The sequence below is a fragment of the Larus michahellis genome, chromosome 1 (genome assembly GCF_964199755.1).
Source record: "Larus michahellis chromosome 1, bLarMic1.1, whole genome shotgun sequence".
NCBI lineage: Eukaryota > Metazoa > Chordata > Aves > Charadriiformes > Laridae > Larus > Larus michahellis.
In genome coordinates, this window is record NC_133896.1 from 85759893 (window position 1) to 85831981 (window position 72089).

General features: G+C 39.3%; 3 protein-coding genes across 7 annotated transcripts in view; 2 read left to right on the plus strand and 1 right to left on the minus strand.

Annotated features, from left to right (window-relative positions):
* Positions 1 to 652: 652 nt before the first annotated feature.
* On the plus strand, positions 653 to 7073 carry MANSC4 (MANSC domain containing 4). Its single transcript, XM_074572545.1, has 3 exons — positions 653 to 881; positions 5247 to 5381; positions 6391 to 7073. The coding sequence occupies exons 1-3, from the start codon at positions 653 to 655 to the stop codon at positions 7071 to 7073; spliced, it is 1047 nt and encodes a 348-aa protein (XP_074428646.1).
* An 8725-nt stretch (positions 7074 to 15798) lies between these two features.
* On the minus strand, positions 15799 to 42059 carry MRPS35 (mitochondrial ribosomal protein S35). Its single transcript, XM_074589727.1, has 8 exons — positions 41595 to 42059; positions 39544 to 39578; positions 38161 to 38328; positions 37696 to 37756; positions 33149 to 33288; positions 29443 to 29552; positions 27617 to 27686; positions 15799 to 16290 (listed from the first exon to the last, which is right to left on the minus strand). Exons 1-8 carry the CDS (start codon positions 41737 to 41739, stop codon positions 16012 to 16014), a joined length of 1008 nt encoding a protein of 335 aa, XP_074445828.1. The 5' UTR covers positions 41740 to 42059; the 3' UTR covers positions 15799 to 16011.
* A 12529-nt stretch (positions 42060 to 54588) lies between these two features.
* LOC141744238 (potassium voltage-gated channel subfamily KQT member 1-like) overlaps positions 54589 to 72089 on the plus strand; it is a 514016-nt gene continuing 496515 nt past the window's right edge. For 4 of the 5 annotated variants that reach the window (XM_074589763.1, XM_074589745.1, XM_074589740.1 and 1 more), the window contains exons 1-2: positions 54589 to 54699; positions 56293 to 56861. In XM_074589763.1, coding sequence (XP_074445864.1) covers positions 56479 to 56861 — 383 coding nt within the window. In that variant the 5' untranslated portion in view covers positions 54589 to 54699; positions 56293 to 56478. The remainder of the gene's footprint in view (positions 54700 to 56292; positions 56862 to 72089) is intronic. The other variant, XM_074589772.1, reaches the window with a different exon arrangement.

A 72089-nucleotide genomic window follows, 5' to 3' on the forward strand; every position in this document is an offset into this window, starting at 1 on the left:
GGAATAGGAAAACATTTCCACCTCTGTCTGGCAGACAGAATTAGATAGTTCAGTTTGCAAGTAAAGAAGGAAACTATATTTTCAGACACCAGATAATTCAAAAAGTGTTACGAAACTAAACTGAGCTGTTTCTTCTGTGTTGAGTGTAATAGTGTGCCTGAACAAAGTGGCAGACCTACCTGCTCTCAAGTGACTGTACCGCATACTTTCAGGGTGGAGGCGAAACAATATGCTGAGATTACCATTATTCATCACATATTAAGGCTGTCTGCCTAGTTTGGTCTCAGAAGGACAAGAAACACAAACTTGGGACCACAGAAACAAGTTCTCTGAACGACTAAATGCAACCCGTGCCTGCTGCCTCTCAAAAGCCGTCTCCAAATATTGAGTTAGAGAACAACAATAGTAACTATTATAACCGTATGTAGCTCATAAAATGGCTGCTCCCTTCCAGCAGCTGCCCAAACAGCACCATGGGAATTGTTTGGAAAAAACATCCTCTGGCTCATGTCCCTGGCAGAATTGGTAGTATCCTCACCACTCAAGAAATTGTCTCTTAAAATGCTGGTCCAAAGTTTAGTGCATCCGTGGAGGAGAAAGCGTGCTGACTAAGCACTCAGGAAGTGCTGACTTTCATCGTTACATTGACGAGATGGTTCTGCCGGTGGCAATAGCAGAAGTGCTGTTGGTCCTGGGTTTGGCTGTGGAGTCAGACTCTCTCTGCTCACCCACTACCTTTTACAAGAACTGCTGGATCCGACGCTTCCCAGGTCTTCTGGTTGACCTGCAGGAATCGCAGAAGAGGGGAGCCCAGGTGCTGAAGATTTATGCCGAAGTCTCACCTCAACAGTGCAGCAGAACCTGCTGCCTTCTGAGGAATGGTGAGTGTTTACTATCAAGATTGTGGCATACAGTAAAATTTGCATCATGACGTATGAGGAAAAACATTTTGGGTAATTTTAAAATAAACATTCCTTTATTTGCAGAAGAAATAATGCAAAAACCTGGGATATATGTATATTTTGAGGCAGGAAAGCAGAGGCACGTTGTAACTGTTCCCCCATCTTCAGTCCCATAGAAAGGAACTTGATAATCCGAATTTTTTAGAAGACTACACTAGAAACACATGAAAATCTTAGGGTCTGCTTTGAAAATTTAGATCTCTGCCATCAAGTTTGTAGGCAATTCTAACATTAAAACAATTAACTCTTCGGTATCCATCACTATCTAGTCCCACGGAGAAAAATCAGTGACACTGATTTCAACAGGACTCCTCTTCATGGACTACAGTACTAGACTAGGAGATGGTGAGGGGAAAAGGGGAGGGAACACAGAATTTAGCCTTCTCACAGACAGAAGAATATTAATTTTCTTGGAGAGAGCCCTCTCTTGTTCTGTGCTTACACCATGTTTCTGGTACAACCAAGGTATAACATTAATGTAAGCAATAAAGTTATAGTAATAAATAGCAGTTATTCAGCTGGCAACACCTTTTCTCCAGCCTTTGTAAAATCAGATTTGGAATAAAAATAAGAAAAATCATTGCTTGTCTTAAGCCCAAGACTACATGAAGTGTGTATCTGTGGTGCCTAAATTTGACTGCAAAACTCAGAGGACGTGAAAGGGTTTTGGGTATGGAGGATGAAAGTGAGCTACCAGTTACTAAAAACAGTCAAAATAAATTCTGATGAAATTTTGAATTATGAGCAAAAATATGACCTTGACAACCTGACACTGAGAAAACTAACGTAGCAGCCAGCAGCATTCCTAGTAGGAGCCAACTTCTTTCTTAAACATAAAATACAGAGTCATCAGATGGCATTTCAAAGATACCCTTTAAATTAGCTTGTGGTTTCCATATAATCCCAAAGAGACAGATGTAGTCACTAACAAATACTATTGCTAATGAATATCCTAATTAAGATTTCAAGAAGTGTTGATAAGTTGATTTGCTGGATTCGCAGTAACAGCACAGTTACCGAAAGCTAATCTTACAAGACAAAAAGAAAATTTTGAAATAATTTAAAAGCAGGCAATAAAATATGTTGCTTGTATCTCCTCAAACCAATGCAAAATACATCATAGAATGCTTTTAAAGGATTCTTCGTGATCAAAGAACTATCCTCCCTTACCAACAACTAGGTTTGTTACTTATTTTTCTTAATCAATTTTATGCAATAAAATCCATCACAGATCCCAAAGAGAATATATCCACAGAAGCCAAGTTCTTCAGATGAGCTTTTTCCTACTATTTAATATTTTCATGCTAAAAACCAGAGTCTCTAATGACAACTAAACTTTGCACAAAATTGGAAGATTGGAAAGGTTTCAAAGATTTCACTCCTCCCTTCAAACAAATACATGTATTTCTAGGGATTTTATATATTCTTAAATAGGATAGTGTCTATATCAGAAACCTGCATAGTTTTCATGTATCACACTAAAAAACAAACATAAAATACACTATTAGCACAAAACATCCATTCTTCGATAAAATCCAGAACATCGTATACCTGGGTCTGAAGGCAAGGGTACACACTGCTACAACACGTGATGCAAGTGAAGAACGGTTTTCTGTTGGAAGAAAAATCATCAACATGAGCAAATATCTGAAAATTGTGATTTTTCAAACAATGACTTCAATAATACCACATTGTCAGTGTTTGCAGAGAGTTTAAGAATCCTTGAACAAAAGATATCACAGAAAAGCAAGTACTACATGGATATTTCATTGAAATATTCAAAGGGCTTTGTCTTTTAAACTGTTAACTTATGCTAGAAGTGATGCAAAATGTTAACCGATGCCTAGAACTATTTCTATCTTCAGAATTATCTTCTTTAAAATAGTCATTGGATTTTAAATTCCTTTAGCTGTAGAAGCCAATGTTTTTTATACGTTGCCTGTAGAAATGCTTTTAGTCCTCATGCAGTATATCAAAATAGTTATGTACTGGCTAAATACGCTTCTCTAACACTGCATAATGTTTCTAATCTTTTAAAGAAAAATGTAAACTAAGTGATATATAGGGCAGGGCTTTGCATAATCCCTGTAAGGTTATGATTCTGTCTTTCACAAGTTACGATCTCCTATCGTTCTGATAATCATAACCTTCTCTGTACCAGTCTTACTTTCATAAATATCTACTCTAAACTCAAGTTCCTATGACACAGAACTGGAAACTGGTGAAGCCTAACTAGAGGTAGATATAGGACATGGAAATTATATCAGTGAAAGAAAAAACACTAATTATCATCTTTGATTTAGCTTTCATGACAAATTGTATCTTTACCTTGCTATCATTAGAGTTTAGGATCCCAGTTTTACTTGGAAATATTACTGGTTTTGTTTCAGCTGGGCAGACAACCTTGATCTTTGTGTAAGTAGCTAAAAAAGACAAGACAATACAAATTCTGTAGCAGCACTTCTGCCATGATTTTTTTCTTTCATAGAGCTGCTGAATTTGTATTGTTCAGACCGAGTGCATTTTCATTGCAAATTTTTATTTTATTAATCACATACATCTTTTGAAAATAATACTTCTCTTTTAAGGCAGATGAGTTCATTATGGTGGAAGAAAAACATTTTCAAGGTGTGTTTTTCCTGTGTTAAATCTATGATGCAGTGTTGAGGCTACCAGATGAAAAAATACAAATAACACAGAAAAGATAGTAAGCACAGGTTTCGTGTATTTTCTTCCTTTTCTCATTCATAGATAGGTTAAGGATTTATGTCTTTTTTTAGATAGGTTAGAGATTTTTTTTATTTTTTAGTTACACATAAAATGGAAAGAGCTGCATGACTTTTTCTGTTGTTCATTGAAAAAGTATTACAAATGGTTTTCATTACTTATAAATTTTCATTACTTATAAATGTGAGAAAAATGTTTGGAATAAATACCTAAGTAAATAGAATACATTTATAAAGCTAGGTAGCTTCCTAACAATTTATGTAAAAGAAAGCTTTATTGTAAAGGTGTTACATTAATACACTGTAACTAGAATGCTTTTCCAATATTAAAAGAGAAACAAAAATGACAACTCTACAGCAGCTCTTCAGCCCTACTAATTCACATGTTCTAGACAGTTACATTAACAAATACAGATCTTATCTCAAAAAGCTTATTTCAGACACAGATTGTCCAATTTAGAGTCAGAAGGTATGCTAAAATTTTCTGAAGTGCAAAGCTTGAGAGTCAGAATCAATATCAGAAAAGTTCTCCTTAGCTGTTTTAATAATTTACAGTATTTTCTGCTATTGAATGTGTCCCCTGCCCTGCCAATACTTTTTTTAATTGCAGGTAGCCATTCAGGTTACTAGTTCAGGTATGCAGGTTACATTCAAGGCGGGTAAAATAAAATAACTCCCCCAAAACTTCATACAATTGAAACAAAACCTAGCATTAATTCTGCTCCAAACACATTGATATAAAATAACATTAACTTTTGACTTGCTATTTTGACTTGAGATTTTGATGTCCTGTGAGACTCTGAAAGAAGAATCTTAGTGTGACTCTAACCATAAGTATTGTAACATATATTTTCAATCTAAATCTTAACCCACTACTATTCGGGCATCTATATACTGTTGAAAATCGGGTTTCAGTGACCAGTTGTCCAGGCGTTTTTTCATTATTACTTCAGCCCTGATTTCCAATGTGGGAAGACAGAACTGAAACTCCAAACATAAATAAAGAATTGTCTGAACTACTCTATTCACAGAAATTCAATAGCCCAAAGGCAAACAAGAAAAACAACCAGGAACTGGCAGCAGGGCAGGATGTCACTTACTTATTGCAGTTCAGGATGTTTTTTTAATAATCTGGGTGAAATGAAAGGTTGCAGTCCAGTTTTAAGTAGACAGGTATATTACACACGAGCAAACATCTCAAAGTTGTCTTCCTTGATCACTTTGCTTTTAGAAGTGGTCCACTCACCGCAGCTGAGATGTGAAGGAAGGCAACTGTTAGGAAGACTACAGTCTTACAGTCTAAAGCATATGATCAGAGGCACACTTCGAATTCAGATGGCTAATCTATTCCTTCGTCTTAAAAGAAGAATACAGTTATAAGCAGTTCCACTTTACTGACTAGGTGGTTAATTAGTTTGCATGGTAATTAGAGAACCACAGATTTAAAGTAGTATGGAGCTCCCCAGTATTAATGATCTTCTGATGTTAAATAATGTAATAACATGCACAATGCAATGTTCGTTATGATGATAAGCTCAACTTTATTTTTATGTTATAGTTTCCTGCAATCTGGCAGTGTTCTACCATGGACCTATTAATGAGAATATGAATTGCCTGCACATGTCTTGCCCAGCACTGGAAAGTTGCATACTAAAGGCTAGAATCAATGTCATTCTGTACAACATCACAACAGGTAACCAAGCATGTAATTTATAAAGGCTGAAACCATAGCAACTATAGGAAATGTTAAAATTACACTAGGTCATTTACTGTGCTAAAGGGTCTTCTGAAGTAACATGCAATGCTAGAAAAGGGTAAGACTTTTTTCCTTTTTCATTAATGCACCTACTTCTGAGAATACTTCCCCCTTTTCTTTCATTCAGTATTAGAGAAAGGACCTTGAAGATACACCTTGCTTTCAAGATTCATGGGATTCTGATACTTAATCGACACTATGCTTGAGAAAAATACCATACCAGATCTGAGAGACTGAGAGGCGAGGCTGCCCACTGCTCCCTGGCCCCAGCTCCAACCAGCAGCAAGGCTGGAAATGTATTCCCATTAGGCACATGCACAAAGAGCACACATACATACCACAAGTACACACAGATACAGAGCCAGCCATACAGGTTACACAGACACACGTGTAAAGGAGACACGAGAACACAGGCAGCACCAAGAGCTGCATCGTCCTTTCTCTGGGTGCATAAGGATGGCAATCTGCTAGTGAAGTATATAACTACACGTATGTTCAATGCGAATCCCCCCCAGCAGCTGGGCTTAGATGCTCAGTCTCCCCGGTAGCTACCCCCGGCCCCCAGTCTCCCTTGTTGCTGTAGCCCAGACGTACAAGCCCCTGAGGGCGCAGCACCCCGCCAGCTGCTGGTACAGACTGTCACACACACATAGAGCTGGACAGGACTCCATTACTCCCCAGTAGCCTAGATCCCTTCCTTTCCTCACCTTTGGTTCCTGCCCTAAGCATTCCATAGTAAGTCCTGTGCAATCCCAAAATGCACTTCCTTCACTTCCTTTGCACCCCATAAAGTATCGCATAATCCTAGGCTGTGACACCCCCAGACCAGAAGGTGTTGATGGGTATTATTTGGGCTCCCTGACCTACCATTGTCTCCACGTGCTCCTGTTGTGGATGTGCAGATGAGCTTCTGTCACATAAACTAACATTGTTTATGATTTAATAGGGATTGATCCAGACCTTCTTATTTTTGAAAAACTGACATCTAAAGAACCAAATACTCATTCCTCACCAAATAAATATGAAAGGCAAAGCAGCACAAAGGCCACCGAGTGGCAAAGATGCCAGCATCATAACGCCACATCAAGTTCTCTTCTGCTCCAAGCTCCACCTTCTACCACTAGCCACAGCTTAACAGCAAACCCTTATACATCCAGTACAAACCTGATGGTCAAAAAAACTGAAACTACCACTTATTCCAGGGAAGAAACTTTTCCACTGGATGATCAGTTTCCTAAGAGGACAAGCACAGCTTCGGTAAGCACTGAATCAATCACCAGCTCGGACAAAAAGACTGTGCCTTCAACTTTGCTATCCAAGTCTGATGAGGAAGCATCCCACATGCCCACTCCTCCTCGCCTGAACAGCAGTAAACAACACTTAAACGAAACCAAAGGCTACAGTGGTAGGAATTATACTTCGGATAATGAAGCACCTGCTTGGGAAGCTGCAGCTTTGGGTGTCTGGTTGATTCCTGTTGTTCTTTGCGCTTCCCTCATCTTCCTTTGCTGTTGTACTGTCGCTTTCACAGCAGGGCGTTGCAGAAATAGGACAGGTCAGTATAAGCCCATAAGGAGAAGAAGAACAATGTCGAGACAATTCATAAAATACACTTACTGTCAAAAGTAATTTGTAAAATACTGTCACCATTCTTGTTTTGGAACAAACAGCTTTTTAAAAAATGAACTGTATATACCAGATTATTTCTTTTACAGAATCAAAGGTAATTTTTTCACTGATGGTTTCAGAATATTTCGATTGTAATTTAATTCTTGACAGATGAAGCACAATTCCCCTGTCTCTTTGGGGACGAGGTACACACTTACAGCTCCCACTGCATGCTTAGAGTTGTTAGAACACATTTTGGTTCATAATCTGACCCAGACTAATGCCTAAAAAACAGTAAACACTTTCCCTAACTTAAGAAAGCAGATTCACTGCAGGTGTACGTATTCTTTCCCCTGACTTAGAACTAACCTCAGAAAACTAAGTGTAAGTGCAATCAGTAAAACTGACTGAAGCTTTATAGTATCATAAAATCATTTAACTGTAATCATCCTTTGCCTCAGATCTAGTTGTTCCTATAAAAACTGTCCATTTCTCTCCAACTAAGTTCTAGATTGACCTTTTTTCCCCTTGTATCCCTAATATTGAGATAAAACAATTTGGCCAGCACTCTCTACTTCTTCAAAGAAAAAAAACCCAAAACAACCCAAGTTCCCAAAACCACTGAATTCCATTAACTCATACCCAAACAGCTGATCACAATCTTTATGCTTTACCTTCCCCCCACTTCTCACATCACTCTTCTGATGACAATCACTTCAAATGTTTTTCAAGACCCTCCAGTGGCACCTTCAGTATTCAACTGCTTTTGTAAACTTACTTGCTCTGCAATGCATTAACCATTTGGTTACTGGCTAAGGGAAGCACAAACGTGGCTAACATTTGTTCATGCCTTGCAATTAGCATCAGTGTTGTCCACCTTGACTTGCTTTTTCTTGCCTACTCATATTCAGCCTTTACGTCATTAGCTTTTTAAAACAGGAATAGTCATTTAATGTATGTTGCAGAGGAACAGACAAAATGTTTTGAAAGCTCTAAGAGTTAGCTTTGTAATAAAAAATGCTTTTTTTTTTTTGTTTCCTCATCCTGTATACTCTATTCATAAAAGTGCTCCTCCTGAACATAAATCAAGTGACTAGATCAACAAGGTAGCAGGTATTTCCTTGCCTTACCTTACTCAGGAAGTTTGCTTAGCAAAGCAAACATTTTCAACAGTAACCAGGATTGTTCTTCTTCTTTTAAACTTGTTGAAGCCTCAGAATTTCTCACTTTCTTCACTTGCTGTAAGAAGCTTCTATTTCCCAGACAAGTGTAAATGTTATAAAAGGAAACAATAAAAAATAAAACTGATTGTCACATGTCTATGTGGCAGAAAATTATTTTAAAACTAGTAAGATCCATGCAATGTTCAAAGACTACAGTGATGAGGTTGTAAGGCCACATGAATACGTAATTACAGTTGAGCAGGTTGGTTTCAGAGAAAAAGACCTCTAAAATTATATTTTAACCCACATTAATCAGGACTGTAGTTTAGAAAACTGAAATTTAAAAAAACTCGCTTATTTATACTATTTGATTGACCTTGTATGGTAATTTATATGTAATAGAAGGAAGACTGACAGCGTTAAGAACATTTTAAAGGAGTGGGGTTATTTAATCAGTTGAAATAACACAAAAGAAATTCCTTCTATTTTAGCTAGAAAAATTAAGATTAGGTATGATTTGTTTGTAAGGGTAGTGCTATGCTTATACGTAAAGTGACACAAACTCTAGATAGATACCTCACTGCATGATGTACTTCAAATTTTAACAAGCTGACTTTTATCATCAAATTGCACTTTTCTAATTCATCATGTGACTGAATCTAGCACAGTTTAACTATCACTAAAAATTTCAACTAAGAATGATGAGACCCCAAGGGCTCTTCTGAGTTAGAGGAAGTTGACATGTATTCTTTTGCAGGTTTTTAAGATCAAAAGGAAAGGAACTAGGAGTAAAGGAACCAAGATATATTGTATCAAAGGACGAATGCGGTGATATTGCAAATAAAGAACATATTTCTCATCTTACAGTAATGTTCATGGTTCTGACCCTGAAAAGGAAAAGTCTCGGGTCTGATTTACTTAATTAGGAAACAGGCACACGTATGTCAGAGGAGGAACTCAGTTTCTCAACCTGTAGATTACTGTGATGTGCTTTATATCCTTTCACCACAACTTGCCCTGGAAATGGTGACGTGCGCTGAGACCGTCAGTATGATCTTTTTTAGACTAGGAGCTGCAGACCAAGTGGTTCAGGATTCTCTTTGTACAGTTCTCTAGCAATCAAATTCTGAAGGAAATGTTCATGGCTCAGTGAAACACCTTTTCGTTAAAGACACAAGCAGGCATAACTGATTCCCATCTATGAGGTCTTAACCAGAAAATCGAAAGTTTGCAAACTCCACGTTTTGATCTCTACCACTGTTAACATTCAGGTGCTTCACACATCATGACAAGCTGATCAAATACATTAAATAAACAAACTGGTCAACCACATGCTCCAAGTCAAGTTGTCATACTTTTCATCTCACTTAGTACTGATGACGAGCATACTTTGCCACAGGATTCTCCCACAAAACACTTCAGCCGGCATTGTCACATCAATTTGCAATGAAAGCGCTTTTTAAATTAATTTTTCTCCCCGTAATTTTTAAAATCATGTAACCAAGGAAAACACATTTTAAAACCAACTTGCATCTAAAATGTAAAGAGATCTCAAAAGCAGATCTAAAATCCAGCTAGTTACCTTTCTGCTTGCCTATTCGCTACCAGACGAATAAACATCCAATGTAACGCAGTAACACATAAACGTCTTATGAAATTCTCTCTTTGTTCAAATGGTCAAAACAATAAAAATGGTGCAGCGTATGTTCGCTGCCAAAGAAGGGCTCAGTAAAAACTGCACTTTGAAGAACTTTGCATTTTTGTATGAATAGGAATTAAAAAGCCTGAACCTAGACTCAGACAAATACTTTGTAAGACACTAGATCGGCACTCTGTGATGCCTTTCTTCAGGCTGAATGGAGCCATTAAAATCCTGCTTGTGTTCACATTATAGTCTCAATAGCTCCCAGACAAAGAGAAGATGTTACTTGAGAAATGAAGGCATTTCAAACTTTATTTTCAAGACCTTGCAGCATTGAATTCCAAATATAATTTATCCTGAATATATTGGAACTTAATAAAATTATTATTGCATGCAATTTTTAGGATACAGGATTCACATGCAGGCAGCTTAGTCCAATTCAGTTAGAAAAATTATGTTCTGTTTCTGTGAAAATATTAGTTATCTTCAGTTACAGAAGCATACGCATTTTGTGTTATATTTAGTTATTTCAAACTTTGGATATTTTCATTTGAATATAAATATATTTTTTCCATTTTCCAGATTTTAAAGAAAAGAGAGTGCAGAACACCTCTTTCTCCCTGCTTCACACAGAAACGTTTGCAGAACTGTTTAACAGTTTGAGGCGGTAGTAACACAATACCCTTTACCTATGAATTTATCATACTGAGAATGCACTTCCGATTCAATTCATTATTTAATCATGCATATAAAACAGAGGAAGATTCTTGAATCCACAATATATATATAAAATATATAACATATTGCTGAACTTGAAGCCACATAAGCAAGATCACTGCATGTCTAAGGCAACATAGTTCTTGCAGTATTGGTATCTTGCAGTAACCATATGATACTGGGTAACATTCAAGACAGGAAACATCGGAAGCAAAAGTGAACACGGGACATCCCTTCTTGTACAATGAAGATATTGCTGTTTTCAGATAAATATTATGCAATTTAATTGAAAACTGAGACAGGTTCTAACATATTGCAATACCTTTATTATACAAGACTTGCACTATTTTCATTCCCCGAAACCTTAGTATCTATTCTTACCCTGACTCTTCCTATTCAGGCTGGGCTGCTACCTAAATGCTCCATGAAACATCCGCTAACAGTCTGGAGTGCTGCAAAGTCAACAGTGCTATACTTCTTCCAGCCTGTTTAACCCTTCCTTTGCTACAAATGATCCTCCATAGCAGACTGAATCAAGAAAAAAGAAGAAAAGCTAGTCGTAAGGGATGGATGCTACTAGCAGAATGGATTTTTTTAAAAAAATAAACTACCAAAAAAGTGAGAACTTGCTATTCTTACATCAGAGATGTTGTATACCTACAAATGAAAAGACTAGCAAAGAAATCCTTTCACTGGACACGATATGCTCCAACATGCCCAAAATGCAAATCTCTGCAAGGCATCAGTTTTAATAGAAATAAGCCATAGGTAATATACTATTTATTTTAAAACAGGTGTTTTTTCACCTCCTTTTCCTCTCAGAAAAGTAACTTCTATCCAGCCTATCAGTTGTGTGATCTGCAGCAAGTCACAGTCATCCTTGGCGTCCATGGTTTCCTCATCTGCAGACTAGTGACTGTACAGTGCATTTAATAGCATCTTGATGCCCCTCTGATACTCACCCTTAACGTTATGTTGTGCAGAAATCTATAATGGAACCAGGATCCCAATACTCACAAAAAAACCCAAATGAGACAGAAGTGAAAATTTCTGTGTCCCATGCACAAACACTTCCAGGGCAGGATGGAATGACTAGAATACTTAAGATCACCTTCTGCGGAGTATTCTCCATTTGTTGGCGTATAGAAAAAAAAAAAAGGCAGGAAAAGGGTTATATAAAGCACAGTAGCAGAACTATTTTATTGAAGACTAGAAGAGTCACCAGAAAATAAATACATACATTTTAAGTATGAGGGAAAGCAAGAAATGGGTAGAAGGATGTTTTGTCCAGACAGCACATCCCTTTTTAGGCAACTATCCTTTTATCGTTCACTTGTGCTTGTAGAATGCTATGCCTGAAAACAGGGCAAAAAGTGCCAACTCCAGTCAGGAGTATATATTGGTTCTCTGAGGACCATGAGATTATCTGTAGGCGTTTACCAACTCTTCACACAACAGCCAGGTCTTAGGGCTTGGTGAAGTTACAAGTAGTTGTAACATCTACTCTCCTTGCCAAAGACCAAATTATGTCTCCGTACAGGCCTTCTTGTCTAATCTGAGCAAGAGATTATGCTTAGTGTCTGATAACCCATCTTTAAAGGGCAAAAGCGCGATAGAACAAACAACCTCAAGAAACTATTTAGCGACACCGAACGTTTCAATTCACAACTCTTGGCACACTGTTTTACTAAAGACATCTTATGCCAGTGAGTACAGTAGTTTCTAGATGCAAAAACTTAGCCAGAATACTGACAAAGCAAGTTCTTTTCCAGTTTGACCAAACGCTAGATCTCAACCTTTCTTTGGAATGTTTATATGGGAGATAAAAGAAAGGTTAGTCTCCTCAACAGCACCAGCGAAACTATGCATCACAACTATTCCAGATGGCCAAGAACTTAATTTGTGTGAGTTTTTTTCCATTGGAGACAGCTTATTTTTCCTTGCCGTAAGGAACTTACTTTTCCAGTTTGCGGGGGCAAGTGTTTGGATTTGAAATGAGACATCTGCTACTTGGAGGTTAGAACAGTGACCGCAAAGAAGCACATATAGTAGCCTTCCTGCTCAAGTTTCAAGCTATGATGGACAGGGTTGCCTGAGGTCAATGCTGTCATGAACTAGCTCCATGTTCCTCTTGGCCAGTAAACACCAGTGAAAGAATTACCTATGGAGACAGCCAATGCCTCTAGATATTATGTGTGGTTTTTTGCTCCTCCTTCTTTCTGAATTAATGCACCCGGGGGGCCTAGCCTGTTTCTTGATTTCAGTGTTATCTATCTACATTTCTATTTAAAAGTAATACGAGCGCCTCCATATAAGAGAAGAATGTACATACACACAGGTATGTATAGACAGATACACATGTTAGAGACATGCATTTACATTATAATGTATATGATACATTAGTAAGTGACCATTCCTAAGGATGCACTTATTACTGTGCTGTAGAGTTGCTTAATCTGTAAGGCTATTACTCTTTAACTCTTCACAGTTTTTAAACTTCAGTGCACGTTTCCAGTGAGATCGTCTGCAAGAGTATTATATAGGAAAATAAAGATATGCAGTTCATAAAAACATGTGCTATATTATAATCATAAGGCTGGGAAGACTCCCACTGGAGTGCTCTAGGTATTCTACACAATCACAGAGAAATACTGCCACCCTCAAACACGAACTGTTTGGAGGGAGAAGCAGAAAAACAGAAACATCCAAGATGACAAAGAGCTCAAAATATAACCCAGGCTACCTTTGATCCAGTCCACTGCGTTACACAAGTCCTATACCGTAAAATATAAACCATTTTTAGTAAAAATCAGAAGTGTAACTCTGAATTTCATAATGACTTTGATTCTAGCAGCTTAATTGGGCACTTACAGGATTATAAAGCTCTGAATTTTGCTCTTACGTTTCTTATCAAGGAGAGGAAGTGAAGACGACATTGAAAACCAAGGCTGGAGGTCAATCTTGCAAATTTCTAAGGCCAGCTGGCCAAGTGTTGTATAGCCATAGGGTCATTAAGCCAGGTAATACTGGAAAACTGGTACCTTTAATTAATTTCTGATAGTAAGTGTTGGATGTGGTTAGGGACCACAGTGAATTAGTCCCAACATTTTTCTCGTCCAGTAGGTATAATCTATCGTTGGTAGACACTTGCGTGTCCTGGTACCCAGGAGAGAGCCACCTTTTATCCTGACTGTACTTCTTGATACATCTACAGAATGTATATAAGCTAGGCTTGAACACTTCAGAGGGAACTCCGTGCCTTTTAGGTTTTCCATGCATTAGCTGTGACATGCTAATGTACTAAGATTAAAAAATCTGTTGTTCTTTCTACCAGCCATTATTATTAGTAAAGTCAAATTGTTATTTTAACTACAACTTTCATACAGAGTTCTGCTTAGGTCCATTTAAAGTCTATGAAGACCAGAGGAAAACTGAATTGTCCACTGTTACAGAGAGGATTTTATCAGGTAGTTCGTATGTCCTGTAAGGACAACTTTATGGAGGAAAGCAAGTTTATGGCGGTTTAGGCTTCTTAAAACATTTAAAGGCATTACTCATGATGGTCTTGTACAAGACTTGCCACTGCAAAACAGAAGTTAGTTACATATGCTTGCTAGTACACCAGTCCTTTTGCAAGCACTGACAAAGCTAATTAAGGAAACAAATTTCTCTTGTGTACATACTAGAACCAAACCCTCTTTGGAATAAAGCCAGGCACAACTCCACCATCCATACCATTCTCTGAGTCAAACTGTAGTTACTTCCTCAGTAATTTTGGTTTCATGGCTGTTCAAAAAAGATTTAGGAATTACAAAGCTGTACTATTTCAAATGAGAATTTTAAACATTACCCCCACTGTCCCCGAATAAAGGGACAACCTGATAACCATCAAAACCTTCCCCATATTATGCTTCTGCTAAAACTTCACACTAATACAAATTGAAGAGGAAGGACCACTAAACAACCAAGCTGGTAAGTGCAAAATTGGGATTATTGGACAAGCATTTTTCAAATTTAGCTGCAGCTCTAGAAAAAAAAGCTGCCACATGAAACAATCTCTACCGAAGAATAACCCTTCCAAAACTGACAAATATTTTGGAAATGGGAATACACGCACTCTTTAGCTGAATGTAAACACAAAACAAAAAATGAGCAACCTAGCAGTGAGTGAGTTGAGCCACATAAAACACTCTGCAGAAATCAATTCCTCTTCAGTTTTCAGTGTCCTTATTCTTTTGCTGTTTCCTCTCAACAAGTTGCTGGCAGGGCCACGTGCTAGGTTCTTTTATAGGTACGCAGAATCCTAAAGTCTGATGAATAAAAACTCCCTCTGCCCCTTCCAGAAAATGAAGACTTTCTCTCTAAGCTGAAATCTTCGTAAACCAGGAAGGTACAATATAAGCAAGAACAGAATTATTTATGTCCTTCCTAGCTGCTATTTTTAAGTTGCTTTTGTGTTTTGTTTTTTGTTCTTAACCTTGAGAAGGCATTAAAAAAGCTGCCTGTGATTCCAGAGTTTCAAATCAATTCCTTTCAAATACCAATTACCACATATAAGATCAACATCCATATAATGTCTTTCTCTATGCTTCACAGCAGTAAGCTGGATAGTATAAACGTTTTTTTCCTTGAAGAGCCTGGGTACATTCAAGGGACACCTCTGCAGGCCTCAGGGTACCATGACTCAGTCCATTCCTAGTTAAGCTATACAGTCGCCTCACTACTAACCAGCTCTCCCTTTCAGGAACTCCCATCTTTCTTCCTTTCCCAGGTACTTTGGTATCCTGTAAATAACTGTTAGTTCACCTTCCAACTACCATCCCATTTTATTTTATTCTATCATTATAGAGACAGGTATTTTTACACAGGGTATTTTTTAGCTCTTATGATGACAACTGAGAGCCTCACACTGCTCAGCGTGCTTCAACACCTCTCCAAAAGTTAAGCTACTCAGGCAACATTATCTTTATTTTACAGATAGGGAATGCAGATAGAGAAAAATCTGAGTGACATTTGAAAAGCATTTAGAAAGTTTAGAGCTCTTAACTTTCAGACTCTTCATTAATACAACTCAGAGCGTAAGTCATTTCATTATTTTTGACATTGCTGCTCTAAGTTATATGCCAAAAGAAGTTGTGTGAGGAGCCAGAATGGGATTAAGCAGAGAACTGAACCAGGATCTCCCAGGCTAAGAAAGCAGAGAATAGAATGTTCAGGTCACCAATATGACTCAAAATACACTTTATTCAAAGAACAAGATTCATGGACAGGAAAATTACATTTACAAGAAAATCCAGCAGTAAAGAAAAATCTGATTACTATTTAAATTAATTCATCAAGTTTCATATTTTTGGTTAAGGTTGTGAATAATTATACATCCATATCAGAGAAATATTAACATAGTAGTTTAATATTTCTGTACCTGCAGAGTCTGCTCTCATGGTAATGCTTGTATATTCAGTAGTTTCTTCACGGATTCCTTATACTGAGACATGTTATATTCTGTTTCACCTTCATTTTTAAGTGCAATTACAGAGTTTCTGTAATTCTTAACTACTTCAGATGCAAGAAGTTCTTCCTTAGTTACATTACTAACATTCTCTGAGGCTTTTATTCGAAGTAGTGTATCCAGCATATTTTTCTGAGAGCGGCTATTTTCCCAGATATACTCTTCCATGTCTTCCTCACTCTTCTCACTCTCCCACATCTCAGTTTTCTGAAAGAAGATATATATAATCTTAAAAAACTACTTGAGACTGAAACAAAGCTACAATAATTTGAAGAAACTTCTATCTCATACCAATTACCTTTAAAAATTACTTTCCTCATGGAAGATACTTCCCCTCCTCTAAAACCCATGGCTTGTAACTTAAGCCTCAAACAGAGTTTAAAAGGTACCAGTATGCCATACATTTTCTGTGTAGAATGCATTTCTTTCCTCCCACTTACCAAGTTCTTTATGTATCTGGCAGATATAACTAGATGAGTCAAAATGGGAAGAAAAGCTTATGTACTATACATAATGAATAACAAAAAACCTTGTCAAAATAGTAATTTTAAATAAACCTAAATGCTCAAGCTTTGGAAGTAGTCACCTAGCTATTATGTCCCTAGCATATGATTTTAGTGTGCTTACATTGGCTATAGGACGCAAAGTGAGACAGCTCACACCAAGTGACCTATGATGAGAGACAGCAATCCTCCACCATTTGGGAAATGTTTTAATTATGACTCATAAGGAAAAGGACAACCAATTAATCCGTTTCATTTTCCTGCAAAACAAATTGTTCCTCAAAAGACTCTCTATCCACAAGGTGTCAGTTTTTACCTAATTGCTGTTGCAAGATTAGACAGGATCAAAACTTCAACACAGACAGAAGACATCATCCCTGTGCATGTAAATACTTGGCTTGTGCAGTTTTCTTTATAAATTTTGTATTTGAATATTTCTCCAATTCAGCACACCTTCCTCTAGCTTCACAGACTGTTTAAGGGATATTTTGAATCTTACAACCTGCTATTTTTGTGTATTTAATTTTTATTGTACTTTTGTAAATCTATATGCTTCGTAGATATATTTGTATTTTTAGATAGAATTTATATTTATTTATATATTTATAATTATTTAGTACTTTACTGATGTAAACAATACATTGCATCCTTATATTATTTCAACTATATAAGAATCACAATTTGAAGTATTTTTGGCTGTGATACTTTTCTCACAAGTGTTGTAGAAGTCTTGTCTAAATAAAACTTGTATTTCTCTGGGAGTAAGTTCAAAAAGACATTATAGTAAAGCATTTACATCATGCGGATTTTTATTTTTTTTTCCTAAATCCCTTGCCAGAAAGAGATCTTCAGTAAACTTTTAGCTATGCTATGCAGAATCCGAATAAACCTGGCATTTATGAGAGGGTTAGGGGTTTTCTGGGGGTTGTTATTTTTGTGGGGGGCAGGGGGTGGTAATGGTGGTGGTGTGGTGTTGGTGTTTTCTGTTCGTTTATTTTACTGTATTCTGTCCACTAGGCAACAAGGTTGCTGCAGTCAAACTACAATATTTAATAACCTTTATTTAAGTCCAAGATTCTCCCCCCAACTCTGTATGCTTAAGTTTCTCTATCTGAATTTAAAAATACTTTGACAAATGCTGCATCCTGCACCTGGTAAATGGAATCGCTTGTCTTTTAAATCTCTGAGTCCAAATGTTTAGTCAGAAACAGTGATTAACATTGCTAAAAGGCTCATATGACTGACATTAAAACCTGGGTACAATACAAACACAGAAGTAAAAGAACCTCATTCAATTTCTAGGGAGGGTGGAAAAAAAAAAAAAAAGGACATTCTGTAACCCATATTGCTAAAACAGTAGCGGAACAGGTGGGTATAGTAAAGTATTCCTTGAATGTTTGAAAAATACTGCAATTCAATGTGGAGACTTACATAGTTTTAAATGAACACCACCATCCTGTTTTACAAATCCCTTGTTTATCTGCATAATGGCTATCCAAGACATTTTTTTTCCTAAACTCCAAAAGAATTTTAAAGCAAAAGCTTCTCTCACAGGTATAAAGTTTCTCAAGAGTAAGGGAATATGGGTATCATTCCTGGTCACTCCCTGGACCAAACTAACGTTTGAAGTTCAAACAGAAGATCTCTGTGAGACTTTTAAACACCTTTAAGTTATAGCAGAAACAATAAGAACTAATTACAGTTATTACATTTATTTCTTCAGGAAAATCCTTCTCTGCGTTTAACAGGATTTCAGAGATGCACACTAATAAACAGATTAAGATTTCCCTATCTCTTTTGAGCTATACAGAGCAATAAGATTTTACAGGAGGCCAAAAAACTGTTAAGTATTTCTTTCTTGGAATCCTTCCCAGCAGAATAGTGTGTCAAAATGGATTTTAAAATAAAATCTGACTTCTGGGTGGGAGGGAGGCAGGAAGGGAGATCTGACAGTAGGGAGAGATTTCAAAATCCATTCCTCAGTCCTACTACAAGAAGCCAGTATACGTTGCTGCAATGTTGGTGGCCATGCCTCAAAATGAAAAGTTATCCTACTGTACACAGGTCCAGACATACATCACAAACAGGAAACTGAACAGAAACCAGATTTTTGCAAACTGACTATACCGAGTGAAACTTAAATACCTTTCCAGACAGATTTATTGCAAGAGAAAAAGTGAATCTGGAATTTTATTTTCATTTGAAAAAGCATCCTGGGTAGACAAGCACCCATGAACTCCGAATACTGGAAATGATACAAGTATCATAGCCTCAGTTTAAAGTGTTATAAAGAACACTAATGAGACAATGAATGAAACTTCAAAAATTAGGTCTTCATCACTCATAGGTTTTGTTAGCTGATTATTTTTGTCCCCTGCAAATTTAAAATGTTAGTAAACACTGCAGTAAGAGTCTTACAAACAAGAATAAAACTGTGAAAACTGGAATATGTGTGGCATTGTGTAACATTTTTTTAGAATCCCCACTTAGTGAACGAGGTTAAAAATCAAGAATGTTTGTTTCCTCAGTGAATTCACTGGAAATGACTGCTTCATTCTATCACACCTGAAACACAATCGCAGTAAGTACTAAGCAGCCTGGCTGAAGATGCACTCAGATGATAATTTCAACTGTTGCTCTTACCAAAACTTCCAAGAAGAACCAAAAAGGAAAAAAAAAAAAAAAAAAAAAGAAAAAATCACCAGAAAGCAACTTTTCATATAAAGTCAAAGCACATAAGCCAATTACTAAAGAGGCACAAAAGAGTGAGTGTTTTGTTACACCTCCCAATGCAAATATTTAGAATTATCTTTTTATTGCTATAAGCAGAATAAGGATTTGTTTCTAAACAAATCTTTTATGTGACTGTTTAAGCCAGTATTTTGGGAGGTTTATAAGCCTTTACAATGCTTGATCCGAAGTGCTGACACAGTATAAATACTAAAATAGTACTTTGGCCAGTGAAATTGCTTTTTACATACAAGTCATTAACAAAAAGCTTCAATTTATATTGTACCCTTAAAAAAGGTATATATTCAATATATATTGTACCCAGAAAAAAAGAAAGCATTTCACCAGCATGTTTCTTTGATTTTTTTTCCAGTTTAACCTTCATAATTTTGCTGTCACAGCCAGGATTAGAATTGTCATTTGTCTGGTGTTTCTTTTAGGGAAGACATTTTAACTAAAATTTGTAAGTGGCACACAAAAGTCTTCAAGGTAACTAAAAACATGAATCATGTTAGTCAATTTTCTTGTCAATGGTTTGAACAGTCAAAAAATTTATTGTTGTTTAGCAAAGACCAAGTATTTTAGTGGGAGTTTTTTGGAGGGGAAGGAAAGTTTCCTAAATTGTGAGTCAAATTTCAAACTCTGCATAGCTTGGAATAAGTACATTTATATCATAGTACTGCACTGAAATAAAAAATACCCTGTGTGGTACAACAATCACAGATTTTCAGGTAATAAATGACAGCTATGCTAGCATGTTCCAAATTATCGCGTACCTTCAAGACAAAGAGGAGCTGCCAAAACAATTACTTACTCATCTCTTTGGATATATTACACCTTTGAACTGTACTATTTAATTAGCAACTTAAAAAGAAATATCAATATCAATTCAGAAATAGAAAAACATATTTGTATCTGATGAGATTGGATATAAAAAATTTTAATTGCTTAGTGATGCAGAATAGGTTAAAATACATTCTTCTGAATGAGCAGAACATTATTTTCTAGGACACAGCAATGGCACAGGGCAGATAAGACCACTAGAGCACAAAGGAAAGTCAAGAGAAAGACTGTGAGGACTACACATTACGCTAAGGTACAGATGTAAGACAGTAAAGAACAAGCAGAGAAGAAAGAACAGAACTTTGTCTCAAAAAATAATATAGATGTAAGAGATACTCTCATAATTGATACTCACAGGCTTAATCTCTGGTTCTGTCACTAACTTAAGAGTCCTCAGCAGTCACCATCATCTAGATCACCTCTTTAAAAATGAGGACACCACCTAATTTCTGTGGGCTGATGTGGCTGCATTTATTTTCTGGAAAATCCAGGCTTCTGAAAGGGTCATTTGAAAGGTATTTATCTAACTCTGTTTTCTGAATGCCGATCAGGTAAGATTCTGACTTCATCAACAAAGATCATTGATATTGAGGGTCCTAATCTTTTATGAATTTCTGTTCATTGTGTTAATATCTATGCCCCATGAGATTTCAGTTCACTCCAACATTTAGACCAAAAAAATAAACAGCTGTAATAATTATATTTATGCATTAAAAAGGAGCCTTGCTTCTCCAGCAACTAGAAATGTAGGGCTTAAACACATAGGGCTAAAACACAAGGTATTGCAAAAAGCCTACTACAGTCTGAAATAGCACAAAACCAATTTTTAATTCAACCTTTTGCCTGAGCGTTCATCCTTTGTGGTTCCAAGCACAAGGTACAAAAAAGCTTAACTTCAGAGAAAGTTTATTAGATTTAATATCTACCATGCCACTTAGCTTTATCTTTTCTGAATCACCTTAATAACAATAGGTCTTTCAGGTTGTTAGATTTTGAGCACAGGTGAGTGCACAATGAAATGTAATACATACTTCAAAACAAAGTATATATTACAACATTTAGAGACCACCCTTACTTCAGCCTCAGTTTGCGTTACTTAAACCATATATAATGACATACTGAGAAAGAACACTATTGTAGGAAGGGCACAATTACATCACACTTAGTTATTCTAAGATCTCAAAGTCAGGAGATTTTCACTAAGCAGTCTTCAGTTACACTAAATGGTGCCCGGAGCTCTAAGTCTGTATCTCCCAGGTACATGTTCTAATCACAAGTCTATGGCCATCCTTTTCAGGTCATTCACTCTTGAATTTTCTTCTGCCCAGGGAGAGAGCTTCAGCAAGACTTAGGAGTGTCTCCCTCCACCTCCCATTTTAATCCTACAGCCCATGGGTCATAACATCCTGAGTGTTCAGAACATGAAGTTAAAGCACACTTTTGAGAACATGAAGTTAAACCATACTTTTGAAATCCAAGTTGCCAGACACCTCCTCAAGTTTCAAAAGTGGACTCATATCTTTTCACATATTTTAGGCTAAATTACAAGGTAAATTCCTACTATGAAAACTGCAAAATTCCACTAAGTTCTACTGGCATGACCTGAAGTGATAAAAATTACACCTACTTGCAATTACTTGAAGTGACTGTAGATGAGAAAAAGTCAATATAATTGAAGTGCTAACTGAAGTTTAGAGAAAAGCTATACAATGTATTTTAGGATTATCACCAATGGTTATGTAAAAATATTTATTCAGCTGCATGCATACACAGAATCTCCACCCCACCAGTGCCTTGCAGTTGGATGCTCTACTGAAAAATTCATATAAAAGCAATGAGAGACACTTTCCTTACATTCAAACTACACAGCTTTGGTGTTCATAGATAAATTTTAGCTAAGCCTCTAGTTTCACAGTGTCTGTCTATTCTGCAGGTTTTTTCCTTCACTCGCCTTTCTGCTTCAACTTCCCTGTACTTTCATTTCAAGTATCATTAACTTCTACAATCCAAGCACATTGCAAACAGATGCACCCAGAAGACCCTTTGGCTATTGCTGTATATATTCAGTAGTCACTTTTCATTTATCTCTAATTCTATATTCCTCCTTCCTTACTGCTCTTTTTAAGCCTCGATCTATTTTATCAGACTCCTGCAACCACACTACATGAAAAAGCAAAACAGTTTTCAAAAGTGCATACAGCATTACTTTATTGTTATTCTTAGTATATCAGACTAGACCGTATACTGCAAGAAATACACTGCAGAATAGAAAATGCAAGGGCAACTTTTCACTAATCATATTTCAAGATCTCAGCTGTGTAATGCAGAATGATATCCACCGCTGTCTATCATCTTGCATTTGTGTATGTTGAAAATCACACAGAATTGGACCAAGCAAAATTGCTGCACATTTTGTAGTCCTGACTACTTTAAAATAACTGGGAGTTATTTCCTCCTCATTCTATCTTTTTCAGATTCCCCTCCTTCACAATGACTATGAAAGTTTTGCCTTACTGGAAAATTAACTTCCTGCTCCACTTGTTTCTCCTTCCTGCTTTCAACTCATAACAGAACTTTACTTTTTAGTGATAAACGATTAATTCAAACCAAGTGTGAAGAAAGTAGTTTATGATCTTTTTAACCACGTGAGGGCAGCAAACACTCTTTAAAAACCACTTAATACCATAAAAATACATTCAGTTTTTAGAGCTGCTGTTACATGATAGTGCTTCTTGAACGCTGTAAAGGTAGCAGAAATACAACTGACTAAGCTGCTGTTTAACAAATACCTAATTTTTCTCACCCTTTCATTGATTAATTCAATCCTGGTGCAATCCTAGGGGGTAATTTGAAAGGAATCACAGAAAAAGGCCAAAGAAGGTAAGTTCAGTTCTCGCCAAAGGTGGTGCAAGTCAGATATCTACTGAATGCATTCTGAAAGCTAATAAAACACAGATATTTTATTAATAAAACCTGAAAAATACTAGAAATGAAGCAAAAGATCTCCAAGTATTTCAAAATAATAAAATAAATTAACATCCTTAAGTTTTAAAATCTTAATGTTTTAAAGATAACTGAATTCACGTGCCTGACATCTATCTGCATTTATCAAAACTAAGCTGCCAAATGCATCAGTCTGGGATCTCAAGGTACACTTCTTGCTTCTTATGCATCTCTAAGTAGCAGACTACAACTAAATAGAGCTCTTATTACGTTTAGGCACACCCTAATTAATACCACTCCCACCATTCAGACCCATCTCAAGAAACAGCACAGTCTTCCTGAGCAACTACTATCAATCCACCGATATGCTGCCAATATTCTGAACAGCTTCCCATTGTTGTTGTGCTTTACCATGTTTTTCATTTGAACTTGTGATAACAGAGGGTGGATCAAGAATCAGAAGATGAATTCACATTTTTCCTCTCTCTTCCTTCACTTCTCTATTCAAACAAACAAGCAAGATTTTTTTTTTTTTGCCAGAAGATAACAAGCACTATAGATTCCCTTTGTCAAAATGAAGGGTAGCATTATCCACTATGGGAATGCATTCTAGAAGAGGAAAGAAAATCATCACATTTGTTTCTTCAAAATTAAGGAGGTTTCTTTAAATACAGATCAAATATCAACTGGTAATACTACAGTATGTTTTGGTAAATTCTAACACAATCCTGAAAATGGCCTGAGCGCCCTCAGCTTTTGGAGGATTTTGCATGGTCAAGTCCATTGATGGCATTTCTGTGTGAACATGAGAAGACAGGAAAGAGAGGACAATTTCAGATGCAATACTATTGTTAACTACCAATCAATGTACCCCAGGTTATGTAGCCCAAAAGGCTTCTCAGTAGTATCCAAGTAGTAGTATCCCACTTCTACAAGTAATCAAATAGCTTTAGCTACTCTCTCCATTCCAAAGCCACCTTCGTCAGCTTCTTCATCTTTACTCTTTATTCTGACCATCTGTCAACAATCTGGTGATTCTTTTCCTCTGTCCTTCCCCCAGCATGGAAACTCTGTTTCTTCTGCTAACACTCACAAAACTAAAACAAAACAGATACTCATTTAGTCCTTCCACACACACAAAAAAAAAAAATCAGGTAAAATTGCTTCTTCCTTTCAATTCCTTCACTTTTTCTTATTTCCCCATGCTTTCAAAAAAGGGAGCTCCCTCACACATGTGATTACAAAAACCACTTCTCGGAAAGCTTTTCTACACCAGGTTCAATCCTCCAACATATCTTCAAAGCCTCTCACAATTTGGCTAGCCTGTCTTCTTGCATCATCTATTGAGTGCTAGCAGGTCAGAGAAGACAAAAGTGCTAGTTTCAGTGCACTAACCCATCAGTATGCTTCCCTCACTTTGGCTGCGGTACCTCTCAGAAACCAGTTTGCCAGATTTGATTTGGATAACTTTTTATTAATTTATTTAAATGCAAACAAGTTCTCTTCCCCACATCACAATCCAAGAAAAATAAAAATCTATTCTTAAAAATATACTTGAGGCAGAGGAATACCTGTATCAGTTGCTGGTAATCTTCCCCTCTATTTTATCTGCCCAATTGTTGCATATTTCAACTGTAACTCCATTGCAACAAGGATTCTTGCAAACTAATTCCACCTGAGCCCTCTAATTGCAAGAGCAATAGAATTACCAAGCTGTGGATGCCCTGAGTTTTTATTGAAGCCAGGACTGGAAGAGCATACAAGAAAATTTGTAACATAGATACTACTGTTGACGTAGTGATAAATTCTGTCTTCTAAGCATGTATACAGAGACAGATGAGCCAGAAGTGAACTCTCTGTGCTCATTACCTTAAGAATAACTTTCTGCTGGAAATGCATCTCTACACAATGGAGCTTCCTAGCACATATCCAATAAAAACACAAAGAACAGTCATTCTTTTAAAAAGCTTTCAGATTCCTAAGCTATTTGGATGCTCCAGTTCACAACCGTAATAAAAGAATTATGCATCACTGGCAATTAAAATATAATTACACTTCAAATTACATTTCCTGATTTATATCTGCATACAGTTTTTCATCTTATATATTCACAGGCTTGCTGGTATACTAAATTCAGTAATACAGTTATTAACATAAGTTATAGAGTTATGCCATGTTTGGAGACATAGTAGGCAAAAACGCTGAGGGCAAAATTTATATGCAGCCGGCTTTCCCTTCACTTAGAACGAATGGAACGCTGCCCTCATCTTTGTATTGAATTCCATCACACACACACGAAAACACAGTATGGCACTACTCTGCTGGAAAAGTCATCAAATCTTGCAATTAGTTCTGTAAACAGGATTGATGCTACTGTCTATGTGAAAGGCCAGTCCCCATCCATCCCCCTCCAACTTCGTACAAATTGAAGTAATCCATGCGTTGTTTCCTTATGGTTTACAAAACTTATCCAAACTATCTTTCAGCGAGTTATTAAAAGGCATTACCACTGATCATGGAAAAAAAAAACCAAACACAAAACAAAACATGTCACACAAAATAAAAAACCATGTCTCAGGAGACCATTAATTTTTCATGGAAATCAAAGACAATTACAAGTGATTGATGAACTCATCAAATATTAACATGGAAGCTGAAAGGTAATAAAAGGGCAAGGGACTTGTGCATATTCAATACACACTGAAGACTCACGTAGCAATATCGTATAACCCTGCCTTCCATCACTAAGTAATGCTAGAGCAAAGGACAGATGTGGTGTTTGACTGGAATTAATAAAGTGAGCAGTGTCTAGCTCTCTTGTCATTGCTTAATACTGGAAACCGATCTGTCATTAATTTAAGATTTGTAATGCAATGTAATGCTGTTGGGAAGAAAAATATCTGTGTGTACAAAGCACTTGAAATCTAAAGAAAATCTAAAGAAATGTAAGGTAAATGTCAGTATAATCTAAATTTAATTTGATGCACTCTACAACTACAAAATTTACCCTTCAAGGCAACTTCCAGTGAAAGGGAAATACAGGTCATCATCATTGTTATGTCTTTTTATACCATCACTGCAATGATCAAAATCAAGAGCACTGAAATTCATAAAAATGCTAAATATGGAGATTTAATTTAATACTATAGAACAACTGAAAACAGTAAGTGTGAATTTTGGTAGCTAACCAACTACAACTTATTTAAAAGAGGACATCTATGGAAGTATAGTGATGATGATGCTTTCACCATCTGTCTCAATGTGACTAATAACATTGAACAAAGTTAAGTTATTCAAAACATAACTATGGGTTTTCAACAAGAATTTAATTTCAGACTGCTAGCTCATTTTCTGTAAAAAACAGCTATAAAATTGTTGAAGGCAATACTTATAACCAGTATGATTAAACACAAAAATACAGGAGACAAGGCTGAAGAATTCTCTCTAAAAGAAAGATCCGTGGTCTAAAGATACCTTATGATATTTAGAGGACTACTTAAGAACTGTAGTAAATTATCAATAAATTGGAATAGTATCTTTCATACATTTACACTGGATATTTCACATGTATAAGAAACTGGGAAGAATTCCAAATACGCCATATCCTGAACAATTACGAAGAAGTTTACATTATACTTGCTTTGGTAGAAATATTTATCCAAAGAGTTACAATAATTTTATATATTTCTCAGGACACTAACTCTGATGTAATGAAATCCTAAAACTAACAGAAAGTGGGGAGGATGTCCCTTTCCTTAACAAAAGCAGCCTAAGTCCTCACTTCTTCCAGATTGAGGCAAGATGTGTGAGAAAGCATTTAAGAAGCAGGATACTTCCAAATTACAGCCATGGTTTACCACAGCCCAGGAAGAGCCCAAGAGAAGACAGATTCTAAGTAACAGATAAGAGTTTGGAATCAGGCAAAATGTAGATACTGTGCTGTATGTTAGTTTTCATAGCTTTATAGCCAGTAACACACCCCTCTGCTGTTTTGGAATAGACTTGCTTTCATCTTTCAACATGGTCACTGTTAAAAATGCATAGATAACAGGTGATAATCACAGTGTACACCATTTCTCTGAATGCACACAATTCATATTTGCATAGGCAACCCAGCATGCTGCCAAACTAAAAGTACATTTAGGAATCCCGAGAATTAAGGTGTTTTCTGCTAGGATCAGGGTCAATTTTAGGCTCATCACTGTGCGAAACAAAGTATTGGCAAAGAATCTCTTATGAAGGTCAAAAACTAGAGAACTTCTGAAAAGAGGCAAACTATGTATACAAACAGACTAGCACTTGTGAAGTTAAAAAAATGCACTCAAAGTTGACTGAGGAATAGGATTCAAACATAAGCAACTTACCTTGGCTGAATTTGAAGAAAAGTGAGGTAGAAGAGGGAAAGAATCTAAGATGATTTACTTTAAGCTGCGCACAGTCATGGAACTTTATATAAGTTACGAGAGAGCACATTAGCACGTGTGTGTTAGCATAAGTTATTCACAGTTGCTTACCCAAGATTCATGGTACAAAACTGTGAGGAGGTGTATCCCATAATCGTAGTTCTGTCTTCTCAGCGGACACCTGAAAATTCAGAAACAAAGTTAGTCTTTTTGAAATCAAGCCACTGTAATATTCGTTTGAATAAGATGTTAAACTTACCATCAAAATTTCTAATGTAGGGAATCTTATGCAAATGTGCGTTTGATTTACACAATCAAGAATAACATCACAAAAGCATGAGTACTAAGAACATGGAAGAATGGGCATCTGCAAGCCAGTAGGAAAGGGTACATAAGGCAAGAATTTACAGATCTTCATGAAACATGAAAAACTTCTTTGCCCTCTGCGCCAAAGTGGAATCCAACATAATTTAGTCTGAACTCGCTCAAAACCTTATTTTTTTTCCCCAGACTTGAAGAGAGGAGGATGACTGGTAAAAACAGCCATGAAATACAGTGCAGAAAAGATGACGTAGCCAACAATTTAACGTGAAAAGTTTACATCAATATAGCTGTAAGTCAAAACATGATCACCAGTAAAATTTGTTGGGATAAGACACAGTCCTGCAGAAACAGAGCATTTCTTAAAACTAGTCATCAAAACCTTCTGCTGAGAATTTAATGACATTAATCTCTTTCTCATGCTATCACCCATAACCTCTTTCTGACACCTCTTTCTCAAGCTTGCCTCTTCCTGCAGGCTCCTTCACCCCCCTTTTTGATGCAGAACGGATTGAATCATGTGAGACTACATCTAAGACACCCTAAAAGCACTCATTTGAATGACTATGGACTATGACTATTCTAGCAAATAAACTTTAAAAACAACTCAAGCTTTTGACTTGTATTTCTTTCACAGTGAAAGAGCCTTAGTTTAAAACTAATCTAAATACCAGCCTGGAAAACCCTGTATTAAGGAAATGGGTATCACTCAGAGCTTAGGCCTTAGAATTTACTAAAAATAAAGCGAAATATCAACAGACACATTAAGAGTTTCTTCTAGAGCACAGCATGAGACAATTCACAAATGCTCTAGAGGGTAAACTCCTTTCAGCTGTCCTAACGTTTTAGCCACCAAATAAGTCTTGCTAGGAAAATGAAAACCGTTAGTAGCACAAGTGGTCCCAGTAAAGTACTCAGATTTCCAAGTCTAGTTGAAAAAGATACACACGCTTTCATCCATTTTTTAATTTATTTTACATAGAAATAAAAAAGTATTTCCTACCGAAGGACAGGAAATTTAAGAGGGGAAAATGAATTCTAATAAAAACATGCAAACAGAAAAGACTACCAATAATGTTTTTCCTACTACTGAAAGCAGCTGTGAATTAAAGCATATTGCGAATTTTTGAATACATACGTATTCTCTTTAACTTTTCAGAATTCAACACGGAAAACACGTTTCTCCCATGCAGCCTTCTGAACATAACTGTAAAAAAACTACAGTGATCTGTATCTACAACATCAAAACATTGAGAAATGTCTGGACACCTATGTCCCCACTTTTCGTGCCTGAAACTCTTGAAGTCATTGTTAAAACTAACAGAACCCATTTGGGAAACGTGACAGCTACTTCAAAATACCAACTGAGACTTCTAAATACAGAGCTTCAATATCTAGCAATATTTAACAAGTATTAGGTTTGACGTTATGCGATTTGTCCATTACAGTTTTAATAGTTAATAACAGGAGTACTTGTATGTTTATCTTAAGTAATATTTTAGCCTTAAAAATACAATAATTTACTTAGACAATAATTGATGCTACTTGAAGACACCCAGCCATTTCTATACTGTTACCATTGATACAGGTGTTTTTTTTCCTTCTTGTAACCGTACCTGTCCGTTGTAATGGTGAGCATATCTGTATCCTTACAGTACCGCTCACCTACAAGTTTAATGAGCTTCTTCTTTGCATGGTCATCCAAATTCAGGTTGGAAAGTTTAACCTTCAAGTACAAGAGAAAACACCTTTAATTACTTGGATAAATCCAATCTCTGCACCCTGAAAATATTTTGAGATAGTTAGGCATATCTTTTAATCAAGAATTAAAAGGATAGCTATTAAGTATGCATTTGCAGAATTTCTCCTGACTGTCTCACATGTCAGAAGTCTTAACGCAGGCAAGTATAATCTGAATATTCAAAAAATAAATTTCTTTTCATCCAAATACCAGAGGGGCCAGGGGAGACTATTTCTACTCAAATTTTTTTCAGAAGAAAAATGAGTTGTCAGTTTAGATTGAGGCTGTATTTCATATTCACGTGTACTTCATATGCAAAACCGAATACTATTTTAGATTATTTTTTTTTTAAATACAGATCAGTAAGTTTAATACAGAGATATATCAAAGATATTTATGACAAGCATCCAAAAGAGGAGGAAAGATATCAGTTCAAGAGATACCAAACCAGAATTCTCAGTCATCACTGGGAGACTAATAGAACTGTGCAAAGATGCACACAGATAACAATATAATGGACCAGAACCGTCTGACCTCACATAATTGATCAAACAATAGTGTGAATGGCTTGTCTTCTGTTCCAATACCAGAAAACCCACAAACATAAGATATACAACAAATAACTAGTATTTACTTAAAAAAACAACAGTAAGAAGTTAGTCTAAGGCTAGTTTCTATACGCAATAACAAGTATGAAAAGTAAAGCAAGCTGATTTTAGCTATCTGTTTACACAACGGCTGTGAACCTTAGCAGTCTAAAGATATATGGTGTTAAAAACATAAGTTCCTATTAAGTGAGAGTTGCTGAGAAATATTAAAAACATGAAGACATAATAGTAGTCTCCAACTAATTTGTCCATCGTTTTTTTCCTCTATATTCTTTCTACTGTGTCATTGCTGTACTAAAGAACCGTTAAAAAAAACAAACCAAGAAACCCCCATCATAAGAACTAACAAAAGTTGAAGGACTAAAAGAAATTAGAAGTTCCAGTAAATACCATGAAAAAAAATGCTACCTGAAAAGAAACCTTACTACTAAAAATAGAAAACTGAAGTACTAAACCTAGATATGACAAGGGAGGAGACAACAGGGTTTCAATACTGAAACTTTTAATTTTGAAAAAAACCTTTAACATTCACTACTCCAGAGATTATATGAAAAATGTTTCCTGTTTAAGGAATTACATGCTTACTTATACTCATGCGTGTAATACTGGTGAGCAGGAGCTCACCTAGCTTTGTTCCCTAGCTCACATGTCGCCAAGTCTAATTCTAACAGACCTACTAGGTGCATCCACTCTTTAAGGTAATGGTCAAGCTGCAAGAAAAGAGCTCTATTTTTAGCGGGGCCTAAACCCACCATGAACAATCACTTTTGAAGGCACTATACGTCCAAGGTCCCTATGCACACAGCAACCCCTTCTAAGGGTCTGTCAGCTTGCGTTCAGGGCTACCTTGCATACACTGCCCTTCCATACATTGCAGTCACATAGCCCTGAATCAGTGGTGACAAGAAAAGAACCTACGAGAAGGTGGGTGTACCCCAGCTTTACTGAGAGGCTGCATCTAAGCTGAGGCACTCAGCCTCAGTCTCTGCCTCAGCCACAGCACAGCGATGCCAGAGCCCAGCCATGGCCCACACTGACCCACATCCTTGGCTTCACCTACTGCATCGCTATGGCTTGGCTTGACAATCACCAGACCACTGATGATCTTAGTTACTGTCACCAGACCTAACCCTGATCCACTGACTTGTCTTCCCCCTTCGACCTCAACCTTGCCTTATCATTATAAACTTGTCAGGTGATTAACGACTGTTGAATGGGCAAGGTTACTGTTACCACACCTGCCCTGCTCACTTTGCTCAGGTAGTAGCTGCACCCTTTTTGGGGAGGTCACTGCCCCTGCCTGCCTTACTGCCCCTGGATCATCTGCCCTGACAGAACAGCCTACCCTCACCACTGCCTGGCAACACTCACCCAAATTGATGAGAAACACCTTTTTGCAAAACGCACTTTCTTAACATTGTCTTTCTCTAACATTCACAGAAAAAAAGAACACTCCGAACTCTAAAAGATTTCAGACACAACCCACTGGCAAGCATACAGCTGCTACTGCAGGTAAGCACTTTATGACCATGACTATCTAAAACTTAATGGGATACTCCAGGCCAGATGTCCAGCATTAGCTTGCTTTAACTAACAATGCAAACCAACTTCATTGAGTAGTACTTTTTGCTCTGTCTTAAAAGGATGGCATTATCGTAGTTGTATCACGCTGCCTTCATACAGTGTGATCAAATGAAACTTACTGTTAAAAGAGCTATGATTTTATTCCACAACTTGCTTTTCTTATAAAAACTGAAAAGCTATCTAGTCTGCTGCCTATATTACCGGATCACAAAAAAATATGTTGTTCTTATTGATCCAAAGCCACTTTGAAGTGACAAATGGCTATTTGCTTCAAAATGGGACAGCAATCGAACCACTTATAATTCTTAGCTGGAACGCTGCAAACTATTTTAAGTTGAATTTTAGAAAAGTTAGAGCTCCAAAAAGAACAGCAGTCGATTTAAAAAAAAAAGTCTCATTTTACATCCTATAGTACTATGTTGGCTGGCACAGTGTGGACAATTCCACTTGGGAAAAGACTAGGATAAATTTAATGACCAGAAATACTGGCATTAGGCTACAAGGGATGAAAAATTACTATCTCCAGTACAATACCTGGTAGAAAAAAAGGCATATTTTTTTCATTAAGATTTAAAAGGTTTAACTTTTATACAATATTTAAAAATGGAAATCTTATCATGAAGATCCACCAGAGAGTTTTATCACAGCCTGTAACATAGCACACAGCGAGGAGATTCAAGGCTTTTTGTCTGAGCAGCTGAGGTCTTCCCTCTGCCTGTGACACCATGCCCAGCACTGACTTGCAAATGTCAGTATTACTCCATCCAAGACAACTAAATATAGGAGGCAAGGGGGAGCCCAATGCGCGCGTCCTCCACGCACATTCACAACCCAGCATGAAGTCAGGGGCTTCTATTCTCACAGATACACTCCATTTCCTTTCATTTCTAATGCATACAAATTTGTGTAAACCTGCTCTGGACCATGGATCTGGATTAGGAAACAAAAGACTAAACTTTAGTATGCAATGACTACAAGGGGGTGGCGAAGTTACTGCTAACAGTGGTGTGAACTGGCTTCTTAATAGCACTGCAGTCATATGACCTATCTTTCAATACTTATGCATTTCTAGGGTCTATAAATTAGCAATGAGAGTCTAACCAAGACACTGAGTACAAAGGCACTTACAGCCTTTTCTATAAGTAGATTCTTCAGAAGGTATACTATTTTGTTTGTATCAGAGCTTAGTTTTCATTTATAAATACATACCCGTAACCTTACAACCTCAGTTTTAACATGCTGTGATATACTTAAAGAAATCCACTGCTTTTTATTCAGACATTCAGTAAACCATTTCCTTACAACACATCATACTTGCACACATTTTGTAACGAAAGCCAAGCATTTGGGTTTTTGAAACAAAGACTGTTTACCAAAAATACTACTTACTTTTAAAGTCACCACTCTCGCTTTGGGATTACGAATAGATGTCCCTGAAGAAACATAATCTACTGTTTCAATTTCAATAGGAAAATGCTGTTCACATTTCTCATCACTGTCCAAAGCACTTGGCCATTCAGTGCAGAAATCTGTATAATAAAGAGAAAGCACTCCAAGTAATATCTGGTGGTTTGTGTTTTGGGTTGTTTTTTGTTGTTTTGGTTTTTTTTCCAAATTTATTGCAATGTATCTTTCTATACAACCTAAGTACTATTTATAGAAACCATATTCATTTAGGTAATGGCAGGGTCTCTGCTAGCCTTGCTCCATATTTCAATGTCTTTTTTGTATTGGGTTCCCCAAAACAGGATACAGTACTCCAGATGCAGCCTCACAATTGCCAAACAGAATCACAGAATGGTCTGGGCTGGAAGGGTCCTTCAAACTTAGTCCAACCACCTTGCCATGGGCATAGCCATCTTTCATTAGGTCACACTGCTCAAAGCACCATCTAACCTCATCTTGAATACATTCAATGATGGGGTACCCACAACTTCTCTGGGCAAGCTCTTCCAGTGTTTCACCACCCTCATCATAAAAAATGTCTTCCTTACGTCCAATCTAAATATCTACCCTTTTCCAGTTTAAAATCGCTGTCCCCTGTCCTGTCACTACAGGCCTTGGTAAAAAGTCTCTCCCTGACTTTCTTATAAGCCCCCTTTACATACTGAAAGGTGACAGTAAGGTGCCCCTGGAGCCTTCTCTTCTCCAGGCTGAACAACCCCAACTTTACCAGCCTTTCCTCACAGAAGAGGCGTTCCAGCCCTCTGGTCAGTTGTGTGGTCCTCCTCTAACAGGTCCATGTCTTTCTTAAACTGGGGACCCCAGAACTGGATGCAATACTCAATAGGAGGAAAGTAATTCTTTTCCTGAATGTGGCAGCCACACTCTTAATACAACCCGGTATGCAGTTAGCTTTCCTGGCCACAAGGGCACACTGCTGACTCACATTCAACTTTCAAATACCCACCTGGCTCCACACGGCCTTTTCTGCAAAGCTCCTTTCTAGCTGTTTGCCCCTCCGACCCCATGCTTGCAGTACTGCACGGGTTATTCCACCCCAGACAAAGGACTTTGCAGTTGCCTTTGTTTAACTTCATGAGGGTCCTTGCAGTGGATTTTTTTTCCTGCCTGTTGACACCCCTCTGAATGGCAGCTCTGCTCCCCAGTATATCACTTGTTCCCCCACAATTCATTATTACCTGAAGACCTGCTGAGGTTGTGCTCTCTACCATTATCCAGGTTGTTATATAGCATGTTTTTGTGTGCTTGGAAATGGCCTCCAGAAAGTTTTGCTTCATAATCTTCCAGGGAATGCAGTGAGGCTAACTGACATGCAGTTCCCTGCATCTTCTTTCTTACCCTTCTTAAAGATGGTCAGGCAAAAATCTCCTGCTACTCCCAGGCACTCTTTAGCTGCTTCCACTTTCTGCATACTTCCTTTTTGCATCTGAGGACACTCAGGAGTTCCCTGCACACCCATGCTGTCCTTCTGACACACCTGCTCAACATTCTGCACAATGGAGTGCACCACTCTTGCTCTTTTAAGGAGGCTGAACTTAAACATCCACCAGCTGTCATGGGCCACCTTGCTCCCCAGGATAGTCTCCCATGACTTCGGCCAAGCAGATTCCTCAATAAATCAAAATCACTCTCCTGAAGTCCAGACTGTAGTTCCACTGTCTGTCTTGCTCACTTCTCTCAGGATTTTAAACACCAGTTTCACGATCACTTACCAAGGATTCCCCTAACCTTCACATTCTTGACCGGTTCTTCCTTGTTTCTGAACAACAAATCCAACAGAGCATGTCTCCTAGTCAACTCATTGATCACCTGCGTCAAGAAATTGCCTTTGATACACTACTTTGCCTTCCTCACTTCTCTGAAGATCTCAAACTCCATGATCTTCTTTCACAGCCAAGGCTGCCAGCAACCTTGACCTCTCCAAACAGTTCTTCCATACTTGCAAGTAGCACGTGCAACACAGCACCTTCCATAGACAGTCTGTCATAGAATCATAGAATCTTCATGGTTGGAAAGGACCTTTGACATCATTGAGTCCAACCAAACAACCTACAATCTCTGCCACTAGAGCATGCCCTGAAGTGCCACATCTAGAAGTTTCTTAAACACCTCTAGGGATGGTGACTCAACCATCTCCCTGGGCAGGCTGTTCCAGTGCCTGACCACTCTTTCAGTAAAGTAATTCTTCCTAATATCTAACGTAAACCTCCCCTGCCACAACTTCAGACCATTTCCTCTGGTCCTGTCATTATTCACTTGGGAGAAGAGGCCAACACCCACCTCTCTACAGCCTCCTTTCAGGTAGTTGTAGAGGGCAATGAGATCTCCCCTCAGCCTCCTCTTCTCCAAGCTAAACATGCCCAGCTCCCTCAGCCTCTCCTCATATGACCTGGTCTCCAGACGCCTCACCAGCCTGGTAGCTCTCCTCTGGACCCGCTCCAGCACTTCAATGTTCCTCTTGTACAGAGGGGCCCAGAACTGAACACAGCACTCGAGGTGAGGCCTCACCACTGCTGAGTACAGAGGCACGATCGCCTCCCTACTCCTCCTGGCCACGTTGTTCCTGATACAAGCCAGAATGCTGTTGGCCACCTTGGCATACTGCTGGCTCATGTTAAGGTGGCCGTCCACCAGCACCCCCAGGTCCTTTTCTGCTGGGCAGCTTTTCTAGCCACTCTTCCCCAAGCCTGTAGCGTTGCTTGGGGTTGTTGTGACCGCAGTGCAGGACCTGGCACTTGGCCTTATTAAACCTCATACAGTTGTCCTTGGCCCATTGATCCAGCCTGTGCAGGTCCCTCTGTAGAGCCTTCCTACCCTCAAGCAGATCAACACTCCCACCTAGCTTGGAGTCATCTGCAAACTCACTGAGGGTGCACTCAATCCCCTCATCCAGATCATTGATAAAGATATTAAACAAAAGTGGCCCCAAAACTGAGCCCTGAGGGACACCACTGGTGACCGGCCGCCAAGAGGATTTCACCCCATTAATCACAACTCTCTGGGCACGGCCATCCAGCCAGTTTTTAACCCAGCGAAGAGTACACTTGTCTATGCCATGATTCGCCAGCTTCTCCAGGACAGCGCTGTGGGGGACGGTGTCAAAGGCCTTACCACAGTCCAGATAGACAACGTCCGCAGCCTTCCCTGCATCCAGAAGGCGGGTCACATGGTCATAGAAAGAGATCAGGTTGGTTAAGCAGGACTTCCCTTTCCTAAACCCATGCTGGCTGGCCCTGATCCCTTGGCTGCCCTGCACTTGCCGTGAGAGCTCACTCAAGACGATCCTCTCCGTGACCCTTCCTGGTACCAAGGTCAGGCTGACAGGCCTGCAGTTTCCCAGATCCCCCTTCCGACCCTTTTTGTAGATGGGCATCACATTAGCCACCCTCCAGTCATCTGGTACCTCCCCTGTTGACCAAGACTGTTGATAAATGATGGAGAGAGGCTTGGTGAGCTCTCCCGCCAGCTCCCTGAGTACTCTTGGGTGAATCCCATCTGGCCCCATAGACTTATGTACGTCTAGGTGCAGAAGCAGATCACTGACTACTTCCTCCTGGATTATGGGTGGGTTGTTCTGCTCTCCATTCTTATCTTCCAGCTCAGGAGGCTGAACACCCTGGGGATAGCTGGTCTGACTATTGAAGACGGAGGCAAAGAAGGCATTAAGTATCTCAGCCTTCTCCTCATCATTAGTTGCAACTTTCCCCCCTGCATCCAGTAAGGGATGGAGATTCTTCCTGGCTCTCTTTTTGTTGATGTATTTATAGAAACTTTTTTTGTTGTCCTTAATGTTAGTGGCCAAGTTGAGCTCCAGCTGGGCTTTTGCCGTCCTGATTTTCTCTCTGTATAACCTAATAAGATCTCTGTATTCCTCCTGAGTTGCCTGTCCCTTCTTCCAAAGGTGGTAAACCCTCCTTTTATTCTTAAGTCCCATCAGAAGTTCCTTATTCATCCAGATTGGCCATTTTCCCCGCCCTTTAGACTTGCAACACTTGGTCTTCATTAGACACTGTTTCTCCCCAGCAGACCTTGCTCTCAGATGGTTTAATTAATTAATAGCATTTTTTTGAAAAAAATCATGCAGAAATGGCTACTGATGGAACCCTGGTTTGATCACAGATAATCTTCTGAGAACTGAGTCACATTCATCACTCATCTTTCTTAAGACACTAAACTATGAATTCTCCAGTACAAGCAGGGCCTAATGGAAAGGTAAAATTAAAGTCTTACCAGTGTGCTGAAAACCTCCTAAGGCATATCTCCCTACCACCCGTATGACTCAATGCAGCAACAAGAAAGTATACAATAATAGCCAAGGCCTGAAAAATAACCAGCTTCAGAGGTGGACTATGTCTCACTTCCTACTTCATCACACATAGTTACATTTTGCATTTCCTTAAAACTCCAAGAGAGATGGTTTTTAAAAACAGCAAAAATGAAAAAACAAACCCAAAAAACAAAACCCCCCTCACCTTTAAGAGCTGCACAGTGTTTCTTGATTGCAGGAGGAGTAAGATGCAAAAAATTGGGAATCTGAAACAGACATATTAAGAGTTACCAAAATAACAGCTTTTTGTCTGTTCATAAATAAAGTGGCATTACTGAAATCTGATTACACTTTTAACATGTTACAGTAGTACAATATGCTTAATAAAATATTCAGATAAGAAGACTCTTCTCAAGTCTGATTCAGCAAAAGACTTAAGTTAGTCCCATTACAAAAGTCATAGGCAAGATAATCCTAAAAATAGTCTCCTGATTTTGTTTATTTGCTACTAACATATGTATTTGTTACCACTTGATTTAGAAATTAAATAGAGTATTATCCTATTCAATAATAGAAAACAGTACCCAATATAAATATTCCAATCAAAGCAGTGCACTCTTAGTGAATAATAATTTTAAAAGGTACCACAAACCCACAGCATGTGTCTTACCTTCATAAGTTCTAAGTTGCCTTCTTTTGGTGGAGGTACGCCTCTCTTCACTGGGTAACCCATTCGAATTGGGAGAGGCACAGAGGCAGGTTTAAACACAGCTGCTGTGGGATAAACACTGCTCCAGTCCTGATCAACAGCCATCCTCTCAGTTCTGGGAGGTGCATGCTAATAAATTGAAAATTATAAAAGTTGAATGGGAGATACACTGTTTTGCAAGACAAAGCTGGAGCAACACACAAAACAAGTTATTTCAGGAATAAATTCCCACAGCTAGAAATTTCAAGACACTTTTACATCAAAAGTTAGCGCTCATTTATAAAGGAATTTTTAAAAGATAGCCTCTCAAAGCTTGAGTAGCAGGCCTTTCCTAATCTTCAATTGCATTTGGTTTCAGAAATACTTAGAAAGAAGAACTTACCACCTTCTTGTGTTGTGATAAATCAGCATGGGGAGTAAGGGGAATCAAAGCAGTAATTAATTGCAATCTATTTCCTAAAGTGCCTAAGCATTTGGTGGGGGGCAAGAAAATGAGTTTTAAAATTCTGGAATTCTGAAAGTCTGGACAAGTTCATATTAAAAGAAATAGACATTAATAATTCTGAAATAACTTCCTATATAAATTCCAGTATAAGATGTATTACTATATTGCAGAAATAGCATACATCCTCCAATAACTAACCAAGGTTTCAGTCAAATGCTCTTAAATAAAAGCCCAAAACCAACAACTCACTGTTTCTTTCCCCAAAACCTTAATTTTCAATTTAGAAGGGTAAAAGGCAAATGGATATACGCAGTCAGCTGGTCTGGCTGCTTTGGTGTATCATTAAATCTGCTCTTAGAAGTTAAACAAAAATTTAATACATGCCAGGTTCACTATTACTACTTGCCTTTAAAAATCATAACACACAATACACTACTTTGAAATTTGCATGTAGAATAAAGAAAAATTTCAGTGATTAAATGGTTAGATACCAGTTTTCATTCTGCTGTGCCAAGAACAATTTCACTTACGCACAACATCAGATTTTTTAATTACACCAGAAAGCAACCACTACAAATCCTGTAAAGGCATAGTGAAAACATTAAAATGCCTGGTTTTATTTTAAAAGCGACTTTAAGTTACTTTTCAGACCTGCAGTACATAGTGTGAATATTAGCTTGCTGTTAGCTTGCTATTGCTAATGTTTTTGTCTTTATGAGAATACAGACTGAAAACAGCTGGGACATTAAAGAAGCTAGATGCTGGTTTGGGAATAGTCACAGTGGATTGTTTCACCAGGTTTTGTCTGCAGAAGGGGTTCCTCTACAAACTGTTAAGACATATAGCTTAGAAAACTTTTTCAAACACCTGTGAGTTAATCAAATAGTTTCAGTACTTACAAACTGTGGTGTTCTCCCTCTTCTCCTTGTTGAAGCTGAAAGAAAAAGAAATATTTTCAATACAAACTATTAAGTGGTTTTATGGAAAAAAAACAATGCAGCATAGTCCTGTAGGCTTTTTTTCCTTTTACAAAGACAATCTTAAACTAGTACTTCCCAGTCTTTATGTGGAAGAAGGGAAAGGTCAGATACTCACACTGCAGACTGCTCATTTATTTTTTGAGACTTAAGACAAAAACAAGCTTGGAAGCCATTTCACCTATGTCTAACCTAGAAACATGTTAACAATAATTTAGTCGTTACATGCCTAAATGCATTTTTCTATCATCATTTAGTCCTGATGCGGGGGGGGTGGGGGGGGGAAGAGATGAGCAAAAGTAGACTTTTGCCTTTGTTACTGTGCTCCTTTTCTCTTTCCCACATGGCTATTAAATCACAAATCACTCTCCACCAGCAGTACAAGACAGCTAAAGTTAACAATTCACTATTACCAAAAGAAGAATCCCATGGCTCCATACCTTCCTTCTGACAGCACATCTTCAACACCCTGTTCTGTGCCACTCTCAAGCTCATCCAAACTCTGTATTCAAAGTTAGCACATCAAACTGTTTTCCACCTTGAGCTGGGGAAACAAACTGATGGGTTTGCTATTTTACCATGTTTATCTCGCAGTCCCAGAGAAGATACAACAGAAAGTGAAAGCTTTTACTCCCTTTTAGCATGCCTGAGACAGCATTTGGCTCAATATTTTAGTCCACTGACTTCAGTTGGAAGTGTGGTGAGGAACTCGTAGGCATGCATGAAGATACCAAATACCACTAGATTTTCAATCTAAATGGAGATCTGCACTTTCTTGTCTTTGTTTCCTCGCTCTCCTCAAACTCTAATTTCATCACTTTCACAACCCACCCCCCCAAAAAAAAAAAACCCAAAACCAATGTGGCCTTTGAACTGTCAGACATAGGAAAGTGAATCTGATGACATCTGTTTTCAAGTGTCTGTTTGAGCTTGGGAGGGGGGGCGAGTTGTTTGTTTGTTTTTTAATTGTTGCCACATTATGATGAAGTATGCATATAGCAGAAAACACTGAATGGGATTTAGGAGTGGATGTTTGGGTTCTATTTGCCTCATTCATTTGTTTTACAAACCTACCCTCCATAAAACTTGAAAAAACTTTTGAATTTCACAGTTCCTTTGTTTTCCTTATCTTTTATGGATCCAATTCTGTTCTTCCTCCTCTTGCTATGTAAAAATTTAAACCGAAGAATACGTATCAGGCTCTGCAACAGCATTCTTTCATCCCTCGATCTGCCATTTTTGTGGTACTTTCAAAAACGCATCTGTACTTTCAAAAACAAATATCTGTAATTTCAGGTCAGGACACCTTTTTTACTCCTGCCACGGGAGGAGTAAAATCTGCTGCAATATCAGACATCACTTGAAGTCCCTTTCAGCAACCTAGCCCGTTCCTGAACCCGTAGATGAGAAATGCCCACCCAGCCTTCGGAATAACATTGGTCCAAGCCCGACCAACAGTTTCTGTTTGCACTTGGAACTGCCTGAACAGCTCAGCTTGAGGCCAGGCACAACATAAAATGTTTAATATGAGTGCATGACATCAAATGTTTAACATGAGCGCAGAGCCCGTTGGAAATGACAAAATTTTCATTTGGAATACCTAAAACCAGGCAATGCACGTCAAGTCTGCTGTACCACGGTAAACCTGAGCTGAAAATCTCTCTAGCAAACACCAATTTGCTCGCTTCTTTACTACTCACAGTATTTACAATGCTAAAATCTGTATCCTCCACCGTAAAGACTGACTTTATTATTATTACCAAAAGCTCTGCAGCAAACAGCCACAAAACAAAACGTTTTTCAGAGCCGCTTGCAGCCGGGAAGGGAGAACGTACATGGGCCTGAGCTCCTGTCCGCCCCCAGGGTCCCGCCAGCCGGGAGGCAGGGGCAGCCCGAGCCCTGAGCCCCCCTGCCCCCGGGCGGCTGCACGCCTGCCCCCGCCACCACCGCAGAGCGGGCCAGGCCTCTCTCACCTTCCCTCTGCTGGCCTTCCACCGCAGGCACGGAGGAGTAAGCCACGGCCCCGAAGAAAGGCGCCACCACGACCCTGCCGCAGCACCGGGAGAGCACGGCCCAGTAACCCGCACCGCCCAGCGCCACCCCGCCGACAGGCGCCATCTTCCCAGCCCGCCCGCGCGCGCGTAGCCTCCCCCCCTCACACAGCCTCCCGGCGGGACGGCAGCCGGCTCGGGCCAAGCCAGTTGGAAAGGCGAAGGGTCGCGACTCCCCGCCCACAAGCGAGAGGGGAGGTGCGGGGCCGACGGAGGGGCCCAGGGCGGGACAAAACCCCGGCGGTGATCTTACCGCCCCCGGGGAGAGGGGCGGAGGGCGAGGGAGGGGCGGAGCAGAGAGAGGCGAGCGGCGCAGGGTCGTGCCTCAGAAAGTGCCTTGCGGCTGCGCCCTGATGCCGCCATTTTAGCGTCTGTGGCTCTTGTGTGAGTTTTGGGAGCGCAGCCGGGCTCCGGGACTGGCCGGGGCCTGAGGGGTGGGGTGGGGTCGGGTCGGGATTTCTGCCGGTGGCCTCTTCCCGAAGTCAGTTTCTTCCTCTCACAAGTGAAAAATACAGCTTCTTGGTCCCTGCATGCTCTTCGTATCCCCAAAACGGGGACAGCGACCCCTGTAAGCAAAGCTCCGAGGAGTTCTTCAGGAAAACGCAAATGGGTTCGGGCCTGTCATATGGAAACAAAATGGTCATGCTGTCATGTCTGTAAATCTGGACGAGATAGTCTTGCTTTTCTTAATTTTTTTCTGCTTCTCAGAACCTGTTAGGTGCAGGTATTAGGGATTTCATAGCAACATACTTGTATGTCTTGCCACGCTCAAGAGTTCCTGGCTTTTACAGAATCACAGAACAGTAGGCATTGGAAGGGACCTTCAGAGATCACCCAGTCCAGACCCCTGCTAAAGCAGGTTTACCCAGAGAAGGTTGGACAGGAACACATCCATGAAGGTTTTGAATGTCTCCAGAGAAGGAGACGCCACAACCTCTCTGGGCAGCCTGTTCCAGTGCTCTGCCACCCTCAAAGTAAAGAAGCTTTTCCTCATGTTGAGGTGGAATTTCCAGTGTTCCAGTTGGTGCCTGTTGCCCCTTGACTTGTTGTTGGACACCACTGAAAAGAGTCTGGCTACATCCTCTTGACACTTGCCCTTTCATTGATGAGGTGCCCTCTCAGTCTTCTCTTCTCTAGGCTAAGCAGACCCAGGTCTCTCAGCCTTTCTTCATAAGGGAGGTGCTCCAGTCCCTTGATCATCTTCATAGACCTCCGCTGGACTCTCCCCAGTAGTTCCTTGTCTTTCTTGAACTGAGGACCCCAGAACTGGACACAGTACTCCACATATGGCCTCACTAGAAGGACTAGCATAGCCTCCCTCGACCTGCTGGCCACATTCTTTTCATGCACCCCAGGAGACCATTGGCCTTCTTGGCCACAAGAGTACATTGCTGTCTCATGGTCATCCTGTTGTCCACGAGGACTCCCAAGTCCCTCTCTGCAGAGATGCTTTCCAGCAGGTCAACCCCCAACCTGTATTGGTGTATGGGGTTATTCCTCCCCAGGTGCAGGACCCTATACTTGCCCTTGTCGAAGCTCATTAGGTTCCTCTCCGCCCAACTCTCCAGGCTTTCCAGCTCTCACTGAAAGGCAAGCACAGCCTTCTGGTGTGTCAGCCACCCCTCTCAGTTCTGTGTCATCAGCAAACTTGCTGAGGGTATGCTCTGTCCCCTCGTCCAGGTCACTGATGAATATAGTGAACAAGACCAGACCCAGTACTGACCTCTAGGGAATACTGCTAGCTATAGGCCTCCAACTGGACCCTGCACCACTGATCACAACCCTCTGAGCTCTGCCATTTAGGCAGTTCTCAATCTATCTCACTGTCTACTCATCTGACTCACACTTCCTAAGCTTACCTATGAAGATGTTATGGGTGATAGTGTCAAAAGCCTTGCTGAAGTCAAGGTAGATGACATCCACTGCTCTCCCCTCATCTACCCAGACAGTCATGCTGTCATAGAAGGCTATCAAATTGGTAAAGCATGATTTCCCCTTGGTGAATCCATGTTGACCATTCCCAATAACCTTCTTTTCCTCCACATGCTTAGAGATGACACCCAGAATGAGCTGTTCCATCACCTGTACAGGGATGGAGGTGAGGCTGACAGGCCTGTAGTTTCCAGGGTCCTTCTTGCCCTTTCTGAAGACTGAAGTGACACTGGGTTTCCTCCTGTCTTCAGGCACCTCTCCCGTTCTCCATGACCTTTTAAAGTTAATGGAGAGTGGTTTTGCAATAACATCTGCCAACTCCCTCATCACTCGTGGGTGCAACCCATCAGGGCCCATGGATTTGTGTGTGTTGAGTTTGCTTATAGGATTTCTAACCCAATCCTCCTTGATCAAGGGAGAGTCTTCCTTTCTCCAGACTTTTTCGCTTATGTCTAGGGTCTGTGATTCCTGAGGACTGGCCTCAGCAGTAAAGACTGAAGCAAAGAAGGCATTGGGTAACTTCACTTTCTCTGCATCCTCCGTCACCAGGGCACCCACCTCATTCAGCAGCGGGCCCACATTTTCCGTAGTCTTCCTTTTGCTATTGATGTACTTGAAGCCCTTCTTACTGTCCTTAACATCCCTTGCCAGGTTTAATTCCAAGTGTGCCTTAGCCTTCCTTGTTGTATCCCTGCATACTCCACCAATGTTCCTATATTCCTCCCAAGTGGTCAGTCCCTTTTTCTCACGTTCTGTAAACTTCCTTTTTCTATTTGAGTTTTCCAGAAGCTCCTTGCTCTTCCATGCAGGTCTCCTGCCTCTTTTGCTTGATTTCTTACTCATAGAAAGTTATGCACCAATCTTGAGCTTTGAGGAAGTGGTCCTTGAATATCTTGGACTCCCCTACCTTCTAGAGCCCTAACCCATGAGATTTCTCCAAGTAGGTCTTTGAAGAGGCCAAAGTCAGCTCTCCTGACGTCCAGGGTTGTAATCCTACTTTTTGCCCTCCTTCTTCCATGCAGGATCCTGAACTCCACTCCATGGTTACTGCAGCCAAGCTACCCGCAACTTTCAAATCCCCAACTAGTCCTTCTTTTTTTGTTAGTGCAAGGTCCAGCAGCACAGCTATCCTCATTGGCTCCTCCACCACCTGTGTCAAAAAGTTATCATCAATGTGCTGCAGAAACCTCCTGGACTGTGTGTGCCTGGCTGTGTTGCCTTTCCAGCAAATATCAGTGTGACTGAAGTCCCCCATGAGAACCAGGGTTTGTGGTCATGGGGCTATTTCCAGCTGTCTGTTGAAGGCCTCATTGACTTCCTCTTCCTGCTCTGGTGGTCTGTAGTAAACCCCCACAACAGCGTCACCCATATTAGCCTGCCCCTTAATTCTTACCCATAAGCTCTCAACATGTTCTTCATCCACCCCTAGGCAGAGCTCAAAGACATTTCAACTGCTCTCTCACATAGACAGCAACTCCACCACCTCACCCTGCTGGCCTGTCTTTCCTAAAAAGTACATAGCCATCCATGACAGCATTCCAGTCATGCAAGCTATGCCACCATGTCTCTGTAATTGCAATGAGATCATGGCCCTGGGACTGCGCACAGATCTCTAGTTCTTCTTGGTTATTCCCCATGCTGCGTGCTTTGGTTTGGTGTACAGGCATTTCAGAGAGGTAATCGAGAATGCGGGTTTCCGTGGAGGGGTGCAAGAGAATCCACCGCAGCCATTCACACCCTTGAGGTATCTGTCCCTCTGGTTCTCATCTTGGGAGTCACCTAAGGAACATTTGTTGCTGCTCTGATTGGCCTGGCTTATTCCCCCAGTGGATATGATGTGATGGCGTGAGCATTGTCATTTTGGACCCCACCTCCCAAGTCCTTCAGTTTAAAGCCCACCTCACCAAGTTGGCCAGGCTGCTTCCAAAGATTCCCTTGCCTCCTCTGGACAGGCGGAGGCAAGGCTTTTTTCTATTTTTTTTTAAATTACAACATACCTGCAATGTATTTTACCCTTTCATTATTAATACACCATCTCACAATGGCTTCATCCGCTTTAACACAATTATTGGTTGGAATGCGTTCTTACGAATGATGAATAATGCTTAATTACTAGTGCTAATTACAATATAAACATTTCAATTACAGATTTCCACAAGATTTTTGTTAATTTTACAAATTTTGAATTATGGAATATCCATCCCATTGTTAACAGTGGGTGGAAAGAGGACAAAACAAAACGTGCCGAAATTCTTAATAGCAGTATCTGATAATTGCTCCAAACTAAGATTAATTAACTGAATTCTATATCTATATCATCTATATCTATATTCTCATGTCGGAAACCTTGCAAGTCAGCTTATGCACATGAAGATGAAATGGAGAATGCTGTTAACATGTAAAGTTTGATAAATCTTTGGTTTATATTACTGCTTAATATCTTTAGTGTATTTTACAAATACTAAGCCTTACTGACTTTCTGATGTACACTATCACTACAGCATTCTTACTTAGAAGCCACTCTGAATTTTATCTTATTTTTCACATTAGGGTAACATGAGACCTTTTGTTGTTGAAAGCATATAGTGCCAGTACCTGATCAAGATCCAGCTGCAGGTGTTTTGTGTTAGTGAGGAGTTCCTGTTTCATGACTTCAGCATGAGTCATTTGCACATGTTTGGTTGCAGTATCAGAAATTATTAATTTATTTTAAAATCCTCTCCAAATTTTTCATGCTTTTCCTAAAAAAGAATCTAGTTAGTCATAAGTATTCTTTAAATGTCAGCTTTCTGAAGAATGGTCCCAGTTCAACACACTGGTGCTTATGTAAGATTTTACTCAAGAAAGTGAACATCAAATGGTCTGTTTCAGAAGGGTTTTTAAAAGAAACATTTATGGGATATTCTAGTTGCTAGAATAAACAGTTTTCAAGTATTCCAGCTTCCTCCAGAATAACTTAGTGTCAAGGCAGCCTCTTTTCTACAGCTACTTTTAAACAGATCAAATTGTGTCTTATCACAGATTTCTTTGTTTAGATTTCCTTGACTCAGCCAAGCTAAACACAGTCCCAGATTTCCAAGAGGTGGACAAAACTGGACTGAAGTTTCTCAGATCCAGAGTGTCTTTGCTGAACTCATCATGTTCAGCTAATTCATCACCATCTGTTATCACTTGTTTGTATTAGTGATACTGTAAAAACTGCTGATGTTACAGTAATTGAGAATTATATGAATAGTCTAGGAAGTGCGCTAGAATAAGAAGGATCTCTACAGCCACTGAGGTTTGCTCAAAATCTTCTGTCAGGACTCCTTCCTAGTATCTAATCTAAATCTCCCCTCTTTCAGTTTAAAACCATTACTCCTTGTCCTATCATTACACTCCCTGATAAAGAGTCCCTCCCTGTCTTTCCTGTGGGCCCCCTTTAGGTACTGGAAGGCTGCTATAAGGTCTCCCTGGAGCCCTCTCTTCTCCAGGCTGAACAACCCCAACTTTTTCAGCTGGTCTTCACAGGAGAGGTGCTCCAGCCCTCTGATCATCTTCATGGCCCTCCTCTGGACTTGCTTTAACAGGTCCTTGTTCCTTCTTATGTTGGGGGCCCCAGAGATGGATGCAGTAGTCCAGGTGGGGTCCCACAAGAGTGGAGTAGAGGGGCAGAATCACCTCCCTCGGCCTGCTGGCCATGCTGGCTGCCATTGAGCTTCACATTCCACACTAACCGCTCCTTGTTGATGAGAAAAAGGTCCAGCACAGCACCTCTCCTCGTTGACTCCTCTGTCACTTGGAGAAGGAAGAACAGACATGTTATTTAGAAACTCAGATGAGCAGAAACGTGTTGGAGATGTAAGATACGTAGGTGTTTACTGTATATAGTTTATATAAACTGTATATAGTTTAACATAGATTATGTTACTAGTATTTTCCTTCCTCTTTCCATTTTTGTGATTTCCCATCCACGACTAGCCTGACTGTAGTGAAAAAGCCAACATTTACAAGGGCTCTGTCATCCATTAATTGTGGCTAAGATATTATGGTTCCTCTTTCATTTTCCCAGTCAAATTCAATTTCACATTGATCACTCAGAAAGCAAAAATTTACTGGTGAATGATGGAATTTGCTTCTATGATTGAATCCCACCCCTGGTTAACATTCTGAGTGCACAGAGCAGTGTCACAGTAATTACCGAGTAGCTATATACCCTTCTGCCTGTACTAAATCTAAGTCAACCTGGGTTAATTTGATTGCTTGGAACACAGTGGGAAGGCGCTTGGCCAGTCTGTCTGTGATTGTGCTCTTCAGATCTGTGCAGAATAGATTATGAATACTGAAGCCTGACTTTCTGGTCATGTTGCACATGTGCACTGCATGCTACATACTCTAGAAGCAGTAAAGAATTTAGAACTACCAAAGAGAGTAATAGACACTTGTATTAAAAAAATTACAGGAGATGGAAGTAAGAAATAGGAGATTTGTCACTGAGGATATTCTCTGTTTTGGGAATGAGGTGTATAATTTCAGAAGAATTACTGCCTCAGACTCCAGATTAGTACAGAAGGAGAAGGTAACGTGGATCTGTTACATTATGAGCTTCAAGTCTAGTTTACATCTCTTTAATATCAGCTGTAGTGATCACATTACTAATTTACACCGCAGTTTCCTTAAGAAGATTACTGGGGCCTTGATAATCAATTACAGGTTTTATAAAAGAGCCTACAGCCTGCAGAAAAAAAGCTCTATGGAAATCTTTAACTAAAATTAATAAAATGTCTTAATTGGCTTTTTAAACTCATACATGTAAATGTAAAAATGTTCAACTGTACTTATCCTTAAAGGATCACTGTCATCTTTCCAAACTCTCTCTTCAGTTAAAACGCACAGCTTCTGTGCAAAAAGTCTCTCCTGAAGCAGTAGTTATATTTTGATCAGTCTGTTCAAATATACTTGTAATAAGCATCCACTTTTAATGGCATTCTGTACCGATAACAGTATCCTTCTCCTCCAATGCATCACTAATGATTTAAACTAACCCAATAAAACAATGCTAGGACACTCAATATAATTGAAGTTAGGAATCAAGTAACAGTTGAGGTTCACTGTACAAGAATTTATATTGTCTCTTATTATTTGAAGGCTCTCCATGACTGATAACTGATACCTCTTCATCAATTAGAACAGGTACAATATTTCAAGCACTAATTTTGTCTTCCTTTGATGCAACATAAGCATATCAACAGTTTGCCCTATGTGGTAGTGGGGTTTTTTTTGTTCATACAATTTATTTAGTGTTTTTATTCTTATTTATCCGGGTATTAAAAATACTATGGGTTTCTATGAAGATATAGTATCATTATAATTAGTATTAGAATTCTGTTGACCTAGTAAAGAGCACTAAACTTAAAGACCAAGCACACTTTAAACTGCACACCAAACTGTTCTCTATTGTCCAGGTAGAATAACATGAGATCAGCAGAATTTGGCTTCAGCATTGTATGGAATGCATTATAATTATTGCTTGATTTACAATAGTGCTTAATATGGCAAACAGCATCAGGACCCTATGATGTTGGCTTCCAATAAACAAAATTTTCTTAATCAGCATATAATGACAAGTTAGAAAATGCACTTTCATGAAATAAACTTCTCCTTATTGTCAATATTTCAATTTAACAATTCCACTCTTTCCAAAAGCCTGCTGAAATGACAGTATAATTAGCAAGGTTGCATAATTTGTCCCCTTTGTTTTGTCACAGTGCGTGACTAGTGGTGTGCTCAGTGAGGTCTAGAACAATGATGCCTGAAGCCGTGACATCCCAGAATTATTTCCTTTCTGCTATGGATCTCTTGAACTCTTGAATATCAGATCTCGTTTTACTGGGCCCAGCATTTTCTTTACCATACAACTGTTAACCAAAGAGATCATTGCTCTGTGCAGGTGAGAGTGGCGTATGCTTCCATAGCACATACAGCCTACAATGGCATTGGCACAGCATCTGATATAAATTTTTGCACTTGAAACTTGACTGAATTATGGTGCAAAAGTCATGGAAATGAATACTTTTGACAGTTCCTTCCTACAGAGGAAAACATACTCCTTTATCAACTCTTTCCCCTGATTCTCCAGCTTTTGTCTCCTCCCTCCTTGTAGTGGGAGACAATATAAAGTACCAACAGGATACCAAATGGAGAGGCAGAGGCACACAATATATGGGGGGCGGGTGGCAAACTGTCTGATATGGAAGGATGATACTCTTCCCATAGTGACAGTCAATATCCCACAGAGGCACTCAACTGTATGAGGACACACTAGCCCATAACTCTTGCTTTAAGGGTAAATAGAAATAAGGACGGGAGCTCACAAGTGTTAGTCCAGTTGCTGGCCCAGTTTCCCAAGCAACCTAATTTGAAGGACCATTTTGAAAACAAGAATTCCCTTCTTTTACTGGGACTAACTGAAGAAAACTTTATACGTGCACCTTGCTCGCTTGTGGGGGGCATGATCTGGGAGCTCTTCTGCACATCAAATGCCTTGTACGTTTCTGTGGGAGTTTAACACGATTAAGGTTCCCTCTTAGTTAAGAGGTGGTGGGTGTATGTATGTAGTTTTCGGAGGGTGCTGGGGGTGGGGAGGGGAGGTGGGGGCTCGGCTGGGCGGGATCCCTTGGCTCTCTCCAGGGTGCTGAATCTCCTCCGCGCCATCCAGCGTGCTCTGGAAGGGAATGAATCCAAGCGTGCTTTTAACATAAAAGCCATTGCGCTTTCCTCTTCTTGTCATTCCTGTTGGCCGAGGACAGCCACAGGAACTGCATTTGTGGGCAATACCATTGGGTGTATACAGTGGTCTTACTATTTCCAGACTGAAAACTGCATCCTTCAAATGAAGGCACTCTTTTCGTCAACAGATACATTGCATTGGTATCCTTCTCACCCTTCCCTTTGGGTTGCATCTTCACCACATTGCCCAGTGCTTTAGCATGAAACATTTCATAGCATGATTGTACCTGCCACTGCAACCAGCACTTCTTCCCTTTTCATTGCACGAAACAGAAGAGTTTGCCTGGATACAGTGGATGATTGGAGTAACAGAAAAGGTAAGTGAAACAGAATAAGCAAAAGATGAAATATTATGTAGTTGGTTTTAGTTTGGGATTGCTATATGTCTGTTGCCAGTGTTTTTTATTTTAAAAGAGTTAGCTATTTTTCCTGTCTTTGTGGTCAAAGGTTGCTGAACAGCTTTTTAACCAGTCAAAACCAGAATAAGACAGAAATTCCCAAAAGAAAATTTCAGTCCTTATGCTTGCAATTTTGATTAAATTTCAAAAAATGAAAAGGATGAGTTTGGTGGGGACAGACAAACTGATCTGGATGTTGGTACTAGTTCTCCCTATAATGATCATGTGAATTAATTAATTAATATTTCCACCAGATGGATAGAATTTGTTTCATTAGAGTCAGTGTAACAACCATGTTTTAAAGTATAAGATCTAGCTTAGTTTATAGGAGACCAACATTTTCTTCACATGACAGCTGCTACTAATGTCAGGTATTTCTTGAAGAACTTGCATTTTATGTCCAGTAACTTTTTTTTTTGGGGGGGGGACTTTGAATGGATAAAACAATCTGCATAACTGGAGGAATCAATCTTACTTTCTTACAGCAATTCAGTATGGAATTGAGAGATTTACAGAATTGTTAGATACTACTCTGGGTCAAGCAGTCAGGCTTGTAGACTATCTATATTGATAATAATGGAGCAGTGCCTACATGCATAAAAGGCGATTTAGCACTTCAGCTCATCCCCCATGTAATGAAATGCTACAGTATATTTTACTTGTCAAGCTTTTGGGAGTGAAACAGTGTCACAATCTGCTATCCAATTTCACAGTACACAAGTCTGAATAGTCTTAATTCATCTTCACCATGTCCTTGTGAAAAAGAATAATGGTATTCATGGTACGCATTACATGGATTGCTAAATGCTCTACAGACAAGTGAACTATCTAAAATATTTGCAAGAAAGGTATTATCACATCTTCAATCTGCAGTCCAGCATTGAAAAGTGAGAGAGTACTGTTCTGTGAACTTGGGGCGTTAGCCTATACCCCATTCCAAGATCCCTGGTTACCCACAGTAGGCTTTGGTTTACAGTCCTCTGTAAGACTGTTGGCTCACCAGGCTGGGAAGCTCAAGCAGAAAGCAGGAACTGGCATTTTGCCCCTTATAGGCAGCCTGGCACAACCAGTTCAAGCCACACAACACGGTGAATTTGTGTGTCAGCATGTTCATTGCTAGAAAAATGTTCTATAGTTAAACCAGAATGGTACATGGCACTCAGCAGTGTCTAACTTTTAGGCAAGCAGTACTGGAAGTGGATTCACAAATGTTTAAGAGCATTGTATGCAGAAAATATAGGTCCTGAGAATGGAATTTGAAATGAACAGAGGAGTGTGGGAATGTTTCTCAAATCTCATCTATTGCTTATGTCGTGGTTTAGCCTCAGATGGCAACAAAGAACCACGTGCCGCTCGCACGTCCCTTCCTAATACAGGAAGGATCGTAAGAAAAGGCAAGACTCTTGGGTTGGGACAAAGGCAGTTTAACAGGACAGTAAAGGGAACAGGCAAACAACAACAACAACACGGATGGGGGAATATACAAACGCGATTACGGAACCGCCGCTCCCCGCCGCTCGCCGACCGGCCGGACCAGGACGCCCCAGCCCGCTTTTAAGCAGCAACTTCCTGCCCCCTCCCCCGGCAGCTCAGGGTGGGCGTGGCTCACATGGCATGGAATACCAGGAAAAGTTAACCCTATCCCCACCGGAACCAGGACAGCTTACCATTCAAAATATTTTCTAGCATTTGGGTTCCATATTATTCTTTTATGTTTCTTGCATGACTGATTAACACTTTTCTTCTAAAAGACAACTCCTGGAGGAGACAGTGATGGTGATACCAATGGAAAATGTCTTTGGTCTTGTGTTTAGGATGGTTTCTTGAGAAGTGTCACCTTGTCAAAAAGGGATTCAAATCTGCATCTCAAAACCAGACATTTCTCTGTGCCTCCCCATCCTGGCCTTTTGGTTATAAGTTATCATGCTTGCTGGGCCTAGGGCTAAATACAGTGCTGTCAATGTTGGGTAGATATGCTCTGAGCATGTGGGCTGCATCAGGCACATCAAGATTAAATGTGAGCTATGTGAGGCCAGCCATAAATAAAAGCCACACTTTTGTATACATGCAGTTGCAGGGCATTATATTGCTTATATAATTTTACTGGTGAAAACTTCAGCAGTTAGGCATTCCTGAAATCGTGCGTTTCCACTTCACATAAGTCATAAATTAGTTAGGTGACTAATTGCCTTTTGAGAGTTTGACCCAAAGATGTGATATACTGTATTTGGGGGGTGGGGTGGGTGAAGGAATGAGTTCATGTCTTCCACAGTTCAGTGTGAAAAAATCTGAAAACAAAAAAACTTTAGCACTTTTCCTTGATGAAGAAATAGGAGTCAGATGCTCTGGGTTATATTTCTGCAGTGGTTTCAGACCCGCTGCTATTATATTGCGTTTCCGTGTTTGCAGTGAATCTGGGTACTACTTTTCTCTCAACGTAAACTGATTTTAAAACCTAAAATACCCAAGATAATTATATTTTTTTTGGAAATGCTTTTTTCCTATATGTTTTGGCTAGTTATTTAGAGCTTGAATGGTTATGTTCAGGAGAGGTCATAGGTGAGAACAGACAACAATATTTGCATTTAGGAATTTACTATGTGGAAATTTAATACAGCAAAGAAAGTATTAATTGATGCAGAAGGCCTTTCAAGGAAGAAGCATGAGCAAAAACCTGGAGAATGAGTTCTATGTCTCTAATCAGGTATTAGTCCTCCTCAATGGCTCACCTACAGTACTGTCTGGAATACTGTATTCAGTTCTGTGCACAGTGTCAACTGAGAGGCACACAGCATCCAAGGATAATGTTCTGGAGGGTTTGATTTTTAGAGAAGTAAAAAGGTAAGACTGATCAGACTATAAGAAAAAGAAAGGAAGAACATTTATTTTTTTTTTTAATGTCATGGAAATATTACTGGGAAACTAAGAAAGTAACTTTCTGGGATAATCTTTCCAAGGAATGAGAGGCCTCAGCTCCATGAACAATTATGATAAAAGTTGAAGACCATGTAATGGTCTTCATGTGTGATGCCGTGTAATGCCATGTAAATGGCAACATTTCCCCCACTGCCAAAGCAAAAGATGAGATGGTTACCTCTGTTTCATTCTTGGCTGTGTGACTGTGGAAGAGAGGGAAGCAAGTCATGTTCAGAATGCTGGCCTTTTGGACAATAGTCTATTTTCTGTAACGAAAGGGAAAAAAGAGACAAATAGTAGTATTCACTTTCTCCTTCCTGATTAGAAAGTTCAACAATAAAATGAGGAATTTGATGCTGGAATGGTTATGTTTGGGATTCTCTTCCTCCCCGAATTAGTTTTAAAAAAAAAAAAATAGAGCTGTAGTTCAGAAAGGCAACAACAATAGAGAACTCTGATTTTCCGTTACTTAATGTAACATAATGAAGTGCTGCTTTTGGTTTTGCCAAAACTTAGATGGAAAAAAATAAACAACTGAAGATGCCTGTTTAGACTTACCCAATATGAAAGCCTGCTGCAGAGCCGCCAGATAGCTACAAGCAACACCTAATTCAGATTTTTAAAAGATGTGAAGTAAGGAAATGCCACTCTTAACCCATTGCAATTAAGCGTATGCAGATAAGAAAAGGACTGGGAGGGAAAGGAGGACGATCGTCAGCAAAATTAAGCTGTTGCTTGTGATTGCTGGTTTTGACAGCAGGAAGAAGCAGAAGTAACTTGTCTCTGAAATTGTCAAAACTGTTCCCCAGTTCTTTCTCTGCCTTTCCCCAGGGCAGCCATATAAGGCAGATAGAAGGGAGGGACCCTGCCTTACACAGGGTGGGACTTGATAAGCTGGGGGCAGAGTCAGGATACAGCTCCTCTCCCTGCACCTATCCAGGGAGGCTGCTGTGCAGAGCTGGAGGAGCAGCAGCAAAGACAGGAGTAGAAGGGCACACGACGAGAGAAAGAAGGTACTGTTTGCCAGCTGGTTTCAGGTTTTTCTGTGCTTTATGTCTTACTGGGGGGATCACCTGTTTTGATTAAACAGGCTAGCAAATGTGGTTTAGGTAGCTTTGTTGGCAACTGCTAGGTAGCCAGCCTTTGCTACAAGCACTTGTCTAGGTAGCCTCAGCACCCTGACGTGAAAGATATGGAGGGATTGTACTTCTTGTAGGTGTTTCTTATCTTCTTGTTGTAGATTGACTGGGATGAAGGGCTTTGTGTTTTAACTTTAATGTTTGGTCCCTCCAGCTTTTCATTGTTAAGAGAACTGATGAGGCAGCGGTCCTGTCTAAGACTAATGTAGAAATGCATCAGCCCACCTTACCATGACCAGCGTTAAGAAACGAGGACATTGCAACAAGTCCACTACTCCATGTAAATATTTTGTGGAGTAACTTAGAGGGCTCTGTTCAGATGTACTGCAATGGAAGTTCGTTTACTACACATGAGGATCTCTAAGCAGCAACAAAAAATAAGCTCCGTTTAAAAAGAAGGGGTGAAGGCTGTCTCTCTAAATGACTCTATTCTGCTGAGGCTAAAGTAACTCAAAATGTGGGTGTGAGTCTCTTCTGACAGAGGAGCAGTCAGCTGCAACTCCTAGGCATGTGGGATTTATATTGTGATATGTTACAGTGCATTACAATATGACATTACAGACATAATTTTAACATTAACATCAGCAGTGCTTTGAAGTTGAAGCCACCTCTTATGATACTTTTAGTATTCTCGTATTTTCATTTTACCTGATTATTTTAAATAAGGAAGCTTTTCATGGTAGTGTGTAAGAAATGAGGCAGTACAAAAAATGACACTTCAGAAAGCCAGCTGCACTCAGTCTTACAAAATTATTATTATTGCTGCTAAGTATCTGTGTATTAGCAGCGATTTAGGTCTGTACCATGAAATATATATTGATCTATAAGAGCCTTATTTTCAATTCTGTTTTCTCTAGGTACTTGCTTGAGAGTAGAAAAGTTAGCAGCAAACATTAAATGCTTTAGAAAAAGTCAAGAATCAGTCCTGAAGTCTTTGATCTTTTCCCTTTTAACAATATTAACCTCCCAGTGACAGTTATCATTAATGGCATCCTCCATTTTACACTTGAGAAAAATTGTTCCTGAGTACCATGGACTGCAAGATCAGATCCCATGAGCTGACTAAAAAAATTTATTCAAGTCTTAAAATATTTCTGGAACATTGGCACTCTAGATAAGATCTCTTGAGGTGTAGGTGTGGAAGTTCAAAACCTCAACCTAGTGTGTTTCAGGCAACAGCAAGTTTATAAATTGCAGGAGATTTTCACAGTTCCATCTCTAATCCGGAAACTTCAAGAACTGCTCAGCTTAAAATAATATTATAGGATCAGCTCTCAAGATAACTGCTGCTGTACTAGTGTCGCACTATGCAAATAGTTTTAAGCTTCCTTCTTAATAAATGTAACTTTGAATCTTAATTTTCTTTATTTCTCCAGAAGTCATAGCCTTTTTCCTTTCCCAGCCTTCTGTTACTTCTGGTGTCTAGCATGTGTTGTTGGCTAATATGTTTTTCTGATTTAATTTCAGAGGCTGTGAGTGACAGCAGGTGACAGGCTGACAGCTCACACTCCTGTCACAGAGAAGCTCCGTGATAGCACCAGAAAGTCATCCTATCAGCTGCTGGAGAACACCATGGGCAGGGAAGATATACAATACCTTCTTTATAACTTTAAATATTGATCAGGTTTACTAATACCTGTGCATTGTTACAGAATGTCCTGCAGTAGTGGAGAAACTGTTGGGCACCCGATGCATAACCTCTGTGGACAGGTTCAAGGCACCACTTCCCAGCTTAGCAGTCTGAATGGAAATAGGAAATCTGCAGCGTTGCTGGAAGTCAGGGGGAATTTAAGCAGTATGCAGTATTCTTCAGTGGCGCTGGATCCCGATACCCCAGTGAACAATGGATCCGGGATTCCCCGCAACTCTGAGGAAGGCACAAAGGCTGCAGCCTTGACAGAAAGTGACATCCACAAGGCCTGTACAACAAAGTGTTTCCATAGCCGTTATTTAACTAAAACTAGCACGCAGGGAGATGTCTACAACTTCCTGGAGAGGCCCAGTGGATGGAAGTGTTTTATCTATCATTTTACTGTGTAAGTACCTATGTTTTCACATGATCTTTGGTGTAAGAAAAATCTGAAACTGTCCACTCAATCAGCCATAAATTATAGTACTTGAGCTCTCAGGCTGAAAACCTGTTGCATGGATAATCCCATTGAAAGCAATGGAAAAGCTGGTTTCTCAAAGGATCAGCTGCTGTATCCATTAACATTTCCAGAGGACGGCTTTTTATTCTTCACTTTATATTTGTCTTCAAAGATGTACCCTGTATATTTGATATTTCTGAGGGGAATTCCTATGCGCTTATGGTTTTTTTTATTGCTGCCTTAGCTGCTTCACATTGTTCTAGCTTCAGACACTGTTGTTTTTAGCATGAGATGCGGAAGTGTTAGCTTTTATCAGACAAGTCACATTTTTATAAGTCCATTTTGCTCATGCTGAAGTGCCAGAACAATTAATTTGTTGGAATAACATTTAATCATGACGTTACTAATTTGAATTAATTTACAGTTGTGAACACATAATGAGTACAAATTTAGCAAGAAGGTTTTCATTATACAGTGCATATAGTACATGCAAGGAGGAAATTAAGACTTCCATTTACTCTTCTAAAACAGTGGTTAATATATTAATACAGCTGTTACTCTTTTCTTTTAGCTGCTTATAGTATCTGTCAAGTTCAGCAAGACTTCAGTTGCTATTTTGAATGCTTTTAACAGAATGATAATTTGTCAGCTGTAGAAAGGGTCCAATTGTGCTCTCACTGAGGCAAGAGGAAGTTTTACTGGCTATAGTGAATGCAAACTGAGCCAAAAGTCCTTGCTTTTATTGTAAAATTAGCATATGTCCTAAAGAAACGCAGAGTGTTGAAATTACTCTCTTTGTCTCAGCTGAACTTTTCTATGGCTTGACTGAATTTTGGAAAAACCATTATCAGTTACTGCAGTCAGGGACTGCCCAGAGAAATATATGGTAATTATAAGAACAAATCGTAATGCTCTTATTTGGCATAAAATAGACGGTCTTACTAATACTTGCATCCTTTCACCTCTCAAAATCATATATGGGGTTTTTAAAAGGATTTTTTGATTAATGAAATTTTGTCAAGTGAAAGGATAGGGCCTCTTTCAAAGACTATGCTTATAGTATATAATAATTCCTAAGGCTTAAACAGTTGTAATTTGTGTAGATTTAAATATGTGAATAGTCATGATTTAAGCCTATTTGAGGTTAGGATTTATTAATCTTGCTAAAATGCATTTGTTTCATCATCTGTGTTGCTTTTATCTGAAGGCTGGCCTTTAATATGTACTTATATTCTGCAATGGGTATTAAAATAATAATAAAAAAAATATCTACACACCCCCCACTAGAAAATTGGAGAAAATATTGGTATTATTAACAGAAAACTCTTATTTTTAACAGTACTAGGATTCCTAATGTAAATGAGAGAATATGTAAATTGACCTCTTCTAAAAGTTTTTTCTTTGAAATTTCTTGAAAGGAAACTTTTTAAACATAGCTTTTAGACAGCATTTGTCTTAAGTATATATGGCCTAATAATTATCCCAATAACTACATGGTGTGTTCATTTATATAACAAGTTTATGTTTTGTAAAGAACATGCTATAGAACATTAAATATCATTAAATGTTGTTAAATTGATAAAGTGCTAATCTAAAATACAATTAATTTTAAAATGAGAACAATCTATAATTGATTTTTTTTAAAAAAGTTTCCCATGCTCTATCTGTGGTTTTGGGGTAATTTATGTAGAGTTCATCTGATGATGACTATTTTCATAACAAATCCAGTCTTCCAAGTATGTAGCTGATATTTGTGTAGCCTGGAGGAGCTGGATGTGCAGCATCCCTTCATTGTCCTTTTGTCCTTCGTATGCCACAAAGACCACATAACTCATGTACAAACTTGTGGGAAGTTTCTATCCAAGAGGGACCGGATTCTGTTCTGATCTGGAGCCAGTAACTGCCAGTTAGCCAGTACCTAACAGACAAGTAGAGGGAACAGCAAGTGCTCCAGAAGATGACCTTCTCTTGCATTCTGGAATTACCAAAATAATCTCATCTCGTGTGGCATTTGTTGCGTGCCTGATACTTCAAGTTTCTTTTAAGGGAGTAAACTCAGGCTTCTTAACTTCTTAAGGAACTTCATAATATATCTTAGAAACGTGAATTATTTTTGCCCAATTAAATCTGGAATTTGTGTTATTTTAGTGAATTTATTCCAGGCTAAAATTGTGGTTTCAAAACAAAATGCTTGAAGAGGTGAGTGGGTTTGCTTGAGAATTCTCCTTCCCAGTCCTGAAAAACCTTCTCACTTAGGTAATTTTCAGCTTCACTGGAAGTACTGTGAAATACTTAACTCCCAAGAACGGGTTAGAGGACAAGCTAGAATGAGGTGATGGCTTGAGAAACAGCTGTGACATGCAATAGCCATACATTGATCCTAACCAACTGCTTCTTGTGGCCTCAAGATACTTGATATCAATATATGTTAGAGTCCAGCTGTTTGCCACATGGTCCTCAGATCAGATAAAGAAGTGCGTGCCTGGTTTGAATTTGATTTCTAAACTCAGACATGCACTTGCTTAATTCATATCTGCATGTTAAGTATTACGGTATAATCCACATATTTTATCCTTTGAATGAAAAGTACAATATGTATTGGTGATGAGTTACGTATGGTGATGAGTTATGTATGGTAATGAAGTTACTTGGCAAATCCACACATTTAAATCATTTAATTGTAAGTGGAGCCTTACTCATTTGATGAGTTTACATTTCTGAAACATATATAGATTTAATTACAAGTAGGATGGCTCAATTATAGTCTAGAATAGTGTATTCATTTGGATAAAATATCATGTTCGCATACATGTGAACAGAGTGGGGAGGTGTAAAGCCAGATAGTTTTCCTGATAATAAGATTATTGACCCCCATTTAGATGCCAGATAGCAATGATCATAAATCAAAATCTGAATCCAAGGTGTGTGCTCAAAATGCTAGAACGTAGTTGTGGTGGAGAATGCTGCACTGCCAAGTCTTTGCGGGCCGCCTTGGTCATAGGCAAAGGGTGGAGGTGGTCCAGCTTTTCTGCCACATTTGTAGAGGCACAACCCAGAAGTAGGAAGGTGCAACTCAAGCCTATTGAAAGAAAAGGATCGCTATATGTGCCCCCATGTGGACTCACACATGTAAGTAGTGACTGGTAAGAGGAGAACAGTATGGTTTCACTTGTGTTCAGGGAGACCAGGTAACTGCTTGCTGTTGTACATTAATTCGTTCTGAGTGTCCGTGATAGAGGCCACCTTCTGTCAGCCTAAGGCTGTGTCTGCATTACAGTGGAGCCCTGTACTGCACAGCTCCATCGGCTCAGGTCCCAGCGAGAAAACAACTGAGTTTGCACAAATTTGCATTGAGGCTAACTGGCCATATATCTCAGCAAGCAAGGTGGATCCATAGTACTTTTTCCCCTCAGATACGCCCTGTTGTTTTTTTACTCACTGCAGTCCAACCACCTTGTCCTGTCTTTTCCATTTCTGTGGAACACCCAGCAACTTCTAATTTTTGTCTTTTCAGCTGATGTTGGCTGCGTAGCTGAATTTTTTAGTTAAAGGCCTGAAACTTATAGGGAACCTGGGTGGGCAGCACTTGGACTAAGAAGTGATGAAGCAGAAAAAATGGCTACACTGAGTTTGGTGAAACAGGGACAGAGGAGAACGTGGGACCAAGAGACAGAAGGCTAGACTGTAGTGTCGTAGAAACTGAGACTGGTGCCAGTGATGCTGAAACTGGAGAAAAAGTGATACAAGAGCAGGCTAGCTCAAGAACAAAGAGAAGTAGACTTAAGCAGGAAGGACAAAGAAACAAGGACTAGCAGCTTTTGGAGACTAGAAGGATGGATAGGCACAAGGAGCTGGAACTGCAGGACAGCTGAAAATGGTCAAGAAGCTCAGAGAGCACCACTGGGAGGAAGAAGGGGTAGGAGATGACAGCTGGAAGCTAGGGGAAAGAGGGAGCGTGGAATTCATGACAGGAGAAGGAACCTTTCACCCATAGGCAACTGGTTTGAATCTCGTCCAAGTCAATAGTAAAGAAGTAGTAATGACTGTGGGGAGATACAAAAGGAGCTGTTGGTCTCAGTCCAGTTCTTAGTGAACGGATGTCAGCATCACCGCTGGAGTTAGCACAGCTGGAAGGCTTGCTGGCAGTCATTAGAGAAACCACAGGCTGGTTGAAAAGGGAGGCAAGTCTAAGGCAAGAGGGAGGCCCATGAGAGGGCCTCTTAGATTGTGTTCTCAGACCTGCCACTTTCTTGTCGTGTAACACTGCGAAAGTTTGAGAACTTGCAGCTGTTCCAGGTTACTTTGTGCTGGTTTGGCCATTTGTTGAATAAGTGTTGGGCCTTGTTCTCATTTAAAAGTTAGACCAATCTTTACAGTCCATAACTTCCTGTGGGATGGGGTGAGCTGATCTAACAGCCCGTTGCTAACAGACCACCTCCAGCTCTGCTCCCCTTATCCGCCTTATCCATTCAGCTTGCTCCTGCCAACTTTAGTTGTCCTTGGGTATCCTTGGATCACTGAGCCAGTTCAATTTAGCCCAGCAGGGAAAAGTGGATGGTCTTCTGTCAGGTTGGTAATACACATTCAGCATCTTGAAGTACTGTCCAGTGTTGTTCTCTTAGTGCTCCTAGTGGATCATAATCACCTGTTAATTTTCATATAAAATTGTATGGAATAATTGCAAAGTAACACTGCAAATAATCTGGCAAGTACTGCAGACCACCTGGTTTGACTGCAAAACATTTCACAAATGCAGAGTTTGCCTAGCAACAAAGTCTGCTCTCCAGGCTCCCTTATAATTTATGGGGAAACAACTCCTCCAAATGGTGACTCAGAGAGAATAAGAGCTATTGCTCTGAATCCTTCCTAGGGGATGCTGTCTGTCTCTCTGTGGACTGCATGGGAAAGATAAGGAGAATGTCCTCCTTAGAGTGTGGTTTCACAAGAGCTGTCATAATGGATTACCAGTACCAAAAGGGGAAGGTTCCCTCTCTCACCTTCCCGTTTTCTCTCCTGGCCACACGTTTCTCCTGCATAATGTGTGCTACTTCTGGCATTTGCTATAGCCCTCCTAAGCTAAGTCAACTCATTGTAATGGCAGAAATCTAGCCCAGCAAGAAAGTGAGTAGCTTTTGATACCTTAAGGAGTAAGGTGTCAAAAGCCGGAACCAGTAGTAGCCAGTTGGCCAAGACTGGAACGGGATGAGCGAGAGCTCTCCCTTTTGCCACCAGAGAACTGTGGTGATGGCTCAGTTGCGTATGAGAACATGCCCTAATTACCCACCTCCTCCTTCATACTGACTCCCACAGCTTCTTCATAGGGAGGCACACACACATACACGTTCCTGGCAACTTGTTGAAAACAACTCATCTAAGGAATTACTGTTGAGTAATTTAAAAGTGCATGATCCTTACAAAAATATGAACAATATCATTAATATCACTAACTTATAACTTTGGGAGGAAAGTACAGAAGATGAAGAACATGTTTGGAAAATGGGGGCTGGCCAGCTAAGGGTTTTTTCCTTTAGAAAAGATTCTACGTACAGAAGTCTATGTCACCATGAGTAATACAAAAAGAAGAGTTCAGATTATTGGGACAAATTAAAAATTGCAATTTTCTCTTATTGTTCCACTGCAAACTTTGCTTTCTCATTTTTTTTCACTTCCCTCAACTTCATGTAAGAAATGCTGTAGTCGTGTTCTGTTAATGCAATTGAAGAAATTAAGAGTAACCATTCTGGCTGATATTCCATTTTTGTTTGGCATACAGCTGCTGCTGATGCAAAGAACATTAAAAGGCAAAAATATAAGGTTCTAGTGGTTGCTTTTAATGACTGTGGGGCACTTGCCTGCATATCTTTTGGTTCTTTGACTCTAGCAGCTCTCAGTGAAACTAATATATATAGCAAGTAAGCTAGCATAGTGTTCTCCTGCTTCTGGTTTTGTCTGTAAATGGAGCCTATAGCCCATTATTTATAACTGTTTATCTCAAAGGGATCGTCAAATTCCCATTTCTATTCCTTCCCACAATTATCTCTAGAATGCAAGCAGATATTTTGCTTTTTCCAATGATGTGATTGTAATATGACCAACATGAGCAGCAAGTAAAGTTCAGAGTAATTATAAGCATATGACTGCTTTCGAGATTCTGGTTTTGACCTTGATGTCACAGCTTAGGTCTGGACATGATGTGCTTTCATAAGGGTAAGTTAGGGCTTTTTAAAATTGTTTTTGTTGGATTCAGGGTGTTCCTTGCCAGCATAACAATTACTTATTTGGACATTTTATACAGAAATTAAACTGATGAGTTTTACAATTTAGAACTGCAGTAGTTACTTTTCATCTATATACAAGCTACTAAGTTGATGTATTGTCTATGATGATAAACTTTGGGTACCAAAAGATGAGCAGTATTAAAGGGAAGAAATTCAAGAACTATTAGTTTTATTAAAGTGGAATGTCCTTTTTACTGCTGAGGCTTGCATGTTCAACTGGATAATATGATGGAACAGCTTAAGTTGCTAATGGAGGTGCACTAATATTAAACAGAATTATCTTTAGGATTTGGTGAACTCCCAAGATTGGGCTGTTCTAAAAATACATGGGGACAGTTATTAATTTTTAGCCTCTTTTCCTAAGGAAATGAGGTTTATGCAACCACACTGTCTGAGTGCGTCTGTCTGAAAGCGCCTTACCAACAACTTTTCAGCCAATTGGCAAGTTTCAGCTAATATTGACAGAGGATGAGACATGTCAGAGATATTAAGTTTCTTCACATTTTGTTAAAATAAGCATTTGGATAGAGGAGAGATAAATTAATAACCCCAGAGATGAAAACAATTCACTTCGAGCTCAATTAGATTGTTTGGCACCAAAGAGTCTTTTCAGGAGAAAGATGTTACGAAAGTTCCTAAGGAAGAACTTTCATCTGAGCATACTTCACTTTAGGCAAAGAATAACCTAACCACAGGGCCCAGAGCCACAGGCTACGTAAGTTTTATTTTCATTTTTTTGAAATTATTGATGACTTTTTCCATCATTTATGAAAGAAATTCAATCCATCTTATTCTAGAAGCTCAGCTTTGTAATAGACTGGGCAATGAATATGCATTAATGTCCCCACAGGCTAATGTTGTTTCTATAGTGAAACCGTTTGTTTCTATAGTGAAAACAAATACTGTAGTGTGGTGTTGATATGCTGCTATTGATGGAATTTGGTTATGCTTTTGTGGAAAAACCCTCTGTTCTTACAGAAACCAGCAAAATGAAAAGATGTTCCTTGATGTTAACATTACAATTGCTCATTAATTTGTGGTAAGAAATTCAAGAAGAAAAATGTTTCAGATGTCTTCATAATAACCAAGCTGGCATTAACTTCTTAGTGAATGTATTTGCACAGCATCGTTATATGCATTTATTCTTTCCCTTTTTTGATACTGAACCTAAGAAACAATAACTAATGTGAGCATTACAAAAGTTGGTGTTATTTTGTAAGTGGTGGTAGTAATTTCCTGTCCCTGTGGAGAAGAGTCATAGATCACATGCCTAAACCTACTGATATTTTTGTCTCACAGTCAAGGTCGATGATAAATGTATCAGAATCATAAACACTGATGGTGAAGTCATGATGATGAACTGTTTCTGTCAATGTTTAAAGAACTGATTAGGTCCCTTCTAGAAGGTCTTAGTGATACAGAATCAAAATGTAGGCTTGATTCCTGTGTCCAGGAAAGGAGAGGACATCCAGACATTCTGGTAACAAGACATATGGAGAGAAAAGCAAAAAAGACAAGCGCAGCAGGAGAGACGTTAGTGGAATATACGGGCACGGGGGCTTAAATCCTAGGAATGGCAGGGCGCTGAGAAAAGGTTTCTGTAAGATCAGAGCTTCCGGCGATTGGAATGGATGCATGAATGTAATTTGTCAGTTCTGGACTACTGCCAGCTAAACTTGGAGAAAAGGCAAAATCCAAATCTTAGTGCTCTTTAAAGAGCAACAAATATGTTAGGCTGTTAAATGCTTTTAAAATGTGAAGTACTTATTACTAATAAGAGCTGTGGTTGTTTTAAAAATAACAAATCTTTGGGCAGTTGATTCAGAAAGTTGGTTTGAAGTGGGAGATCTTTTTGTATGATGTGTGGCTCATGCTGTGATTTGAACAGCATTGGTATTTGCTGTTGATTCAAACTAGTTTGTGATAATATACACATATGCAGGTGAAAGGTCGCACGAAAAATATTGAATAGTAGTGTGTATTTGTAAATTACTTTTTACATTTTCTAGGTCTTGTAGAAATATTAACTCGTTACTTCTGATTGGAGCCAGCTAGACAACTTCATGTTATGTGCAATTGGGCTATCAGGCATTTCTGGGTGCAACCTAGAAAGCGCTGAAGAAAAAGCTGAAAACAGATATCCTCAGTATGCCCATGTTATAGGTGGAATTTTCCTTTGGTTGAGCACCTCAGATCCCTGAAAATATTTTATTCTGAGGCAAAACAGAAAGTCAGATATGCCCAAACTGCCTGCCAGGCAGGCTGCCTGTTAGTAGAGTCCAAAGCTAAGCAATCTTCCATTAAAACCTGTTTGGTCTCCTTCTCCAGTTCTGTTGAAATGAACACGTTCCCAGACTACTTTCTAATTTTAATATATTGGTATTTTCAATAGAAAAATTGTTCCTTTACCAAAATTTCCAACCAACTTTAATTTATGTATGGTCACATATGTATAAGCACAAGACATTTCGACAAAACATCAAGCCTCAGGAGCCTGGAAATAGATCTATGAGAGAACTGAAGGACATCAAACCTTGCCTACAAAGGCACATGGACAATCTCCTCTTTATGAATTAGTCAGAAACTCCTTTGGACAATAAAAACATGCAAGCACCAGGAATGAGGTTTTATTCAGACTAGCAGGAATGTTTTATAGACGCACATTCAGCATAAGACAGTATATTCCCATTTAGAAGACAGTGAAGTGCTTCATGCACTCAGGAATGAGAATATTTTGCACTTTTATCGCATGAAATAATGGAAATGCTGTCCTTAATTTTCCTGCCACAAAATAACCACTTAAAATAAAAAGCAGCCCATGCCTGTGGAGCCCCTCAGAGAACTTTCTGTTGATGAAACTCATTTATTCTCCCTAACAACAGGCTGTCTTAAAGGTATTGATCTCTGTTGGACAGCTCTGTAGTCTATCATCAAGAAAAAAGCTGAAGCTCCAATGGGTGCAGTTGCACACGGATTTAGCCTCAATCCAAGCATCTCTCTTTCTTGTAATTTAACTCCAGCTGAAGCAACTGGATTTCTTCTGTCCTAGTGTGTTAGTAGAGCAGAACATTTTGGCTTCGCATGTTGCTGGAGCAAACAGTAGATAGGATAAAAAAAAATTATGTAAGAAATTTTTAAAAAATATGTTTTGGATATAATTTGAACTAGAGACTTATATAAGCAATCTGCGATGAAGGGCTTTCATATAGTGAAGTCGGTCATAGCAGCTTATTTTTGATGAAGGAGCACAGCGGAGGAAAAACATGTCTGCTTGTGTTAAAAACATCAGTGACCCATGATCAAGGCATGTAAATACTACAGATGTAGTCTTCAGGTTTCAGTAGCTTTTCTATAATTATTTTTGTTGATTTTCTTCTACTATAGTGCTTGCATTTTTCTAAAAATGTTTTCCTCTCTAAACACAAGTTTGCAGAGTCAATTAAGTTTGGCAAGACCAAAAGGCCACAAAGCTACTATTTTGTATTTGGTTGCCAAGGAGTATATCTCTGTCTACCAGTTTATAAGTTTGTCCCCTCCTCACCCATCCCTTTTTTGTTGTTCAAGAGATAACGTTCCCACAAGCATCTCGTATATCAACACTTCAAGTACGCTTATCTGCAGTAGATAAACACAAAAAACACATGCACAGATAGTCTTTGCTAGAAATGGCATTATTTGATGCAAAACTTAAAAGGAGGAATGATTAATACTTCTCCTTTGAGAGCTTTCATTAGGCTTGTCTTCCATGGAAAATGAGACTGTTATAGCACGACCTTGAAAGAGTTCACCCTCGATAAAGTACTTGACATCATTTTGCTCTCACTGTTGTAGCTAACCTACTAGTTCCAAGTGTTTGTAGGCTTCAGTAGAGCATGCTTATAGCCAATTAGTCTATTAAACAGAATTTGTCCCTAACAACAGAAACATGTTTACAGTTGCACTATCTACTCTCCAAAATGAAGCACTGTTTGGGAAAATTGGGACACAGAGAATCAATCATTTGTAATCTTTAACCCTACTTGATCAACTGTCCAATGCACCAGTGCTGCTTATTTAAATTTGTTAACGCATGAAACAGATTTAAGAATGATAGTTTAAAACTATTGATGAAAAAGCAGTTGTATTTTGTTGTATGCACGAGGCTTAAGGAATTTAGGAGAGATCAAGAAACACTGCAATTTAGTGTACATTAGCAAGACTTCTCTTGGGAAAACATAGCACTTCCATCTTCTGTTGGTGTGAACTGTGTTAAGTGAGAATCCAAAACCAAATGAGAAATTCTCAGATAATCCTCTTTCCTCTGATAAGTAAAACCTTTTTCTTTTTTTATTTTTCCTGTTCAAAGAGAGAGCAAGGAAAAGTCTGCAAATAGGTGCTGAGGGTGAGTTATTGTCTTCAGAAATGTAAAAAATTGAAGGAAAAGCAAGCCAGGTGTTTTGAGAGGAAATACTTCTCTTCTTAGCAACTATATGGTAGAAAAAGAAGACAGTATTTGCTGAAGTAATAGCTCAGACAATGGCTTGACATCCTCAGGAACCACAGAAAGACTCAAATAGGACTACAAAATACTGAAAAGCAGCTCCTCAGTTATTTTAAGATAGGAAAGAGTAGACAGCTCTACTAGTTGGTAATTATTTATGCCTTCTTATTAGCCCCTTCCCTTTAGGAACTGAACAACAACCACCAAGTGAGGTTGTTCTCTGTTGATGTAAATAACTACTTGCAAGCAAGTAAACAATCACAAGCTGTTTTCAGTCCCTTGCAGCACAGAGAACTGCCCATTGCAGGAGACGGTATGGATAGCAGGCAACCAGAGAAAGCCAAACTGGCAGCTGGTGGGGAAATTGCCACATGACAAGCTTTAAGTACTTTCATCCCAAGCCAACAATATTGAACTCACACCCATCCACTTATCCTTCCTCTAAGTATCCCAGAAATCTAATCAGAAATATTTAGGGAGAACCCTGGTCCTGGTAGTCACTTGATGACAAGTTAACTCTGGTAGACTTTGCTATTGCATTTTGAGGAGCAGTTTGTTTCTCAAACCAAAACATGAAATGAGACTTAAAGACAAACCAGTGGTATTAGCAGTGAGTCTTGCTAAAGGTTTGTATGTGGTACCACATATTAAACTACTGTCCTGCTCTTTATAGGGGATTTGGCGCTCACCCAAGATTTTTTTCTGCAGTATGTTTGAAAAGGTCATTGGTTAGAGCTATGTTTAGCATCCCAGAGGCTGTTAGGAGCAATCCACAGGGAGATTTCCTGATTGTCTAAGAGGCAACAGAATTGTAGCTTGATGAATTCTGGAGATCAGTTGGCATTTAATTAAGCCATTTATCTTTATAGTTAGACTTTTCAAAGCTGACCTGCATTCTGGTGCATAGCTCAGTGACAGAGATAGTAACCTTAATAAAATATGAAGGCAGTATGTGCTGACTGCTGGTTTAAAGAAATCAGAGTGAGAAGTAAATGCTGATCCACTGTATTAGAGAAAAAGGTGCAAAAGGATTATTTGTTTCTGTGGGAATGGATTTACTTGGGGAGCAGGGAGGACTTGACCTTTGTTTCCGCTACTTGTCTCCAGTACTTTTGTCATAACACAGATACCGCTTGCTCACCCATCTTAACCCCATGGCTTCTTTCCAACAGACTGTGATGTGCACTAAGAGTATAAACAGCTCCAACGCTGTGGCAGGGGTGTCGCCAGCAATGGCTAAAACCCGTCTCTGCTGCAATAAACCATGGGTCCTGAATGGCACGTCAGTGGTCTCAGTTTCAGCTCTTTCTGCTTCCCCCTCTAGAAACCACATAGCCAGTGAGAGGGGAGAGCAGTCCCAGCTGCTTCATGCTGAGGTTGTGCCCACCCATGAACCTGTGTTGAGTGAAAGGGAAATTATATACTGTAAGATCACTGCCTGGAACAGCACCATTTTGGGGTTTGTATATGGTTTTATATCTACCTTAAAATGCTCCTGTTGCTTTTGCCATCTTCAGTCTATCTGACTCCGGCTGATAATACCAGAAACTATCCCTTATCTGTTTCAAGTTCAATGTTGAACACTTCAAATAAAGAATGGGAAGATCCACTTCATATTGGTTGTGAGGAGTAGTAATTAGGTACTTGCCATTTCCGCTCACTTCAGCAGGCTTTTCTGTCCTCGTGGAGATGACAGGCTGCAGCAGCCCACAGACTGTACAGCCTCAGGTCTAGGTCCTCTGTTTGGGATTACTTGGAAAAAAGGAAGAACAGATGTGTTGGAAATGTAAAGCGTCTCCAGTGGGGGAGGTTTCCAGCAATTTGGGGTGTTGTGATCAAAAACGAGCTCTTAGTATTGGGAAGGCCTTGGTCTGAGGCACCTCTTGCACTCAGAGGAACCTGTCCTCTGGGACTCAAAACTGCGTGGTGTAAGACTGTCACAGAGCTTGGAGGAAGCTGACAGAAAATTATCTTGTTAAGTGCATACCTGAGCAGTAGAACTGAGAGTCTTGGTTTATTCACTACTTTCAGCTGAAAGATAGTACTGGAAAGGCAGAGCTTTTTACTGAGATTATACACACTAGAAAGAAATATTTGTTTCTGTATTCTGGATCTTCAATATAATAACTAATGATGCATATGCTCATTGAACATTTTCTTTCATGTTATTCATATAAAGAATGAAATGTAGAAAGTCTTGAACGGTGTTTCCCAGTGACACTTGGAGTGTAAGGGACAGTAAAATATAGTTTTTGTTAACACAAAGTGGTTTGTTCCGCCTACAAAGGACTATGGAACACAATGGCAAAAATGGCACCCTTGCTGAAACTTTTAATTTCCATACAATTAGAGATTATTTTTGTATGGTTCTGTGGGGTAGCACAGGGAACACAGAGTGCAAGACATGTGCTGGTCAGGTGGCGGTAGGGAAGATACAGAGCAGGATGCAGCTGCAGGCAGATAGGAGCAGAAGATGTGGAAGGAGATGCTAGGTGTAAAGAGAAACTTGAGAGCAGAAACGCTGCTGTTGGACTGCAGGTTTCCTGAGATTCTCCTTGAGGACTTGTTGCTCCAGGACACGACAGCATACATGCACTCACTTGAAACCAGTTAGACCAGATACTGCTACCACAGCAGACCAGAAAGCACACCTAGCATTTTAGGCAGCTAACCTGTGCTGAAATAGTCTGCCAACAGCCGTTCCCAGGCTAACCAGTTCAAAGCTAGCTCGGGTTCACCTGTTTCAGCTCCAGTAACATCTGTCTAGACATGCCCATGTCAGTGTACCAAAAGGCTGACCAGAGAAAACAGAGTATGTTGATGCACTCAGAGCCCTGAGAGCAACCCTCTTCCTATCAAAGTGTGTCCCTGGACTTTGCAAAGGTCTGATTTTGGAGGGGGACTTGTAAAAAGACTTTGTTTTAGCTTCATGCACATTGTCCACCATTTCCCAAGAATGTTAATCTGATCCATAGCTCTAACAGTTGATGAGGTACTGAAACTTTCCACAAAGTGGTCAAGTGTCATGGGTTTGGCCAAATTGGCCAATGGCAGGCAACAGATGTTCTTCCCCCTACCTCTCGCACACTGAGAGGAGGAGGAGAGATAGAGATTTACGAGTTTAGGAGAAACTAAGCTACTTTAATGAAAAGATATCAAAATATGGTAGTATTGGCAATAGTGAATTTAATAGTTTAGGAGAAATGACCATTTATGGTTATAACAGAAATTAAAGTGAGCTGCAGGTGTTACCTGCAAAGCAGGTTCCTGTTGTCTCCTGTTTGGCATCTAAAATGGTGTCCAGAATTCACTGTCTAAAAGTCAGGCATTTTAGTTGCAAAACTGTGGAAGGAAATGAGATGAGAAAACACACCATGAACAGAAAAGAATCTTTATCATCAGAACAAGACAACAGAACCACAAGAAAATAAATGAGCAAAACCCAATCGACCGCTTGAGGCACTCAGAGATTTTATTTTGCCATGGCCATTTTACACATTAGCTTCCCCCCTCATCATAGCCCTTTGCCAGAGTTTGTGGAGTTACTCTCCCTTCATATAGAGGAAAATATAGCACTCCAGACCTTTGACCAAGCGTATATTGCATGCATCAAATAGCACTTCCGAATGGAAATTCTTGTATATAGGAAGAACATCTTGAACAGGTTACAAAGATTAAAACTGGCATATCTCTTCTTTTCCTTTTTGCCTTTTTTCTCATCATAATGAACAAACTGAGATCTGAGCAGTCCCCAGCTGCTTTCTTCAGTCTGAGCCCCACTCTTAATTTCTTAAGAATCTTAAAGCAGGCTTGATTTCTAACATATTTGTTTGTCTCACACTCCCCAAAATATTCTCATTTTGAATGATAGTCACATGCTAGCAGTCATTCAGTACTGGCAAAACTGGGTCAGATTATGGGATTTGTGCTTTCTCTCACTAATACATCAGGAAGCAAAATGATCTTTAGCAGTCTGGGTGATCTGCTGGTAATATGTCCCCTAATTCTGCTCAAGAGGTAGATGTGCTGCAGTCACTAAGTTAGGTTTTGCGTGTGAAGGAGAGCACATTCCTGCTGTGGGCTACAACCTATTTTTGAAATGCCTGAATCCAGTGGTAGATAAAGCAGCAGGATTTTTATAAAGGCTTTCATAAGATTATTGTGTAATTTTGATAACCTTTTTATTTGTAGGAATATTCTCTCCTGTGTGTGCATATTGATTTCCATTTTTTTTTTTTATTAGAAAAGGTTGCATATACTCCTCAGATGTTTTTTTTTTTTTTTTAAATACTAAATCCTTAGGTACCAGTACAGTTGATAGAGTCAACAGTTGAAACAGCTGTTCAGCAAGGAAAACCTTAGACTAACCTACACCATGGTAAAATCACAGCTGTGAAAAATGATTTGTATGTTCTG

Bases quoted from the DNA above. Each gene is read 5' to 3' on its own strand.
- MANSC4 (XM_074572545.1), top strand. From the start codon at position 653: ATGGTTCTGCCGGTGGCAATAGCAGAAGTGCTGTTGGTCCTGGGTTTG. The intron at 882-5,246 runs GTGAGTGTTTAC...TTTATGTTATAG, and splicing joins CTGCTGCCTTCTGAGGAATG to TTTCCTGCAATCTGGCAGTG. The intron at 5,382-6,390 runs GTAACCAAGCAT...ATGATTTAATAG, and splicing joins TCTGTACAACATCACAACAG to GGATTGATCCAGACCTTCTT.
- MRPS35 (XM_074589727.1), bottom strand. From the start codon at position 41,739: ATGGCGCCTGTCGGCGGGGTGGCGCTGGGCGGTGCGGGTTACTGGGCC. The intron at 38,329-39,543 runs GTAAGTACTGAA...TCAATTTATTAG, and splicing joins GAGGGAGAACACCACAGTTT to CATGCACCTCCCAGAACTGA. The intron at 37,757-38,160 runs GTAAGACACATG...TGTCTGTTTCAG, and splicing joins GCAACTTAGAACTTATGAAG to ATTCCCAATTTTTTGCATCT.